We start from the raw sequence: 70,286 nt of genomic DNA, 5'->3' as shown, positions 1-70,286 counted from the left end.
TTTTGACCTTTGTCAAAGTTTGTTATTTTTTTTTTGTCAGTAATAATAATGAATTTATGTTAAAAAGAATATTAATACGAATATTAATACTAATATTAGTGTTAAATACAATAATCTATAACTATATAAAGAGATACATCAATAACAAAATAAATAAAAAATTCAAATAATTAAATATGATCCTAGAGTAAATAAAAGTAAATTGTATGTCTAATTATAATAATAATAATAATAATAATAATAATAATAATACTCCAGATTATTATTCTGTAATGATACAAATAATAATAATAATAATAATAATAATAGGACAATTACATATATGAAAAGATACACATCTTTGGTGTCTTCTTTTGTTTTTACAATTTTATCCTTTTAATTATTATTTTTTAAATTTATATGATTATTCATAATAAAAAAATTATTTTTTCAGTTCTATTATTTTACTAATTTTAGTAACTATTTTTTTATTTAATTACTCTGATGTAATGATAAATCAATAACAAAACGAATAAAAAAATACAAGTAAAGGATAAATTGTAATGAATAATTATTTAAATTTAATAAATAATAATTAAGAGGATAAAATTGTAAAAACAAAAAAAAATACATAAAAAATGTATATCTCTTTACATATTTAGTTAGAATATTATTATTATTATCACTACGAGATATTATTATAAAGTTATTATTATTATTATTATTATTATTATTATTATTAATATCACTATGGGATATTATTATTATAATGGTATTATTATTATTATTATTATTATTATTATTATTATTATTATTATTATAGTTAGACACACATCCTAATTTTATTTACTACAAGATCATATTTCAATTAGTTGTCCTTCTTAATTGTTTTGTTGCTGATGTGTATATATCTTTATATATAATTATAGATTATTAGTATGTCAATATTAGCCTTGGTATTTGCATTGACATTAATATTTATAACATAAACATTATTATTATTATCATTTGTTTGTTATTATTAATATCATTATTATTTTTATTTAATGGTTAAATAAATATAATAACAATTATATTATAATTCTAAACATATTTGAAATAAATAAAAAAACGGGCGCACATGCAGAGTCATATACTATTATGATTATTTTGTAAAATCAATTAACTACACTATATTGTGATATTAATTTTATTTATTATATTTAAAACTGATTTTACAACTTCATTTCATTGATAATAACATTTACAACAATATAATCTATAATTTTCATGATATTTATTATTTTATTTTTATATTATTGTTATTATTATCAATTATAACTCTAATTATCGTTGTTATTATTATTATTATTATTATCAGCTCTAATTATAATAATAATAATTATTATTATTATTATTAACTATAATTGTTGTTATCAACTATAATTATTATGATCAGTATTACCACCAACTATAAGTATTACTATTATTATTATTATTATTATTATTATTATTATTAACTACGATTATTTCTATTATTATATTATTATTATTAATTATAATTATAATTATAATTATTATAATATTTATTATTACTATTATTATTATTGTTGTTGTTATTGTTATTGTTGTTGTTATTGTTATTGTTGTTTTTATTATTATAGTTACATACACATTTTACTTTTACTTACTATTTATGAATCATGTTTCAGTTACTTGACCCTTTTATTTGTTTTGTTGTTTATTTATTTTTACATTTGAATAATTATTTCAATTCAAAAAATAGTTACTAAAATTAGTAAAATAATAAAACTGAAAAATAATTTTTTTATTTTAAATAATTATTTAAGTTTAAAATATAACAATTGAAAAAACAAAAAAGGACACCAAATATGTTTATCTTTATATATGTAGTTGTATTATTATTATTATTATTATTATTATTATTATTATTATTATTATTATTATTATTATTATTATTATTATCACTACGTGATATTATTTTAGTGTTATTATTATTATCTATTATTATTATTTTTATTATTATTATTATAGTTAAACACACAATTTAATTTATTTAATACGAGATCATATCTCAAATTACTTGCAGTTTTTATTTGTTTTGTTGTTCTTTATTTTTATATTTGTGGAATTATTTGAATTCCAAAAATAGTTACTAAAATTATTAAAATGATAAAATGGACAAATAATTTTTATTCTGAATAATTATTTTAATTTAACAAATAATAATTAAGAGGATGAAATTGTATAAACAAAAAAGGACACAACAAATGTATATATCTTTATATATGTAGTTATTGTATTTTTTTTATCACTACAAAATATTATTATAATGGTAATATTATTATTATTATTATTATTATTATTATTATTATTATTATTATTATTATTATTATTATTATTATTATCCTACATAGTAAATAAAAGTAAATTTTGTATCTAACAATAATAATAAAAACAACAACAACAATAATAATAGTAATATAATAATAGAAATAATTATAATTATTAATAATGATAATAATATTTATAGTTGATAGTAATAATGATTATTACTTATAGTTGATAATAATAACCCGTGACAGATCTTGACCAATAATTTTGGAGGAGCCAAAATAATTTATAGTAAAAAATTTTGAACTCATCAATAATTTATCCGGAATAAAAATCTCCAATTATTCCTTTTTGAAGTTAAATAACCATATTGTGTTTAACAAATTCATCTTTCATATTATTCCGAATTTTGTTTTGATAATCTTCGTTGTAGAAAATGAAACATTAAAAGTTAAATAAAATGAATTAGACAATCAATCAAGTAAAATATCTTTAATTTGTTTGTTTTTGTCAAAGATTGACATAATTCAATAATGGTCGACAAATCTTTCAAATTTGAATGGGCATGAACATCAACAATAAAATATGGGAGTGAAATTATAAACTAATCATATATTTATCAATATACATTTTTTTAAGTTCAAGACAAAAAAATAATTTATCATAATCTAATAAAAATTGAGATGTAATTACTAACAAAAATATATAATTGTAATAATATTATATATTACAAATAAGAGTAATAACTTTACTACTAATAATGTTAATAATACTAATAGTAATAATATATAATAGTAACATATAATAATAACAATTATTATTATTATAATACTAATATTTGTTACAATTTTACTATTATCACTATAAATAATATTTTTAATAATAATATTTTTAATAATTAGAAATACTAATACTTATAAAAATACTACAAATAATAATATTATTTATAATTAATATTATAGTTGAAATCATAAGTAAATGAAAAAATAAAAACAAATTGACTTTTGTAGGATTTGAACCCGGATCCTTTTGTACCAGAGTTTTAAAATGACGAAAAAACTAATTTTTATGACACGTGTCAATAAAAGAAAACGGGTATTGTAGTAATTTTGATAGTATCTTCTTTTCTTGGTATTATTATTACAATAGGATCATATTTCCATTACTTATCATTTTTATTTGTTTTGTTGTTAATGTATATATCTTTATATATACTTATAAATTATTATAGTTGACATTAGTCTTAGTGTTAGCATTAATTATTATTACAACAGGATCATATTTTCATTACTTGTCATTTTTATTTGTTTTGTTGTTAATGTATATATCTTTATATATACTTATAAATTATTATAGTTGACATTAGTCTTAGTGTTAGCATTAATTATTATTACAACAGGATCATATTTCCATTACTTGTCATTTTTATTTGTTTTGTTGTTAATGTATATCTTTATATATAATTATAAATTATTATAGTTGACATTAGTCTTAGTGTTAACATTAATATTAATATTTATATCATAAATATTATTATTATTATTGGTATCATTATTATTTTTATTATTATTATTATTATTATTATTATTATTATTATTATTATTATTATTACTATTCATAATGGTGTTATTATTATAAGTGTGTTTTTTAATTATAGAAAATGTTGTTATACTAAATATTTTTGCAAAAGAGAGTTTTAATCTTATAAATTTTTATAATTTATAATTTATATTAATATTATTATTAGTATTTTTAATGGTTAAATAAATATAATAGCAATTATATTATTATACTAAACAAATTTAAAAAAAAATGTTCACATGGATCATAGACTATTATAATCATTTTGTAAATTCAATTAAATGTATTATATTATGATATCAATTCTATTTATTATATTTAAAACTGAAATTATTATTGCATCACTTAGATTTACTATTTCATTACTTTAATAACAACATTTACAACAATATAACTTAATTTGTATAATATTTTATTACATAATACTTTCACTATTTTATTATTTTAATAATAATAAATTTTTGTAGTTTTTTGTTTTCATAATATATAAAAAGATTAATATATTATATATTGATATTATAAGTAATACTATACTAATATTTTTACTACTACTAATATTGTCAATAAATTTGATAATAGCAACAATCATTTATTAATATATAAATATGATTAATAATACTTATAATATTAATAAGAATAATAATAACAGTAATATTTTATTATTACTAATAATGTTAATAATTTTCATAATAACAAAATATGATAGTAATAATAATAATAATTTTACTATTAATTTTCGTATATTATAGTTAATAATTTTTCTAATTACTTCTTTACTAATAATAATAATAATAATAATAATATATAATAATAATGTTAATAATACCAATAATAATAATATATAATAGTAACATATAATAATGATAATAATAATAATAATTATTATTATTATTATTATTATTATTAATTATATTTAAAATTGAAATTATTATTGCATCACTTAGATTTACTATTTAATTACTTTAATAACAACATTTACAACAATATAACTTGTATGATATTTTATTACATAATACTTTCACTATTTTATTATTTTAATAATAATAAATTTTTGTAGTTTTTTGTTTTCATAATATATAAAAAGATTAATATATTATATATTGATATTATAAGTAATACTATACTAATATTTTTACTACTACTAATATTGTCAATAAATTTGATAATAGCAACAATCATTTATTAATATATAAATATGATTAATAATACTTATAATATTAATAAGAATAATAATAACAGTAATATTTTATTATTACTAATAATGTTAATAATTTTCATAATAACAAAATATGATAGTAATAATAATAATAATTTTACTATTAATTTTCGTATATTATAGTTAATAATTTTTCTAATTACTTCTTTAATAATAATAATAATATATAATAATAATGTTAATAATACCAATAATAATAATATATAATAGTAACATATAATAATGATAATAATAATAATAATTATTATTATTATATTAATATTGATTATAATTTTACTATTATCACTATAAATAATATTTATAATAATAATATTATTAATAATTACAAATAATAATAATAATAATATTTATAAAAACATTACAAATAATAATATTATTAATAATTACAAATAATAATTATTATAAAAGTATTACAAATAATAATATTACTTATAATTAATATTATAGTTGAAATCATAAAAAAATGAAAAAATAAAAACAAATTGGTTTTTGTAGGATTTGAACCCGGGTCCTTTTGTTACACAGTTTTAAAATGACGAAAAAATTAAACTTTATGACACTTGTCAATAAAAGAAGATGGGTAATGTAGTAATTTTGGTGGTATCTTCTTTTTCTTAATATGTAATAGATGCCACGTGTTAGCTCCTGGTTTTTTTGATTTTTTTTTAATTTTTTAATTTTTTTTATTTCAAAAAAATTGTCCACGTGTCAAGTCATTATTGTGCCACATGTCAATGTCAGTGCCACATGTCAGTTTGTGGTTGTATTATTTATTTTTATTCAATTTAGTTTCGATATTCGTTATTTTTGTTTAATTTAGTCCCTATATTTCTTATTTTTGTTTAATTTAGTTGTTAAAATGGATCAATTTTTTTTCCTTTCAAGTTGAAACCAAATTTAAATTTTTATAAACATTGTATATATATTTTTAAAATATTGACATTATTATTAGTTATTTTTAAAATTCAACTATAAATTATTATATTTAATTATAAATTGAATATAATTCTTAGATTCGATTGTTAAATAGAATATAATTAAAATATAATTATTAAATGTTTTAAAAATATATATTAATATTTGTAAAATTGACATTTAAATATAAAATATTTAATATTTTTATTACATTTTAGATATTAAATTAAAATCTAAAATGTTTATATTTAAATTTAAATTTTATAAATATTAGTTTACTTTTATAAAATATTTATAATATTTGAAATATTTTTAAATATCAATTCTAAAAGTATCCGTATTTTAGAATATAAATATTAGAAAAAAACATTTAATCTTTATATTATTCTTACAATATTTTAAATATATGTATTTTATTTAATAATTAAATATAAGAATTTTATTCAATTTATAATTAAATTTAATAACTTATACTTGAATTTTTTAAAAATAATTAACAAAATTGTCAATTTTAGAAAAACTATTAGTATAATTTTTATAAAAGATATTAAATTTGGTATCAATTTGAAAGGGATAAAATTAATTCATTTCAACCAAAATTAGGACGAAAAAAAAAAAACATAACGAACATAGAAACTAAATTGAATAAAAAAAATAACACAACCACAGAGTGACACGTGACACTGACACATGGTACAATTATGACTTGATACATGGACAATTTTATATATATATATATATATATATATATATATATATATATATATATATATATATATATATATATATATATATATATATATATATATATATATATATATATATATATATATATATCACCTATGATGTGAGTTAGTATTTAAGATGAGAACAATATCTAAAATAGGAACTCAAAAAATTTAATGTTTGTTAAAAATTAAGATTTATTCTGAAGCGTAGTAATATAATAACATTATAATAATAATAATAAAAATAAAAATTAAATAATAGTATAAAACAATAAATAAATAATTACATAGTAACATTTTTTATAAACTAAGTAATAATTTTTAAAAATAATACTTCATTTTAAATTTCAATTATGTCAAATGTGATAACAAAATTTACATTAAAAATTTTAATGAAAAAATTGTAATATTGAACTCTTTTTTATGGACACTTTTAATGTCTCAGACCAACTCTCTCTCGTATTTTTAACATTTCAAAAGAATTTGTATTTGAGATGGAAACAAAACCTAAAAACTCAAAAATATAATAATGTTTTACAATACATAATAATATTTAATAACATAATAAAATAATATCATAATAATTATAATGTGTTAATGATAAAAACTAATATATGTGGTCAAATAATAAATAAATAATTAAGTAATGGTATCATTAATAAACTAAATAATAAAATATATGAAATAATATTTCATTTAAAATTGTAATATATTTATGCCAAATTTTAATAATGATTTAATAATTAATTTCAATAACATAGATTAAGTGTATTATTAGGATGTGAAAATTATAAATTTGAAGATAGAAAAAATTAACTAATGATTTATATTTTAATCTTTTTTTAATATTAGGATTCAGAGAAATTTGAAATTTAAAATATACAGTAATTAAATTTAAATTTGAAATTTGAAATAACAAAATATAAAAATTATAAAAAGAAACTATTTTTTATGGATTTTTTCCGTGCGTCTAAACAATTTTCATATACTTTTATAAGAGATTGCATTTAAGTTGAAGACAAATTCTAACAACAAAAAATGTCAAACATTTGTCCGTTCTTAACGATATAATAATATATTATAATAAACAATAATATTTATTAATAATGTAATAACATAATATTTTTAATATAATAATGATAAAATTTTAAATATTATATAAAATAATAAATAAATAATTAATATTGATATCATTAATAAACTAAATAATAAAATATTAAAAGTCATTGTTCATTTAAAATTACATTACACTTATGTCAAAATTAATGTCTCTTATTAAGAATGAACATGTTTACGCTAATCTCTTTTATTTTGTATTATGTCTATCTTCTAATATCTATTTTTTTACTTTTTTACTCTTTTTGTATTTGTTATGGAAAACAAATTCAATAATTTTAAAAATAATTCCATGCAGGGTCAATGATAACAAAAATATATCTATTGTAGGTACATTTACTCTAAATAGGAAGTAGGTGTATCTACAATACTTCTAAGAAACACCCGATTAGATTATACCATGATATTTGTAATAAAAAAAATTTGTAACTGAATTATTTGGACAAATATGCTATTTTTGCTATTATCATTACAAGTAAAAATAATGATAATAAAATATGTATATTAGAAATTGATTTGATTTAATTGTCCTTTAAGTTTTAAAGAAAACAACTTTCTATATATTTATGTTTTTTTAATGACAATAAATAAGAGTAAAAAGAAAATAAAGGTTGAACTTATATTCATTGTCTATGTACATGTGGTCACATATATTTAAATGTTTTTACATTAAAAGAAAAAATATACAAATTATTTCATATTATTTTTAAGTGGTTCTAATTGATCCGGTAAAACTAAATTCATTAAGTGAGAGGATTTTAAATTATAAATACCAATAACAACTTCAAAAGAGGTAGTGGGTGACGATTTAAGTTCATTCATATCTTTTTCTATTGAAAACAAAAAAAATAATAATAATTAAGACCATTCAATTATTACAATTGTTTATTAAGAAATTATATGTTGATTCTCTATTTTTTAACTCTGATATTTTAATCTCTTACGTGATTTAGTGTGAATAATTGTTTTTTTTTTAAAAGAAAAATTAGATTAGTGATACATTAATTAATGATTATACTAAATCACGTTAAAAAGTAAAAATTTAGAGCAAAAGAATTGAAGTCATAATATCATTGTTTTTGTTTATTTATATTCTAAATACCTTTTGACATACATGTATACTATTTAATTCAATTTGTTCTAAACTCAACATATTTACTTATATTAAATCACAATATCTAAAACAATTTATATTATTATAACAAACTTATCATAATTTTTTTATTCACTATTTTAATTAATTAATTATTATTATTTTAAATAAATGTCTCATAAATTATATTATTATTTCTATATATAATAAAATATATTCTTATAAATATTTAATAAATCTTTATGTCAATCATAAACCCGTGTTGCAGGTTCAAAATGCTTACTAAAAAAAGTTAAAGTTTTCTCATTGGCTTGCATATAAACATGATCCAATATTCACATATATCTAACGAAAACTGAACCCTTAGAAACTCTTCATCTAGTAAGCAAATTGTATCTCCTCTGATTTCAACATCCTATGAAAAATCTTACACACACTAAATCAAATTATTGTAAGGCCAATACCACCAAATCTTTTCACTTAGATATTAGAATAACAGATTTTTACTCAATGATAGCAGGTGAGTTCAAATCTAAGTACACAACTTAATTTATCTCAGACAACATCATGAACCCCTCTGCAAAGATTAACACCTTAATTAGGTGAAAGAAACTATTATATATTCTGGAATCATCATAAGTCTGAACAATCATTATGACATATGTAGTATAATTAGAACTATGAATACATGGTGAAAATTCGAAACTATCTACTTTGCAGCCTCTTCTTCCTGCCACATATCTTCCCAGTTTTTCTGAATCTGTTCCACCCCAAGAAAAGAACCATCCTTTTCTGCATCCAAACTTGCAGAAAGTGCCCCATATGCAATCCCAACAGAGGAAGCTCCAAAAGTCAAGAATGCAGTGATAAAGGCTAACCACCGTGGTGCATCATACACTTGGTTTTCCCTAAGCACCCCAAAAATGTGCATGAACATCAATCCCAACCCCATTGGCACCCCCACAGAGAACAAAATCCTGCGTATTATCCTGTAAATAACTGTCCTGGGAAGCTCATCATCAGAATCAGCAACAACACCATCATCATCAATATTTTTCCTTCTAATAGGCCTCTCATTGGCATTTCTTCGAACAGTTGGAGGAGTGGAAGAAAAGCCTTTGGCACTAGCATAAGGCTTTAATGTGCTGGAGGGGTGGTTGAGCTTTTGTGTAGGGTAAGAAGCTGGGAAGTTTGGTCTGCATGGAGAAAGTTTTGAGAGAATGAGAGAAGAGTTTGGTGCACAAATCAGAGTTTTCATTGCTTCTCTTGTTGTGTTTGATTGTTCATGATGCTTGGAGTGGAGATATTTTATTTATTCACGTATATCTTATCCATAAAGTAAATGGTTGGTCATGAGCCTCATCATCTTTGTCATCATCGTTTGGGATATTTGTTATAATACTACGGATATTTTATATATATTTATTAAGGTTCATACATAATCAGTTAAAATATTTTTACAGGGTCAACACATTAAAAGTAAATCTTATGTCATAAACAATAATTAAATGAAAATGTAAACAACTTTTCCTATGAATTGAATTTTATTGTATTGATATTTGAAAACCAAAACCATGATGTTTGTGAACTTGTGGAATCTTCATGTCACTAAGCCTGAACAAAACAAATAGTAGAAAGTTCTTTATCGATGGTTAGAACCAGAAGCCCTCCATGATGATCTTGATTGTGATTTAAGTGACTGCAGCAGATTGATTCTAATGCTGAAAATAAGAAAAATTGGAGCATGGAATCTGTCAATTGCTGTAAATTTATTTGGGAGAAGCATAGATGAAGGAGGTAATATTAAAATTCAATGCAAAATTACTCACTTCTTTTGAACGTGAACATATTCATCAGTTTCATCCAATATGTCTCCCTTGTAAATGAAAAAAGTAGATACCAATCATTATGGTAAAACATGGTAAGTTTGATATTTCAAAAAATGATGAACCATTTCACTAAACTTCTATGAAATAAACTTAATTCAATTTCACAAAATCAATTTATAAGATGAGGTTTACATCACTTATATCATCTAAATTGTCTTTATTTCTACTCGATCTAAAACCTCCAACATAGTCAGAGTCGATTAATTGGTAAGGCAAAAAGTTTAATATATTAAAGGACAAAACCAACAATTTGAAGTGTATTCTGCATTATTTACACTAGTATAAACCACATTCTAACCTGTAATAGTTCCTCCATGACATCTTCCATTGTGATGATGCCAATAACCTCGTCATCAATAAAATCTTGAATAGAGTCTATTTGTTCTTGTGAGAAATATTCATTTTCTTGACTCGCTTCACAGTCTAGTTCCATGACATTTCTTAATGTAGGGCTATGAAATTCCGCGTCACTGGAGTTCAAACAGGATTCATGTGCAGAACTTCTCTGACTCATTTCAAGGACAAAGGAAGAATCAGATTCTGCAAGTCCCAGATTGACAAAGATAAATGATTTTTTCTCTACCAAGATTCTAACTTTTTTCTACTTTTGTTTCGCAATTCATCTTAAGTAAAATGTTGTTACCTGCAACAGCTTCAGCATGAGCCGAATTTGATGTTTTATGAGTAATTATATTAAAATAGGTGGGTGCACCCACAGCATGAGTTGTAGTGTTCTCTGAGTCTTTGTTGGATTTCAAGACAATAGCCATGTGACTATGACCCTTCTGGAATTGATTCAGTATCTCATATAGTGGCCAACTTTCATAAACCCTGTTACACAATTATTAAATGAACAATATCATATAGTTAGTATAGTAGTGACTACTGCATGAACGAAGATCACAAGTTCAAATTAGCTCTATTACCTTGGAATTTTCCTAATAATCAAATTCTTTATGGCTGTCTCATCCTCAGGGCGGCAGAATATCAAGTTTTTAACCTGTAGAAAAGAATTCATGGTACTACTATATGAATACAAAATATTACTAAGCAATGTTGTGAAAAAAGCTAATGTATACTGCAAGTAACAAAATTGTCTCAAATGTCAAATGGAAGCTTTCTCTTTTGACTTTATTGATTGATATGAACATAATAATAATACTATGCTGTTCATGTGATGGGTCTTCTGAGGAAGGATCACTCAGTCATAAGTTCAACCCACACGAAGAGATTGAAATCACCTCTAGTTCAAAATTTTTATCTTTATATATTACTTAACTTTCTCATTTTTATTCAATGTGAGACTTAGACTTAGTTGGATTCTCAACACCAAATTCATATATTCAAGTTTTATGGCAGAAAATACTTAAATCCACTATATTTCCCTTCTGTCATATGTGGTTCTTCAATTGCTTACCAATATGAGGCCAATGATACTTCTAGGGTGTCCAGAATGGATTGGTATTCGACTGTGACCTTTGCTCATTATTTGTGTCATTGTATGCCTGATGATGACAAAGGTGAACTGCATTTATAGATGAAAAATTGGGAGAAAAAACCATATGTATGTATGTGAGTTCAAAGTTGAGTTATGACAGATTACATGTCAAGTTTAGAATTTATATCTAGAGAAAAAATTTGAGATATGGGTGTCATTGCATCTTTAGCTGTCTTCTGAGTCAAATCTATAGCACCTGTGATTATAGAAGTTTCATGGTGTGACAATTCTCCCCCTTTCCCTGCCTGCATGTGAATATTTTAGCAACTAATCTCATAAATTTGATTAAGTTAGGCCAGAGAGAATATACTAATTAAGAGGAAAACCTCATTTGCATGTAAGTCCACAAATGTCTTCAACTCAGATCTTCTGAGAAGAACTGAATGTTCTTTCCCTAGAGCCCAATCCAGCACCTGCCAAAGTAGAAGAATACTTAAAGATATTAATTAATTTTTCTCAAAAGATGAGTTCTACAGGAAAATAACCTGATATGGATGTACTAATGAGTTTTTCCTTGAGAAACTGAAATAAATGTGTCTATGCTCTCATTCTATATTCTTTTACCTTACTAGCAGGATAGGTTATGGGGAAGAAGATCAGCAGAAGCAGTTGAACAATGGGAGCCATTTTGGCTCCTAAAGTTAGTCCATGTCGAGAGCATATAGCTTGAGGTAAAATCTAAGATGATAAATGTAACATGAGTTAATTTAAGAAAAACAAAATGCCTTATTTCAACATTGTTTGTTGGTGCATCTTTCAAAACAAACAGTACCTCTGCAAACACAGTCACCAAGGGTGCCGACATGAGAATAGTAAACCAAGAAGGGATGATTGAGTCCATAAAAATTGGCAGTGCCTTAAACAAGAACAATTGGAATCACATTTTTCATAAATTTCAACAAAATCATACATAGTACCTTCATTTAACAGCTCAAAAAAATTGTTCTTTTTCCAAAGAATGTTACTAGACCCTGCTTGCATGAACACATAGCATACAAGTAGTGTGAGTATTTGCTTTATCATCAATTCAAGTCAAAAGGGATTTTGTTTATGTTGGAAATTCCACATTGATCAGAGATAAGATCAATTTAAAGTATATATGTGGGTGCAAACCTCATCTTACAAGTTAGTTTTGTAGGATTCAATTAGGCTTAAAGTCCACTTCTTAAAGGTCGAAAGGAATATTTTAGAGAAAGAAAGGAAATACCATTTCTTCTTTAAGTTTACTAACCACATCAACTAAGTTCATGTGCTATATAAAACATACCTCCATAGCCAGTGATTTTCCTAGAAGAAGGGTACAGAGCACAAAATGTCCATTCTTTACAAAAGGTCTAATCCTTTCTGCAGATAAAGTAAGATAGTAACACCAATTATGATGAAGATCTTAAAATCTGCATAATGCAGTTACATGTGTTGTGATGGTAACCTGCATTCTTTCTGTCTTTTGGAAGACCAGCCTTAATGAGGACCTCAAGATCAACTAGGCTGAAGGACAGTAGTCCTAGAGCTAGGCCTGATGCAATGCCTGCGAGGGACACCAGCAATAGACATACCATAAAATAGCCCCAAAAGTCAAGATCACAACATGGGAACTGATATTCTTTCATTGTGTGAATTGGTCAAGTGTGGTGTATGGTGAAATATGTATCCATATTTATTGAGTGGTTTATCGAATGGCTTGGCCTGTGAAGGGAACTGGTCATGATGAGTACTTGTGTAAGAACATCATGACAATGAGGAAGAAGATAGAAGATAGATACAAATAACATTCGGCTCAAACACTCTGTGAATGGATATTCTGTGATAGAAATGGCATCAAATGGAATGAAGTACAGGAATGTCACTATATAACCCTTATAAGATTTATTTTAAGTACTCAAACGTGCACATCTTTTATTAAAAGGATACTATTTTGTATGTATTTTTATACTTTCAGTTTCTTAAAATCAAATTATAAAGTGTATCAACAGAACATGTAAGAATGTTATCTGCTAATGAGAATTATAGTTTGACGGGAGGAATGGTTTGGATTTCTTAAACTGCAGACAGAAAAAATTGATTTGATTGCTGAAATGCTTTTGCTACAGTGAAAGACAAAGAAGGAAAAGAAAGTTTAGGGTTTCGTGGAGATATCATAGTGAAGACTCTGATCAAAAAATAAAATGAGACAATGATTGAGGGGTTGAAAAGGAGATTGTAGATACAAATAATGATATAACGTAAATCTTCAATGGTTAAGCAATAATTTTTTTGTTGTTGGCCAAAGGAACAAATCCATTGACTCAGCATTGTAGCTATACTCCAATTAGTGAAGACAACTCCTCAGTACTAAGTTTTAATTTATTCATGATGGTTGACCAGAAGCATCAAAATTCCAATAATATATATGAAATTTGATTAGAACCAATGGAAAGTTGATTATATGAAGTTTGATTAATAAATAAAAAGTAGCTTGAAATACATTTGTTTTCTTGCTTCCCAAGGACGGCCTTAGAAAATTTGCTTAGTTTTTCTTTGAAAGAAGAAATTATTCTCTTATTACAAGAAAGTAAACTTTTTGTTCTTTGTTTCTGCAGATAAATACTTCGGAAAACTCTCTTCACACATTTATTTTCTCTTAGGTTTTCAACTTCTGCTATCACCAAACACAGTAAAACTGATGGAGAGGGACATGATCAGTGAGATGCCAGACACTGTTTTGCTCCACATAATGAGTTTCATGAACACAAAATATGCTGTTCAGAGTTGTGTCTTGTCTAAAAGATGGAACCACCTCTGCAAACGACTCATCAATCTCACATACGCTCCTGTTCCAAATCTCCCGAAGAAAATTGGGGTTGAAAGGTTTAAGAAATTTGCAACCTGGGTGTTATCTACACGAGACAACTCATGTTCCCTGCATAATCTTGGTCTTCACCTTTGTTGGACAGAACCTGAACTCTTAGACAAGATCATTAAACATGCTTTGTTCTGTAACGTGCAACAGTTGATTCTAGATGTGTATTCAGGCTTTAGACCTGATTTTGAGTCCCTCCCTTTAATCTTTTGTTCTCAGTCTCTGACATCTCTTGAACTTTGCATTTCATGGAACTATGCTCTTATAGTACTTCCAAAATCTCTCCACATGCCAGTGTTGAAAAACTTGCATCTTCAAGGTGTAACATTCACAGCAAGTGACAATGATTCATGTGACCCTTTTTCAAATTGTCACTTGTTAAACACTTTAGTCCTCAGATACTGTTCTTTGCATGACGATGCACAGGTGCTTTGCATATCTAATTCTACCCTTTCTAGTTTCACATTATATGAGGGACAAACTTACCAAATTCTGCTTTCTACTCCAAATCTTAGTTCTTTTACCATCAGGGGTTCTGCTACTCACCAACTCTTCTCCACTTGCAATCTTTCTTTTCTTGAAGAAGTAAACATTGACATGTCTTGGGATGCAAGTTGGGCTGAGAAAAGTTCAATCATCAGTTCAAACATCATGAGATGGCTGCAAGTGCTGGCCAGTGTAAAGAAATTGACCTTCACTTCTTGGTATCCCTTTCAAATTATGTTACATGTAAGTTACTCAGTAGGTTTTTCTTGTATTTTGTTCCAAATGTTCATATCATTTTTGGGCAAAACACCAAAATGATATATATTTTTTTCAAAAATACCGAAATGGTGTAAATTTTTAAAAATTAGAAGAATAGACTAATTGTGTAAGTTTGATATTACTTCGTTGCGAAGAATTCGTGTCGGCTTAATACAATTTTTGACTCACTAGTACGACTTCCATAATTATTAAAGTTGTGTCAGCTCGGCACGACTTCACTCTACCGACTCAAAATTGTGTTAAACTGACACAATTTTTTTCTAATGAATAATAACAAACAGACACAACTTGTTATTTTTGTAATTTTTTTAAAACTGACACCATTTTAGTAATTTGAAAAAACAAATTACCCCGTTTTGGTGCTTTTGCCTTTTGCATTCATATATCAGAATTTGTGCCTGTTTTCAGTCTTGCATTTCAAATATCCATTTAAGTATGTTTCCCTTTCCTTCAATTGTGTAGGATTTCTCTAATCCCACTTCAGTGAGACCTGAACCTCCGAGCTTAGTAAGATTGGAGTCACTGAAAGTGTTTAAGCATTTCTTTGTAGACGTATCTGATGAGAAAGTAAAAATAGTTGTGGAGTACTTGCTTCGGGGCTCTCCAATGGCCAAAGTTCACATCATAAGAAGAGCTTAATTGATATACATATATGCTTAGTTGTTTAGGTGGAGAATTTTAGAAACTACCCAGTTTTTGTCTTTTTTATATGCTTTATTTCTCTTTGTCCAAAATATTCTCCTTGTTTGCAACGTATGGTAGAGATTTTTGTTTTATTTAGCTTGGACGAATGGAAAGTTCTAAATATTTAAGAAACCTCTACTGTCCCAAAATAAATCTTTTTTTTTCTAACCGATAAGAGTGATTCAATAAATTCTATAAACTTGATTAAAATAGATTATAATCTTAAAGATAATATAATTGATATAGCATATTCTATTTTTATATTGATGACATTTAGATATAGGTAATTCATTTTATATAAAATATTAAAAATTAAATTAAGTGATATGAGTCAATTTCTCTGTGTAAGAGAATTAGACAATGAACTATTTGTCTTACGTAAAGGTTAATTGCATTGCTTTTATTTTGGAAAAGAATATAAAAATAGCTGGTAAATTAAATGCGTGTTTGTTCTGCATCAAAGTAATATAAAATAGATTAGAATTTAATTTTTAACACAGAATTAATATATATGTTTGATTTTCAAAATTAAAGAATAAAAAATTTAAGTGAAAAGTAAAATTTTTGCTTCATTATTCAAGAATTTATTTCAGCTGAACCGAACACATCCTAAGCCGTGAATTCATCGATATCTTGTGCTTAAAATATAATTGATAAATTTTTATTTACTAAATACTCGTGAATATCCATCGATGAAAAATATTTTTCCCGAAAACAAAGTACAAAAGTAATTCTATAAGTAGTATATGATTGCTACATTTTTAACCACATATGCAATATAATTTCTACTCTAATCAAATATTAAGAAATAATCACTCAAATGTTTTTAATTTCTTAAAAAGTTGATAATCACAGTTGAAAATTTTCCACTGAGTCAGAGTTTTTGCATTTGAGTCGGTTCAGCCCAACCTTTCTCAAGTGAAAATGATTTTCAAATAATGCAATGAAAATATTTGCTCCAAGTCCAACGCAACTCTTAAAGTGAACACAGTGGTTGTGACGTGAGCTTCAAATCCTACAATAATTGACTGAAATCTGAAGCAAGATCCAAAGCATGCAGAAAAAACCTATTCTTTATGACATTTTACAGCATTTCCATTTTATTTTCCACAGCCTAAATAACTACATGAGGTTGCAGTTTCTTGACACCTTGAGTTCTTTACCAAAGGATAAAGATAAAGTGTCAAAAGAAAAAGCAAAAGAAGAAGAACTGGCAGGTATATAATATATCAACAACTTCTTTTGCTTTCCAACCTTCTGTACTGGGACCAAAATGAATTTTGAACATTTTTTCTCTTTTATGTTTCATAAACACTTGATGAAAACAATATATATAAGCATCAATTACTCATCTTTTGACTCATATCAGTATCTTTTACAGCAAAAACTATACAAAAGGTTTCTATTAACTTATACAAAGTCTATATTATTCTGTGTGTTTGTAAAGAAGTTTATCTAAACACATTCTATCTTTGTAATAATAACCTAATTACTCTAACATTCTTCATCAGAATCTTCCATTCCATCACAGAACATCTTTTTCTTTTCAACACCACAAAGTTTCCCGCTCTTGGATAAGGAACAAAACCAGTTACCATATATATATACTTACAACACCACTCACTATTTGCTTCACAGTTTCACAAAGATTTTCCAAGTTCATATATCCAACATGGGAAACTGTTTATTAGGAAACATGTCAGATCCTGAAGCAGTGATCAAAGTCACAACTTCTGATGGTGGCATCATGGAATTCTATGCTCCAATTACTGTGAGTTTCATCACCAATGAGTTCCCGGGGCATGGCATATTCCTAAGTCATGAACTCTTCTGCAAACCACTTGGCCAGTTTGATGAGTTAATGGCCGGAAAGTCATACCACCTTCTGCCACTCAACAACCAACCGGAACACCCTCCGGCCACCACCGGCTACGGCGGCGGCGCCATTAGACAAGGGCATGTTCGTTCTCTTAGTGTTCCTACCACCCCCTACCCTCCTCCTTACAGAATGTCCTTGGACTACCAACACCACCAAGGAGTGAGGTTTCTCAACAAAACCTCTATAGAACCTTTCTCTTGCAGGACTAGTACTAGTAATCATAATACTGGTAAATGCAGCGTTGTTACTAGTGGAAGTAGTAAAAGTAGCAGGTTTTGGAAAGTGAAGTTGGTGATAACTCCTCAACAGTTGATGGATATTTTGTCACAAGAGGCTAGAACGAAGGAGTTGATAGAGAGTGTTAGGATTGTAGCAAAATGTGGGGTTTCTGCAGGTGGAATTTTACCTGCATCTGCTGCAGCAAGCATAGTTTCTGATCAGTGGAGCCTCTCCAGCAGTGGTAGGAGTGCTTGTGATTCCTCTAAGATTGATGCATTGGTGGTTGATGTTTAGTGTAATGCATGAAATTTAGCTATAGCAACCAAGTTTCACTCTTTCTTTATCTCTTTACACTTGTATTTTGGTTTCTTAGCTCCTTTTTTTACTGTCATATATGTTTCTTTGTTGATTTTGTATGGTTGTAAAAGTTCAGTTTTAGACACATTCTGATTCTGTCATATATATTGTATAGTGTCTGTGAAGTTGTTGTGTACTAGTGGTGGTGGCATGTTCAAGGCACAAGTGTGTGAACCTTTTGCTTTTTTTTTTTCTCTGTTTGGAAGATTGCCAAATCAAGCCGATTTTTGCTACTCAAGTTAAGCTTCTGCAGAAATGCTGCTAAGATTTGAACCTAAAAAATGATTAGGGGATATAGCAGTGAATGTAACCAAAACTTTTGCGAACTTTTTACCATCCTCTTTTCTCTTTTACCGAGTCATGTCATGTTGCATATGTTTTAACATATTGCTTTTAATAATGATATATCTTAGGTTACTTTAAAAAAAAATTAAGAAGCCCGGACATGCCATCACGTTACCGTTGGTCATGCATATCGAACCCTATCACATGTACATACTTGTATTACATACGTGTCAGTAAAGTATCCAACTTGAAAAATATTTTTTTATTTTTGACATAACTTCAACACAATATTAATAACAACAAATTCAATGATTTTTTTAAAAACTCATAAACTTATAAACTTATTACATAAGTTTCTATTATGATTATAAAAATAAGGAAAAAAAATCTTATATGATCACTATTTTTCACTTTTTTAAATATTAGATAGATAGATTAGATTCATTTTGATATTAGTTCATAATATGTTAGTTAAAAGTTTGAAACTAATATGTGTATATATGTCGTGTCTTGTGTTCTATATTTTTTCAATATTTTTCAATTTAACTGTATCTCTACGTCTGTATCCGAGTCTATGTTCGTATCTGTTACATAAAGCACATTAAAAACACTAAAATGTTAATACACTCCATTATTGTATGAGATTTCCACCCTTACTTTTCACAGAATATGATGAGATTCAACCCAATAAAAAAAAAATCTACAATATCATGTTCTAGTATTCCTCTTTTAAACTAAATTTTCCTAGGTTGACAATTTTATTATTCTACCGTCATTCTATAACTGTTTTTATTAATTTATTGAATAATTTAATTAAATATCTCAATTTAATATTTTATTAAAAAACTAGTTATTCTTTAACTATTTAGAAAAAGGTGGTTGTGAGGACATCTTTTTCCTTAAACCAACTAGTTTGTGTAAAGTGCAAAATCACCACACAGCATTAAAAATCACTGATGATAACTTTAAAAGCTTCAGGTACCCCACGGAATAGATAAATGTGTGTGATCACAGTATAGCTAATAAGAGAACAAAATGAGTTTTCAGCATGGTGGAGAAGAACATTAAAAATCTGAAGAAATGTCTCGAGAAGAAATAAAGTACTTTGCACAATATTCCCCTCACTTTATCTGTTTCCATTTGTTCGTTTAAGTATGTCTCTCACAAAATTAATTTTTATTTCTCTGTGTTCGTCTAATTTTACATATATATTAGCATCTTATCATATATTTTTAAAATTAAACTTAATTATGAAAATTTTTAAGTGAAAATTGGATGTAAGATTTTCTTTAACCTACACAAACGTCAATTATGACTTTTTTTTTTTATTTAGACTAATAATAATAAAAAATATTAATTTTAGTAAAACATAAACTGTATAAAATTATTTAAATTTATGGAAAGCAATATTCTTGTCAATAAATGTTTTATTTTCTAAACATATATAAAAATAGTTCTATGTACAAAAATCAAGGGAATAATCCATTTAGTTGATCGGGCATGTAAATTCCATATATAACCAATACCTGCTGAAAGAACATGCTACTTCAAAATAAACTTTGACTCTTTATTACAGTGAATTAACACTATTGGACCACTCTTCAACTCAACCAACGAAACATATTATACAGTAGATTACAATTTGTTTCTTTAATCACATTTTTCAAAAAGACACTTCTAATATTGCCAAAACTTTGAAAAACAAAACTATATTAATAAAAATAAGTTATCAATACTTATATATATATATATATATATATATATATTAATTTTCTCAATTGGACAGCATTTTTAAGAGTGAAATTTATTATAAAGAATTGAGTATACCCTACAAATCTGTGCCAAAAGTTTTAAAGAATTTTATACACCTTTCAACTTAATTTTTCTGTCAACTGTTTAACTTTGCCTCTTACAACCCTCCCAAGAGTTGGGAAATCATTATTTGGGACCTTTGATCCTAATGGTAGGGTACTCCATTTTTATATTCGAGTATCTGCAGGCAGTATCATTCTGCAGTGTACTAGGCTTTTGCTTATATTCTGCTTTGTTACATGTCAGGTTGCAATTCTTGTCATTGTTTTTTTGTGTCTTCTCTCATCCAAAGAAAAAATGAGTTCATATTTTGAGGAAAAGGCACCTTGTTGTGGATCTCACTTTTGGATTTTACTCAGCACTTGTTGGGGTTTTGTGTTATTTGCTGCTATCACATCTGGTCTTGCTCTAGGACTCTTATCCTTCAGCCAAGTTGATCTTGAGGTTCTTGTTAAAGCTGGGAAGCCTCAAATTCAGAAAAATGCAGGTACTTCATTGCTTTTTGTGGGTAATTTTCTTCATTTAAGAGTACCTTAACACTCACGAAAATGAAAGACTACCATGTGCATTTTGGTATACAAATTTAACAAGAGAAGTATGTTCCCCGCCATTTTTTCTTCACCCTTAAAGGTGTCTTTTAAAGATAAAATCATGATAGAATACACATTCTAGAGCGAACAATACCTCCTATGTACGATGATTGACCACGATTGTAACAAAATAAAAGAAATTTTGGTTATGAAACTCAACTATTTAGTGCTTCATCTTGTTAAGTGATGAAAATATTTCTTTAACTGCAGCGAAGATTATGTCAGTTGTTAAGAATGAGAATTTACTTTTATGCACCCTCCTTGTAGCAAAATCAATGGCACTAGAGGTATGTTACTCAGATCATTTCAAGAACCTTCTTCTGATTTAAAGTAAGCTTCTGCATACTGATTACTAAATGAGAACCAGAACTTTATCTTTGTGACCATATATTATTCCAAATCCAAACATACTTTTAATCATTTACAAAGAAAAAAATATACATATTTTATCATGCTTATGATTTGGCACCACTGAACAAAAATTTTGTTATTGAAGGGGGTTTCTGTTTTTATGGAGAAAATGTTCCCAGAGTGGATTTCAGTATTACTATCAGTCACCATGTTGGCTATCATTGCAGAGGTATAGAAAAATGATCTTTACTATTAATGTATTTAGTTACATACACACATTTGTATCCCTTTTCTACTTTCTCATCCAAGAGTTTGATCTCAGATTATCCCTCAAGCCTTGTGTTCTCGATATGGTTTAAGTGTTGGAGCAGCATTGTCTCCCTTTGTTCGAGCTCTTATGCTGATTTTCTTCCCAATTGCATATCCACTTAGTAAGGTACTCTTATCTTTACTCACATAAGTAAGAAGTTATCACAAATTCAGTATCTGCAATGAACTAGGACAACCTTTGCAAGATGTGAAATAAATCTGCAGTGAATTATTGACTCAGCCTATTCCAATAAATTAAAGATATGGAGTAAATCAGGTTTTCAACTTGTAATCTATATTAGGATCATTGCTAAGCTAGTTAGGCAATGTCTATTATATGTTGTCTGGTACACCTAATTTCGTTCTTATATATGATGTCAATGTTTCTGACCTTAAGTCTGTTGAGATTTGATATTTGCTTTTAATACCTCAATATTATTTCATTTATATGTTGGCAATTCCTGCCATGGTAGTTGTTGGATTGGCTTCTTGGCAAGGGACATACTGCACTTTTAGGACGAACAGAGTTGAAGACTTTAGTCCATTTACATGCAAATGAGGTTAGCTTGTTTTATTATCTATAGAATTTTGATAACATTCTTTTTTTATATGCTTAAGTTCACTATCAGGCAGGGAAAGGTGGAGAATTGACACTTCATGAAACTAAAGTAATTGCTGGAGCTTTGGACTTAACACAGAAGACTGCTAAAGATGCTATGACACCTTTAAGTGAAACATTTTCTCTTGACATAAACTCCAAACTTGACATGTATGTCCCTCGTGTCTTTCTATGATGTTTAAGCATTACCTTGCCTCAACTTAATTTGTTTACTCTTTAGGCATACAATGGGCTTAATAATGAGCAAAGGTCACAGCCGAATACCAGTCTACTCTGGAAAACAAACAAATATTGTTGGTATCATCTTGGTAATATATGAGTTTGATATGTTCAAGTTTATAGCAACTTATATTAGGATCATTTTCTAAGTACCACTTTTACTGATTAATGTTATGATTAATATTAAGAAGTGAATTTTAAGTCTAATTAAATTCTACAGACATTTTTTTCTGATATGTCTGTTCAACCTTGATTAGGTTAGGAATTTAATCTTCTGTCGTCCGGAAGAGGAAACACCGATTAAATATATGACAATCAGGAGAGTTCCTAGGTATGAAACTTCTTTTTCCTATTTTGCTGATGATAGAGTAACATTGAATGGAACATATAAGAAGATGAAAATGCTTATGATGATGAAGGTGAAGGCAAAGATGAAAAAAGAAAGGAAAAAACAACATAACTATTTGGCCAACATAAAGTTCACGTATTCAGAATGCTCTACAAATGGATTAATCTCTGTTATTATCTGTGTAGAGCTTATAATGTTCCATTTGGTTATCAGAGTTGCTGAAGATTGGCCATTGTATGATATTCTGAATCAGTTCAGGAATGGTCAAAGCCACATGGCTGTTGTCCTCAAGTGTGAAGAAAATATCAGAACTGCTGCAACTGAAAGAGAAGGAAAAACTCCAGGTCTGATTATACACAAACAATTCACATTCAAAATCAGCACCAATGAACAAGTTTTGATGTTGATTACATAAAAAAGTTTCTTTGCTTATCCTAAGTTGGTTCTTGCAAACATCTAAACTTGTAGCTGTGAACCTTATAGGACTTGGATCTTCATGTGAACCGGGAGATTATAGTCGCATCTCAACTGATGCATCAGATTGGCATTCACAAGAAACAGAATATTACAGTGCAACACTGAAGAGTGCCATGAATCGTGAGGGTGACTCAGGTCTTCCACAGAGAATATCAGAAGAACCTGATGCAAGTTCATCCTTTGAGAATGTTGAGTCTTTTCCAACAACAGATGAAGAAGTGATTGGGATAATCACATTGGAAGATGTTATGGAAGAGTTACTTCAGGTTAATGTCACTCATTATGTTCAATTCAATGGCAACAACCATAGTTAGCGATTTTCTTTTTCTGGTATTCTGAGATTGCTGATGTTTTTGTTCTTTTCATCATTCAAGGAAGATATATTGGATGAAACTGATCATTATGTTGATGTTCATCAAAAGTGAGTAAAGTTTCAAAACTCCAACTTCATAATCAATCATTGAGTGTAAATGTTATGTTATTGATTGATTGATTCTCTATCTTGTTTCAGTATCAAGATCAAACTGCAACATGCAAGAAGAGTGTCATCTGGGTCATCAAGAAGGGCTTCAAGTTCTCGTCAACAACGGAGAAGTTCAGATGCATCTCGAGTTTACTTTTTAAGCCCTACATATGTTTTACCTGTTTCTCCATAACCAGAATTATTCACCACCACCCATGTTTCATCTCAAGAAACATTTGTCACAAATTTCTAAGAGGAGTATTATGAGATCATGTGTTGCCTCTTTATTTTTGTTCAAGAGGATGACGATTGATGTATAAAATCGTATAGATTTTCAAATTTATAAAGCTTAACTTTTACATGTAAAGAACTTTTTTTATAATCATGAATCATTTTAAGTAAAGATGTTTTGAAGTAGTTAACATAAAGAGCAACAAATTTGTCAGACTTTTTTTTCAGTTTTCAAAAAAAAAAAATAGTTGAGATTCCAACCATTGCTTAATTTTTGTATTTCGTAATTTATGTATCTATATAATATAATTAAGTGTATGTTCATACTTATCTTTAATTATATTTTAAAATTTCAATATTTTGAATTATAAAAGTATTGATTTACCTATAAAATAAAAAAAAACAAAAATAATGAAAAGAAGTTAATCATCTAGTAAAAATAATGCGACAAATTATTATTCTTTAACACAATTTTTTTTTCCTTTCTTTTTTCATGATGCGTCTTCATTTATGTTTTCACTTAAATTATAATTATAAATTGTAACATCTTATTTTTAATAAATTAACATTACTAAAATGAACCATCACATCATCAATAACCAAAAACAGTTAATCTAACATTTAGAGAGGTGGCTATTACACTTATCTAAAGCATAATCATAACAACAAAAAACCTATACAAGAATTCTATACAAAACAAAAAACTATAACTAAAACAAAGAAAGCTTAAAGTTTCCAAAACGATCTTATACAAATCAAGTCAAGTTTATACACTATAAAGTTGGTTCAACTACTACATCTTCATTTGTTCACACCAATAAAGATAATCATTACAAAAGAAGACAATCAACAGACGACATACCACACAGAAGATGAAGCTTATGTGCAAAAATAGATTTTCGTATAACAATAATACAATTAATATTTCATTCAAAACATTCTTACAAACAAGTATATTGAAAATGAAAACTTAAACAATACTCAATCAGCGAGTAGTGCCTGAAGACCCACTTGTCCAATGACTAGACATCTCGCCTAGCGACAGTAGCACTAGAACTCACAAAGGTTAAATCCTTCAAAAGTCGACCAATAAGACTTGTCGTACCCAATTACCATCAAGTCAATGAACTCTTTGACTTTGGAGTCACTCAACAACAATATCCTTGTTCAACAACCACCAAGTCCAATCAATATACCACACACAGAGTTCAAACATACCAATTACAATTTACACAATATTCACAAGCTAAAATCATCATATTTGTAGTACTAATCAGGCAACATTTCCAAATTTTATAAAACAATCAACTCATATAATTTAGAATCCCTAACCCCAATTCAACAGATAACTCATCACACAACTCAATCATTCATACAATTCACAGTTCAATCATACAATTGATGAGTTCAACATAGTTATAATTTACAAACACTGTAATTAGCTTCCATTATACATGTGAGACAACTCAAAAGTTCAAAGAGTACCAAATTCCCTTAAAGCTAACAAGATGATCTAGTTATACTTAGAAATAACACAAACACAATCAGTGCATGCTATTAGAACCATTGATCAACAAAGAATCATATGAAAGATTTTGATGCCACATGCAAGCTGAAGAAACTCACATGCAAAAGAAAGAACAAATGGGTCAAGGAACAATACAAAAAATCAACTTAACCTTAAAGAGAATTTGATCAGATAGAAGCGGAGAAAATCAATTATTATTTATTAAAGTTTTTTTTCATTTCATCACATAATTACAGGAAAAGTTTATAAAAGAATGTAGCCTCATTTCTTAATTTTGGAAGATGCAAAATATATATATATATATATATATATATATATATATATATATATTTGGAAAATGTGTTCCAAAAATGTTATTGGAAAGTATTATATATGTTTTGGAAGATTAGATTCATAAATTTTATTATAGAAAATCCATTCTAAAATATAATTTATATGTTTTGTGTAACATCCCATTTAATAGTTTTTTCATACTATCAAACAAAACATTATATCATGATCAAACATAGCAGGTAGTAGGGGTAGCAGTCCTACACACGTAGTATATGTATCTAGTACAGTCCTCCACACTACTACATCTATAAACATATAAACACAAGGTGAGAATAGGTAGAAAGGATGCTAAACTACACCCCAAACATCAAAATATACAATAGAAGTCTAAACTATAATGGACACTCCTTGCCAAGCTCCAACTCCTACTCAAGAGGGGCATCTCCATCGGGTTTCTGCTCTGCTCCCACCAAACATAGGTGATCATTGCAAAAGAGATAATATGCAAAGCAAACAACACAAACGAGAAGGGTAAGCTAACTGAAGTAAATAACATCAATACACTTCACAATTAGAGATATCATTTATATCATAAAGTTCAATCCAAAATTATAGACTCGATATCCGGATCGTGTAAGTGACGTTGGAGCTCTTGGTGGCTTGCACCTGTAACGGTTCCCAGACTCTGCAGAGTCTGGACACATGGAGTATTCACCCGATCGTTCTCAGGGTAAGTCCCCTCCACGTCTAAGACTTGATCAAGTCCGACGATGAGGACCTCCTGCTACTCCTCACGACATAATCCATTCTACTCTATCTGAGCTTGAATGATTATTGGAGTTTCAGGATACCAACCATTTTAGATTCCTCACATCCTTACACACACTACAATTTCCACTTGGATTTCCCTTGAAATTCCAATTTAATCTCATCTTCTCATAACTTATATTCATCCAATTAAATCATTTAATACTTCAATGGTAGCATTCCAACCATACAGGGCCTAATTCGCACAAAGATGCATTAAACATATATTTTTACCCAAGCAAACAGATTTGGAACACTACTAGTGCAGTAACTCTCGCTCAGGCTAAAAAGTCTAGCCTAGGCGAGAGGTTATCTCGCTCAGGCGAGTCAGTCTCGCCTAGGCGAGACACTAACAGTGGCAAAAAGAGAAAACATGGGCGAATTCTCGCTTAGGCTAGGCTGGTTCGCCCAGACGAGATCGTGATCTCGTTCAAGCGACCTTAGCTCGCCTAGGCGAGACTTCGCGCAGGAACAGAGATGTGTTTCTTGGTGTTTTCGCTCAGGCGAGTGTCACTCGCCTAGGCAAAAATACCAGGTCACGAACCTGTTCCTCCATGCGGTGAGCCAGTTTATCTCAATCACAAACAATTAATCATCCAATCATGCAATTCAAACACCAGTTTATCAATCAAACATGCAATTCAAACTCATTTACAGATTTCCTATTCGAATTAAGGAGATTGGTTAGCTTCCCTTACCTATATATATAAATCCTTCTAATTAGCTAAGATCCTCCCACCCAAGAGCTTCAGTTGTACCACTTAGTGAGCTGGAGATACAGGTTCAAATATGAGAAGGGTTCCCAATAGCAGAAAGAGGTTTACAGATTTCGAATTAAACTGGAATGTAAGGGTTGGGAGTGACTTACATGGAGAAAAATGATGAGTTGAAGCTGAGAAGGAAGATCCTGAATTGGCCTCAGGTTTAGGTTCTGCAACAGGGAAAGAGTGATTCAGAATTTCTCTTTTGATAGAGAGAAGGCAGAGGAAAAGAAGAGGGAGAAGGGGTACTGTGAAGTGTAAGGTGCTTTTGTGGTGTGGGTGGCAAAGGGAAAAGAGATCAAGAAGCTGGAATATTTGGGTTCCTACATTTTGAAAATTCTATTTCAGAAATTTTACTTCAGTCATATTCTGAAAATTTTGAAAACTTTATTTCGAAAAAGTTGTTTCATAAGATAAGATATTCCGAATAAATAATTTGGAAGTCAAATTTACAAAGGGTAAAATTATCATTTTAAAATGTATTACTTACAGCTAGAAATTATAGGAGTGCATAAAGAGAAAGTCCTTTTTGGTTGGGCTAACCCGAACTATCTTGGCCGAAAAGACCCGATCCGGTCGGAACCCTCCATTTTCTTTTCTCTCCAACATTCAAATTCCCGCTGAAAAGTGAAAAATTATCAGAGAAAGAAAAACAAAACGAAAATATCACCATCAACTACCACAAGCAGCAACAACATGAGCGACGTTGATCGCTTGTTCGCGTGCTTCAAGTGCGGTTTAACACCTCCCAGTACGTTCTTCAATTTTCCTCTCTTCTCTCTCTCTCTCTTTCAAATCCCTAAGAAACAATGAAATTCCAATTTCGTATTGTTTTTGTGTGAAATTGAAAAGATAAATATAAAACGGAATGTGTTGTTGCCTCAGAATCTGCTACGAGGGAAAGGAAACGAAGCAGAGGAAGATTAGAGCAAGAAAGTTCGGAATCTCCGGGTCCAGGATCGGTTGGAGAAGAACTGAAAACCCCCTTATCACGCATCAGAAAAACCAACATTGAATCTTCCATAGAGAAAGTAATGTAGTTTCTGCTGTTAGTTAAGGACTAAATTTAGATAAAGCTTATGATGCTGTTTCTAATCAAATTAGAGTTTCTTTTCGGTGACCAGTGTCATAAAGGTTCATGGTATGTCAATATATACAGATTAGGAATTAAAACTTCAAGTCTGATTGAAGAACAATTCTGAAAAGATGCCCAAGGAACTCTGTCTAAGTTTTTTTCACCCAATACGTGTCGGTACTTATCGGAGCTATTTATCAGACCAATGGGGAAATTTGGAACACATAATCAAGGAACTCATATGAGGAATTGAAACACCACCTTCAACCCAAATTCTTAAGCCAATAGTTTTTTTGTGTCTTTTTTTCCTTATATTATGCTCTTCCTTTATATTTTCACCAAATGTGGAACTCCAAGTCACATTTGACTCCAACGTAATCACAACTTTTATCCCTTTAAATGTTTTGTCTACTTTAAGTAGCAGGTAACTTTAGCTTGCTTGTTATAACTTATTATTAGATTATTGGAGTTCAAATGTCTTGGAATTTGATGTATCTTTCAGTTTAATTGGTGAGCGTTTGGTTTGAGAGCCCTTTTCCTGTTTTTACTTTTGGTTATAATTATACTTTCTTATTTTCATTTTGTTCTGTCTATGAAAGTATAGAAGTTTAACTTTTTGCTATACAAACCTTTGGAAATGAAAACAGGGAATGATTGCTTTTTTTTTTTTTTTGTATACTTTTGTACAGTAGATTGCTTCCTCTTCTACCCAAGCTGTTTTTAGAATGTTGTTGTATTTCTACATATATGTGCAACTTGGCTCATACACTATCCTTCCATGAAAATTAAAATACTTTGCATTTCAATTTTAGCTTAAATCAGCGGTAGCCAAAAAAGCGCAAAGTATTGGTCATGGGAAGCAATTCTCTCCGATAGTATTTTATGGATCTCCTCATGGCGTGCCTCCCAAAAGGCCAACACGTATGTTATGGCGATTATTACGAGAGATATGTCCTGATCTCTCTCAAAAAAAGACATTGAACCTAAGGTATTGGTTTGTCAGATGCTGCATGTTGGTTATACCCGTTACACTTTCCATATGTCTACTGATTTACTTTTCTTTTACTTTATGTATGATTCGGAATGACTTAATCCTGCTTTGTGTTTGTATAGAAAGGAAGTTTGGATGACATTCCCTAGGCAGGATGAAGCAATGAAGTTTTCCAAAGGACAAGCAGATGTTCATGTCTTCAGCTATCAAGACCACTTTAATGGCCAAAGAAGGTTCCTCGTGTCTACTTATACAGAGTTCTGGCGAAGGTTTACTTCACATTCCTTTCTCATATGATTCATAATTTGCAACTAATTAGTAATATCCTTGTGTCCATATAATTGCTGACGACCATACACTCAGGTACAAGAATATGAATCCCAAATTCCGACATCATTATGAGGTTATTCAAGAGGTAATAATCTCGTGTTGTTTATATTCACTGATTTAACTAGCGAAACAATGTTGAGGTTACATTGTCTCTAATAGGTGCTTATTTGTTCTTGTTTGTTTTTTCTGGTCGTAATGTTTCCTTTTGCTTTCAGGGTTTACCATGCCATCTTTATTTTGATTTGGAGTTTAATAAGAAAGTCAACAAAGAAAAGAATGGAGAAGAAATGGTTGATCTCTTGATATCAATGGTTCTAGAAGCCTTACTTGAAAAATATGCAATCCAAGGAGACCACGATTGGGTTTTAGAACTTGATTCTTCAACTGAAGGTATGGCTTTTCTTCAGGTCTATTACTGTTATGTCTGTTGCCTATATCTTTGATGAGCTTTTGCTGTTTGCTTACATGAATTCTTTATCCTGTAGCTTTCTTACGCCTTCCATCTGTGTACAATTTTCTCTTTTTTCTGCCAAATATAATTTACTGAAGAATTTGTGGCTAATCCATGTATATTAACAGTTGAAGTTTGCTTTGGCACATATTGATTTGCACTTAGGGATCAGTATTGACTTGTTCAAATTATATGGCAGTGGTCATTGGTGCTGTTTGTTGACCAAAACATTGGAAGTAGTGAATATAAAGATTGTTTGTCTTGTCTAATTTTCACTGAAATGCTTTGGTTGGAGGATTCAGTCCCCAAGACTTTATGCCAAGTGCTAAGGACTTCATCTTTGAACCAATGGACACCTGAAGCACTTACTATCATAACTAGTTAAGGATGCATATCACGGGATAGAGAAAAAAGATAACAAATTCTAAGAGATAATGGGAAATATGGAGAAACTACTACTAAAACATAATCCAAGATACAAAAATAATTTTTGATATATCTAAAAACATATTGTTAATTCCAACATCGTTTTACAGTAGTTTTTCTTTATTCGTTAATTTTTACAAGTAAAACAATTGTTAAGTGCTTCCATGGCATGAATTCTGATTTTTCCCATGTTAGGAATGACCCTTATTTCAGTATTTTCATTTGCAGATAAGTTCTCTCGTCATGTAATAATTTGCATTCCAAATGCTGCATTTAAGGACAACTCTCACGCCGGTGCATTTGTTTCAGAAGTAAGTCCGAGTATTTTCATTATTTTCAACCTTGGCTACACATAAATTTTGGATTAGGATGGTTTTCTTTCTATTATTTAGATTCAGTAAAATTATGAATGATTCATTATTAATCACTTTTTATGAAAATGTTTTTCTTAGCTGGTAAAAGGGAAAGTTTATAGTATTTAAGCAATGTTCTATGATATTTATTTTGTATAGCATCCAGTATCCACTATCAACCATTGCCACTCTAATGACATTTTACCAGATATGCTCAAGAGTTCAAAAAGCAAGGGCGAAAGATAAAACTTTTGATAAATTGATTGTAATGAAAGATTCTAGCAGCGAGGAATCTGCAGACCAACTTTTTGTGGATACTGCAGTATATTCTCGGAATCGTTGTTTCCGTCTTGTTTTCTCTTCAAAAGCAGGAAAAAGTTCAGTTCTTCTACCGACAAAGCGATTTAAGTGCAAGGACTTGGTATGGCAGTTTTCTTACTAATATTTATTATATGAATTATTCCATCAAAATAATGTTATTTGGAAGGGTTTTTCCTAGAAGAAAATTACATGAAATTTGGAAAGTTTAGTTTTAGTATTTGTACTTGCATCTTTAAAATGGGAACACGAAAAGCCATTATATGGACATAGAGCTCCTTTAAAGGTCATTATCATGATTCTTCTCTTAGACCCTGTGGGGTATTGGGTATATGATTTTTTTTTACCATGTAGAAAAGGGGTAATAACATGTATTGTTGTCAATTTCCCGTTGAAGAAAGTTGTAGGATCTTTCATTTCAATGAAAGCCAAAAATCTGCATTATCATGTGCAAGACAGTGTATATATGTCTTCATTCTGCCTTTTATTCATTTTGTGCAATTTTTTCTTCACTTAGTTATTTTCCTGTTTGATTTTGTTAAGTGACAGGGTGAAGAAGACATATTCATGGCTTCCTTGATATGCAATATTGATGTTGATTGCCAAACATATCTGGTCTGCAAAACAGACTTAGATTGTGTGAAAACTCTGCATTTTGATACAGAGGTAGATTTGGGCTTTAAATTTGTAAATCTTTTGTTGCATCAATTTTATTTCCTTTTGTTCTAATATGATGCTCGGATAATGTGCACGTATCCGAAAAGATGTGTTTGTTTGGGCCGTACGATTATTTTAAAAATAATAGAAGAATATACATATTTAAAAGTGTATAAAAATTATGAATCATAATAAGTTTATAATTGAAATTATGCATATTTATGTTTCATGCAGTTGTATTAGATATAGTTGCTTTAAAGGTGTGGACACTTCACCTATACATATATGTGAAGTATCTAAAACTATCGCTATCAGGTACAAGAACCAAATATAAATATTGGTAATTCATAGATTTAGATAATTCATTGATATACATCCATAAAACATTCTGTATCAGTGTAAAAAACAAAAATTGAAATATTCATTTTTGGTTATTATTTTCAATGGTGTAAAGTTTACTTTCTTTGTGTATAAAGTGTTATTATGTTAAATCTGTAGATTTCTACAAAATCTTTTATCCGTATGTTTGTTATTATTTTCAACTGTGTGAAGTTTACTTTCTTTGTGTATAAAGTGTTATCATGTTAAATCTATAGATTTCTACAAAATCTTTTACCCGTATGCACATACCCATAACTGGACAGCTTCCTTGAAATTTAAACTTTCATGCACTTAATTCCTTAATTATTATACGTATTTAACTTTGACAGGAGAGCAATAATGTTAAAAGTTCATGCCAAAATCTTCGACAATTTACGTTGGATATTGGCACAACTGATCTTTCAACTACATACTTCATGGGAAAGTCACCATTCCCATTTCTGGACAAATTTATATTATCTGTTGCCTCTGTCGGGAATATACCAGGTGATCCATGTCAGTTGTAATTTATTATTTCAAGCATGTTTTTTCCATAAGTAAATGGACCAAACTTATATATATATATATATATATATATATATATATATATATATATATATATATATATATATATATATATATATATATGAATTTTCATGGTCTCATGTTGTCCCTGCATGTTTTCAATGTTGAGATTTCAGTATAACCCTGCTCATTGTGTTGATTTTTTTCTGCAATTATAGGAAACATTTATAGCTGGTATTTTTTATCGGAATTTAAACTGATGGTCTACAGCATGACAAAAAATAGATACTGTGAGCGAATTGGCAGACAGCATAAAAGCAATAATGGTAAATCCCCTGAAAGTGCTTTGTTTTTTTTTTTTATCCTGAAAGGCTGGAACGGCTGTTTGGCCGTCTCTGAATGTTAAGTATCATCCCAAATGAATTTTTGATTTTTAGGGTAGAGATTCCTTGTATTTTGATTATGATTGTTACTTTAACGAAGCCAGGGATGTTTTTCTTGTTTCTGTTGTTAGAAGTGTGGTTGCACCTAGTCTTCAATTTTTCTGTGTTCTCTAGTATAGGATTGCAACATACTAATTTGATGATTTACTGGTCCAGTGATATATGTGGTTGATCTACGAATGGCGGTGTATTATCAGAAATGTCATGATCCTGACTGCAGAGGTTAATATATTTACAGTGAAGTTCTTGAAGACCCTTTTCACACTCAGTTCTTCATTCTCTCTTAACACGTTTATTAATTCATTTTTAATGGAAATAGGTTACCGGTCTCCGTCACGACCAATCCCAGTTCATGTGTTCTCCAATTCTTCAGATGTAATTGATTCATCCTTTGGGTTGTTAGATGGTGAACAGTTAGTGGATAATAAGTGGAGACATCAACTTGATGATAACAAAGAACAAAACTCTCTACAATATGATGACACTGTTGAGGACAACTCCAACGATTCCTGGTGGGTAGAAGCCATAAGAGTTGTTGAAGATATGGAGAGTAAGCAAACAAAGACAGAGCTAAGCACTATGGTTAGTAATTCTAAACTTTATTTGAACACTGCCATTTACATTACAATGGTCATAAGATTCCCTAGTGAGTTGTTGTTATCTTGCTCCACTACAGGACTAGAGCCCTATGCCTATTATTTAGACCGTGGTGACAGATTGTGTTTTCCAATATGATAGAATTTTGCTGGAAAACTATAGGGTGAGGGAGGATTAACTCTAAGTTGTGAATTCGACGAAAACGAACTAATCCAAATTGGTTCCATTGGGTATTTTTACTTATATTGCATTTTGGATTGTAAAGAATGGAGCTTGGTAGTTTTATTCAATCTAATTTGAGTTTGACATATTTATTCTGATCACTTATAAATTCTTTGATCACAATATAACGGAATTCAATTTAGATTTCATTTTATTTCAAAATTGACCCAACTTGACCTATGATAATCCTTTACGGTGACCTTTCTCAACGGGTCTTCAACTATTGAAGTAGGGTTATCTTTGAATTGAAACTGAGAATCAAATGGGTTATTGGAGAGGTGTCAACTAGCTCAGTTGGTGAAGTCCTTTGCAAGCGATTGTAAGGACCTAAGGTGAATATTACCTTTCTCTCATTTGGAGTAAACTTTTTTGACCCCTGGTCCCTCCTTGTGTGAGGATTTGTATGTGTTCCTGAATTGCTGTGTAAGATACATGGTGCATATAGAGAGAATCTTATTTTCTTATGAACAGATAAGGCACCACTCAAATGGAGAGTTTTATTTTTTTCCAAACAAAGCTTTCCACTAGACTGGCCTTTGTCCTAGATCATGATTGTACCAAAGATGTTTTATTTAAGTGGCCACATAATTACATGTACATAACCCTTAATATTATTCAATAAAATATCTTGAAGCAGGAGGTAATTGATGATGAAGATGAGGAGTGGTGGCTGGCTGTAGAAAATACTGCATCCCAGGCTGAACTGGCCACCTTCGGTCAACAAGAATTTTGCGCCATCTAAGTCCATTGAGTTGAAAGAATTTCCTACTTCTGGAATTAACAAACATCTTCAGGACTTGATAGCTGAAAACTCAGAATCCGCACGTTGTCCATACATCTGCTGCAAGCAACTTATGGATCCTGTGAACTGATAGAAAATGCTCTTCAAGAGGATTGACAACTGATTCAACACACGAGCTGTATGAGTTTGACTGTAAGTTTTAACAATTTTGCTGTATCGATGTTAATAATCAAGTTAGTTCTGCTAGCCATCCATTTCATGACTTTCATAACCTTAATGAAATAAATTGAGTTAACACGCTAGTTTTTTATTATTATCTTTCAAGTCTTCTCAATCAATTTCATTTTATAGCACTAAGCCGTTCCAGTATTTATAGAATTAATATTCAAGGTTTATATATTTGGGAAACCTTGTTAAACAAGATTTTAAAACAGAGATTGTATGTATTCTTGAAATATAATTAAATTTATTAGAAAATTGTAGCAAGGAATTGTTCTAACTTATGCTTTGGAATATCACGGGACGTAATTTTGTTTAAATTAATTTAATGAGTCTAAAACTTCTATTGTCTTTAGTATTTTTTTTTAGTCTCATTTGAAAAGAGCATGGCAAGATAACTATATCATAGTATATGCATATTTATTACCTGTTTATATGCAAGCATAAATGATTATAAAAACAAGTGCATAAATTGTTCCGAGCAAAAATAACAATTGTGTTGAGGGTGACTCAAGTTGAATCAGATAAGTACCAATTCCCTCTCTATACAATCTTCTTGAAAATATTCATCATCGACAGAATAATGACAAAGGAAATACCATGTTGAAACCGTTCACATCTCTAATGGCTGATAGAGTAATCTTCCTATTCAAATCATTGAATTTATACTTGAGCATCATTTTTAATGTTGAGAGACGAGTTCAAGTAATACGTAGATTTTCAACACCACGTAAAGGCCAAAATTTTCTGATAGTTAACTGGTTAAAACATTAAAATTGTTATTGAATTATTGTTAACTAGAAGGACAATGATAGTTATTGTTAACTAGAAGGACAATGATAGTTTAATCATTTTTTTACTCATTTTTAACCCACCTTTTTAATCACAGTTAGATCAATTAATTAAGTATAAAATATAATAATGATTAAATTATCTATAAAATAATACCAACTAAACGTAATATCATAACATTATTTTTATTGGTCTTGTTATAATCCGCTATAAAGCTGAATCTCCCTCAAAATATTATAACCGTTATTTCAATACATCGGATTCAAAATGGATATTAAAGTGTAAATAAAATATATAATAATACTTTAACTTAATTTTAATAAAATAAAATAATGTCCACTGACAAATAACAAGTTTACATTTAAAGTAAAGAACGAAATACAAATCAATGTAATATGGAATTATAAAATTCAAGATATAAAAATTATAAATTAGAATGAGTATTTTGTTTTATAAAAGATTAATAATTCTGAAAGTAATTATACCTATGTAACTTTTCTTAAATGTTTTTATTTATAGATGAAATATTTTATACTAAAAAAAAACTAAAATATGGTTGTCCAAATCGGTCTTTAAAGCAATTCTTAAAGTAGTTACCACATCAGTCATTAAATTAATGGTTAATCTTTAAGTAAAGAAAAAAAGAGAGACAATTTCTTCACCTACCTCTTTATTTTCTCCTCCACCTCATCTTTTTTAAATGTCATTTTACCTTTCTTGTTTTATTTTGTCTTCAATCTTCATTGTCGTACTCCATTAGTGACTACTGCTTTAGAAGTGAAGGTTTTGTAGGGGTAGTATATTCTAAATTCCACGATCTTATAATGCATTATGAATTACACAATTTGATAATCAATTTTGAATTGCACAATCTAAAACTGTATTCTAAACTACATCTATGTATTGCATAAACAATCTGAACTTGGAGATGCACGAAGTAGCCAAAAAGAATAGATTGATTGTTACTCAGAACCATGGAACACGTCCAGTTTTGAAGAACTACGTCATAATCGGCTTTCAACTTACACCATCTTTGTAGTTACATTCTCTACACAGTAAACTTTGGGTTTCACGGTGCCGGTGCCATTGAATTGACCATAGCACCCTTGAAATCCAGCGAGTTTAAGGCCACACTATTGTATGAGGGTCTAATGCCTCTAATTGTTTGTCCTGTACTTGCAGGTTTAAGATTAATCAAAAGAAAGTAATGAATAAAAAAAGTGTGGATAAGAAATCAACAGTTAGAACTAAGGAAGCAACTGCGGAAAAATTTACTTCCAACTAAAATAATAATTAAATGTAATCAAACTACATAACCTGATTGGCATCTACAACACGGGATCTTTTTCCCTGCCTTTCGCTTTTTATACACAATCATTGACCAAAGACATACAAACCATACAAAAATCACGTAGACAGTTTTAGCATTCATTTTGATGTGTTTGCTTCATTTTTTGCTGCTTCGGGTGAGTTATTGGAAATAGTATATCGTTGAGTTGTCTCTCAGCACTGTACTCTGATGTGGCCTGGAAATGTATTTTCAATAAGTTAAAATAATTGGGAATAAACTACAAGGAGGACATACATGGCAGAACAAATATAAAAACTTAAGAAATATAGAAGTATTTAAACTCATGAAAAACGACTTGTGTACCCTTTTCTTGAATGAAAATCTCAGTGTTTGAATCTGAGTCCCAGAACAAACTCTTAGGTCAAATCCGAGCGAGTCTACACAGATAAGTTGTGCTTCCTGCAATAAATTGCAATCAAAGAAAATGAAACAGACGACAAGGTAATGAACTTCATATATCATCGTTTTATTTCAAACCATAGATGTCCTTTCCTTAGTGACGGTTTCTCATTTATAAAGATTGTGGTGAGTACCATCAGTTATAAAATACTATCCACCGGATGCAGTAGAATAAGGGAGTGCATTAACTTGATGTTCTAGTTGAATCAAATGACAAAAGTATCAAAAACGGTAACCGAAGTATGCCAAAATTGTTTACAAAACCATTCACTGGTGGTGACAAATACTAAGTGGAAGATTTAGAGAAAACTTCCTTATAGAAGTGCTCTAAAGAAATAATTTTCAAGAGTTTATGTATTACCTCCACTTGAATACCCTTGCATCTCCAACACAAGGACTTAAGGGCTTGCAAGGTCTTTTCTCCATCAGCATTCAAACGAGATATGATTTTGGAAGCAGAGTGTGCAATAACATCAGGTTGGGCTTTCATGTAGTCTTCTACTTCAAGGACAGTCTACAAAGAATCAGAAGCAAAATTTACTTTTCAGAACAGGTGTAACTAACATACTTCACATTTTGACAATAGGCCAGGCAGGTCTAAAATATTCGTGCTTAATCATGGATAGAAACCAAGGAGTTGGACACAAGTGATTAATGTGCTGAACGCTAAGTTGAATTCGGGCACAGCCCGGATTCAATCCTTGGCAGAAACAAATCTTGGTCAGATTTTACTTCGGCTGAACCAGATTTGTCTAAAAGCCTTGAGGCACTAGTAGACAGTGTCAATGGACCAAAAAAATAACTTGAGACAATCAAATATAAGGCCAGTATCTATCAATTATTGTACATGTAGTTACTTTTTGCTGTATTATACCTTTTTCAGTAAAATATTCCATATTACTTAACTTGGTTAAGGTAGCAAATTGCATGGTAAGGCACCGGGATCAGTTAATATGAACAAGATGCATGAATTCATGTGGTTGTCTCCAAACAATCACAAGAAAACATACAAGTCAGTAAACTTACAGGTTGCCCTTGTGCAGAAAACACTTGAATTTTAATCATCTCCAATTTGTAAAATGGAGCTTCACTAATGGGGACAATACTATTCTCATTGTTTTCCACCTGCTGTGATGCATCATCTCCAGAAGATCCTGAATTAAGCACATGACCATTAATCACACCAATATTTTCCCCTTTACTTTCTATGGATTTACTTGTGTCGGTGTCACTGGATTGACCGGTAGATAGGTGCTTCTGTATCGTAGATTGTTCTTCAACAAAAGCAGCCCTTATAACCCCTTGGATAGCCACACAAGCCGGAGGCTGCTCCATCCAATCAACAGGATCATCGGAAGCAATCTATAATAATAACAATGAAGCCAATTGATACCATAAAACCAAGGAAAATTAATATATAAAGGATTTTAGAATGAGGTCTCTTAAAACCCCACACAAGGTCATTCAAAGGCATTGGTATAAGCAACATGTTAACAGTGATATCTACCTCAGCCAACTTTTTGGCAAAATACATCGGATGAGAAGATTGCATAGTCTCCAATTTTGCCCAGTCTGCAAGTGTTTCATCATCATCATCTTGTTCATCGTCATCTGTGAAAGCAGCCACCCATTCCTACAAACAACAATATACAAATGATGAATTCCTATTGATGGTGTTTATAGTTCAGAAATGAATATAAGCCTCAAAGTGATATGAAAAAAATCAGACCGAGTCATAATCTTCATTTTCATCTTCATCTTCATCCTCTTCATCACTGTCTTCAAAATCCTCATTATCCTCCTCGTCAATTTCTTCAATCCCAAAGTCAATTTCTGAAGGACCAGATAAGTCCATCTCGGAGATCATTTCCATGGAATTAATACCAACAATGACTTGCTACAAGAGGCAGAACAAACAATCCATAAACCAAACATTATAACATGTCATGAGACACAAATTTTACAATTATGCAACAGAAAAGGAGACTCAAATGAAAAGTGAAAAATAAGCTAAAAACGTAGCACACAAATTATGCAAAAGGATTGATTGCTTGTGCTTCAAATAGTATAATGAAACACAACAAGCAAGTAGTGTAGGAAACAAACTGATTGTTGAAGCGCAAAAGTTCACAAATTACATTTTCAACAATATAGAACGATCACCAAAAAAATGCAGGAAAATTTAGTTAATAGATAGTACATAAAATGTAATTCAGAAAAATCAGGCACTCAAATTTAAGTAAAATGAAGCTTTCCATTAGATAGATGTCTACATATACTGCATGCAGGAACAGTTAATGTAAGGCTCACTGTAGATATTTCAAACAAAAAATATATATTCAACGGCATTATCTGAAATGTTAGGCATGGCCATACCACAAAATTATTTTCTGTTGTTAGGGACTGCAGGACATCTTCACCGTTCTTCACTTGAAAGTATATATCTGCAATGCGTACAGAATTTAATTATGTGGATAAAGTTTCACAAGCCCAAGAAAACTAATACAAAATACATGACAATCACTGTCACTTACTTCCATGCTCATCAGTCAAATAAGGCAAATCTGGCCAAATAATATTTTCATGAAATTCATCACTAATCAAACTTGAGAACATCAGTGTTGCTTTGCTGTTAACCTAAAAATGATATACCGCAATCATCATTAGCTAGCAATCTAGTTGTGATAATAAGAATACATGCAACTGATAAGATTCTTGATATAGTTAGTTCTTCTCCCCAGTTCAGAGTTTTACCTAAATGAGTTAAGCCTAGGGATAAAGGACCCAAGGCTCACAGTTAATTACTACCAAAGAATTTCTTCTATAATTAAAATATTTAATAGAATAGAATATTTCCATAGTTTTGGCATTACATTTTCAAAGATAAATTTAGGCATGATGAGTTTAATGATTTGGACCGGAATGAAATGATAATTCTTTTTAGGTTTAATTACTCATTTGGTTCTTGTTTTCGTCCAAAAATGTCCAGTTGGTCTTCCAAATTTTTAGTCTCAATTTGGTTCTAATTTATGAAAAATTGATGCAATTTGGTCCTTTCCATTAAATTTTTTGAAACGGATCAAAGATTTTTTATCAATATTGAAGTTGTTAATAAAGATGGTTTGTTTTGTTGATGTAATTAACATAATCCTAGTATCAATTTTGATGAAAAATCCTTGATCCGTTTAATAAATTAAATGAAAATGATCAAATTGCATCTAATTTTCAAAAATTAGGATCAAATTGAGACTAAAAAAAACTGGAGGATCAACTTACTTTTGTACGAAAACAGAGACCAAATGAGTAATTAAACCTTATTTTTAATAAACTTCTATAACATTGATAAATGGTCCAGCTATTCTTCTGTACGATTGCAAGAAACCTTGTCAACTTTTGTACTTTCCATGTGTCCCAACAAAGCAGAAAGAAAATTATGGTGCGGTTCTTTCCAAAAGTTCAATTAACAGTTGGGCCCAAAAAAAGAATAGTACCTCACAAAAGAAAATTTATTTATTTATTTTACCTTATAACTAACTTCATACCCAAATATCAACCTAAAAATAAAATGATGTCTTCCTTTTCAAATTTTATATACATTATGAAAAATAAGTAATGCTAAATCAAACCTACAGAAGAGAACAGAACATTTTTCTAAAATGAAAGGGGGGCGCTGGCTATTTGTTTTGACATCTACTTCTACTATCATTAATTTCTTCATATATGATGAACATTACAGATTTTGGAACATAGGGTATTTTCTAGCAATCATTTAATTGAAACAGAAAGTTATTCTTTCTCTGTTGCCCAATTAGCACTAAAATGAGAAAACCTTACCAAATTTTACTTTCACCTTCTTTGAGGTTACATTATTGATTATCAAAATTAATACAACTGAGTACCTCAATAATTGTTCTGCTTGTTTCTGCGGCGGAAAGTGTTGCATCTTCAGTATTCTCTGACGATGACACTGCAAGTTCTTCAAATGGATGATAGGATGACTTCTCATTTTTCTTTATAGGATCCTGAGCTGAGCCCAGATGCTCTGATGATGCCCTAATTCTATTCTTTACAAGTTTGTTTCTTCTTGTGAATGGAGTGCCTGTGTATATTTTACTTCTTACCCTGTGTAATTATATTCATTTATCATACATTTCCTCTAAAAACGTTTGGTATTTCTAGACATGAAAGTTAGCCAAAATTTTCAAAATAAGCATCACAGATTAAACAAGAGGTTTCTGAATACATCAACACACTTTGCCAGATGTCTGCAGATTAAAGAAAAATATAAATTGTGAAAGTATGCTGCTTTAGGGAACTGCATCTGACATTGCTTCAAGACATGCACCCATATAGCTTTCTCAAGTAAACTACATTATATCTCCCTTTAAATTATGGCCAGCAGTCCATCCAACTGAATATTAATACTTGACATGTCATTCAGCACCAAATGTGGAAGTAGAGAATTTTTCAATCCCCATAGAAGTTGAAAAACAAGACTAATTCATAGTGGGCACCATTAACACTAGAACTTTGGCCATTCAAATATACTTTCATGTGTATGACTAGTAGTTTGAAGCATGGTAAACCCTACCCATTATTACCTACCCCCACCAAAGAATTCTTCCAAAAAGCAAAAGATTACTCTTAGAAAGGGAGTTTTAGGCTGAATTTAATTCACAAAATCGGCAGTCAAAGTAAGGTTTACATTTACTTATGTACTATAATTTGGTCATATCTTTAATCAATATTTCATCTATAACAATTACATCACATTACACCAATCCCCATTCAAGCATTACTATTGTCACTGCCATGTTGGATTGACAATCATGCAAATTTCACAAGAACCTCAGCAGCTGTAGTGCTTTTGACCTCTAATAATAATACTCCTAGCATGATAGCCAGCATGAACGACAAAAATGATAGTTATTTCATAGCAATTCCACTGAAAGAGAAAGTTCCAATCATCTCGATAACAACACAAGAATTAATGGTTTGAAATTGAAAGCAAAAAATGATTGTAGATAAAAATATAAAAATTGAATATTTGAGAACGTGGTTATTATTTGAAAATAAGCAAATAAGATAAAACCAGTACTTTCAATTAATCCATATACTTGGAATCTTATGGGTGAACACATTATCTCTCTAGATCTCATTCAGTTTCATTCCAAAGATTTTGGCGATCAAGTTTAAAAGTGCACTATATTGTAAATATTTTTCATTGTCAACCAATAAGAAATCATCTTTGATACGACATTTATAGTAACGATTACAAAAGTCACTATCGCATAAATCAACAATTTTCAATTATACAAAATCCATGATTGGATATTCTAATTAAATTCATTTGAGGTCTCCTCATTAGCAGCATCCTTCAACAATTATCCATTACTTTTGTAACCACAACACAAAAACTACTTAACTAAGTTCCACAATTCCATTCCATTATCATCAAACTACTTCTCTATGTCATAAATGATCATAAGAAGATACCAAACTCGTCATACCGAGGCACATCGAAACCGCAGCTGCATGCGAGCCGGCACGACGCAATATAACGCACACCGTTCACATCATCAGCACTCCACATTGAACGGTTATTATCTGCCAAAAACAGCTACTGAATCAACGAATACATAATAAATACTATTACTACATTCGAACTGCAAACACCGCCGTTTTTAATTAAAACATCTCACAGCATCATACTCAATGAGTCAAAATCAAAGTTAAGGTGAGTCACAGAAAGCATTCGACAAATAGAACCAAACACTTGAAAGAAAGAATATCAGCCAAAAAAATTCAACGAGCGAATGAATAACAACTACTGTTACTCCATTAGAACTCCAAAACACTGCAAACGCCACCGTTTTATCTCCAACGTCACATTCCGTGAATCAAAATCAACCGGTAAGGTGAGTCAGCGGAAGCATTCGAGAAACAGAACCAAACTATTGGAAGAAAAAAAAGAGAGAGATTAAAAGTTTAAGAGAGAGTACGAGGTGGCGCGGCGGCACCGCCGTGGAAGCGGACGGCGATGGGAGGCTCGATTATCATCATAGTATTTTTTTTATTGGTGTGGTTTTCTGTTGGCAGAGAATATTATGAGAGATCCATAGTGATTTGAAGTGGAAGAAGATGAGGCTTTGTTTTTTGCTATGCTTCTTTATGATCAGGTACGGACAAAAGTATTGTAAAGTTTCTACACCTGCTCAAGCGTCCTACTTTTAACGGGTCGATCCGATTTTATTCCGATTTATCAAGTTCATCCGGATCCAAGAAAAGAAAAAAAATGTTGGAACTAGTTTCAAATGCAGTTTCATAGCCTTATTACATCTATTACAGATTTTATCATCATTTTCTTATCACATTTATTATCATCAAACATTAAATTTTACTTAAAGTAATGTCTTGATGGGAAAAAAAAAATACTAGAGTAACCACCTATTTTGGTCATTTAATCACTTTATTAAAATTTTAATGAATTGGGAAATTTTATGAGAATAAAAGTAGTAAAAAATAAAAATTATCTCTTAACTAAAATAATGATAAGGAAGCATGAATAAGTTTTTTTTTTTTTTGTTTTAAACAGCGATAACTAAATGAATAAATAAAATGAATGACCCAAACGGGATCCGACCCATTTTTTACTAGTTGAATCGGTTCGGAAAACTCGCCCTATCCAACTTACCTAACCCAAGACCCGAATACACGCACGTGACACCACAGCCCTACCTTACCGGGACAGAACGCCGTCGTTTCGTGTCGAGCGATAAAAAATATCCATCCGAAACTCCTTAGCGGTATTTCACGTTCGTTGTTCTTCGCTTACAGTTATAATCTTAGTTTCTCTCTCTGAAATGGTGGAAAAGGGTAAGAGTTCAAAACGCTGAGTTTCGAAGTACCACAACACTGTGTTCAAGTGTATTAAGCCCTGGTGAGTTTATTTTCTTGTATCTCTTAAGTTCAATTTTCAGTGCAATTGCACGCTTTAATGATGACTGCTGAGTGGTTGTGATTGAAAAAGAATTATTGAGATGCGTAAATTTATGTTTTTGTTGTGATATGTAATGCCTGAAGATGATGTTCTTGTTTAAGCACCATCTAACCATATGTGGCAAAGGCCCAAGGGTATATGCAAATGGTATTTTTAAGTGCTGTATTTTTCTGCTTAATGACCACTTGACTAGCTGTAACATAGAAGAAAAGTTTTTTCATTTCAAATAAGTGCATCAAGAAAAATAATTTCTCTGGTTTTCTGGTAACAAGTATTGTTTTTATGTATCTGTCACCTTAATTAACTGATTATGTTGTGGTACACTGAAACTGGGATATGAAGAATCTGCTAATAACAAAAATTGGAATCAGACACTGGTTAAATTGCTTTTATGTTTCGTGATCATTATTATGAAAATGGCAAAAATTTCCCACTGACACCAAACAGTCACTCTTATATTTTAGAGTTTTTCAGGTTCTCAAGATGCTTGCACTTACGGATTCTCCTCTACTTATCGCTAAAACATTTGAAATCATTAAAATACCAGCCAGTACACGGTGCACTGTGGTAAGATAAGGTCTATGATTATTAAATTCTGGAAACCAAAATTTTCAAGATTACATATTTTATCATCAAACGTTTTAGCTCTAGGAAATGAAACAGTTGGTGAACTCACCTCTATTTCATTTTTTTAATATCAGGTATGTGCTGCAAAAGGTCCAAGACCAAGGTATCCCCGAGTTTGGAAGACTAATAAAAGAGTTGGGACCATTTCCAAGGCTGAGAAGCTTGTTAAGTCTGTAAGTCCTTTCGTATGACACTCACTCTATTACAAGAGAGAAAATAGAGGACATTCAGCATAAAGCCATGTGTTAGAATAACACCACAGAAGCATGATTATACAGACTTATTGCATTCATTACACATGGTTAGAGAGTATTTTATTTCCCCTAAATGAGATATTCATGTCTATAAACTTAATTTATTACAATAAGATTTAAAATATGATGATTTGATTCTCAACATCCCCTTGAGGTGAAATGTATAAGTCATTTATGTACCCAACTTGTTACAAATACAATCAATCCATGACCCTCTCAGGAATCTAGTAAAGACATTTGTCAACTAGTCAGCAGAATTGACAAATCTTTTCATAATATCCCTTGCCTTGATCTTTTTCTCTGATGAAATGACAGTTAACTACCCAGCAATTTTATAATGCCCCTCAATTTCATAATTAGGCATTTTATTTGGAATCACTTAATGTACCTGAGAGTTTGAATAACTTCATCCCAATGGTCCCAACAAGGTGAATTTAAGAACTGACTTACCACACATTGCAAAAGCAATATCTGGACAAGTGATTGTGAGATAATTCAGTTTTGTCAACTAGCCTTCTATATTTTGCACGAACCATTAGGGCTCCCCGTGATCATTTAACAACTTTAAAATCAAGTCAGTATGAGTGTCTACTGGATTAGCATTGGCAAGGCCAATTTCTTGGGTCAAGTGCATACTTCCTCTGAGAAATTACCAAGTCATCCTTGATTGAGCAATATTGGTAATTGATCACTCCTGGTAATAATAATATCGTGCACATAGACAATGAGTGATCCCACATTGAAGCCTTCAATTGAGCAACCTCTTCAAACATATCAATGTCGACTTCAACCTGTTGATCCTCTCACAACAGCTCCTACTCCGGTTCTTGATGCCACAATAGAGGCCATAAAGATTCTTCTTCCTGTCATTATCTATACCAGTCTACCAGATCCAGTCCTTTCTTCTGACTTTTTTCCTAAATGCATTGGCCCTGGCTTTTCCAATCCCATTGGCCCAGACTTTTTTCCATATGCCCTAGTCCTGACCTATTTAAAATTCATTTGGTCGATTTTATCTCAATTTTTATGTTTTTTTTATTTATTTATTTAGGGGTTAAGTAAAGTATAGCCTTGTTACATTTTATTTCCTCCCAAACAAAAATAAAAAACATAAAAATTGAGATAAAATCGGAGCATGTGAATCTGGAAAAAGTCATGGCTAGTGTATCTGGGAAAGAAGTCAAGGCCAGCAGTGCATATAGAACAAAGCCAGAGAACAACAACTACAAATCCAAGTGGCAAACAAAATTAGGCATAGCGGAAGGGGTGACTAAATAGCGTTCCAATTTGCTTTGTTTAAGGGAGCTCAGCAAAATAGTGACAAAACACGTCTTAAAGAATGGTACTGCATTGATACCATGTTACAAGGGAGAAAATGGAAGCGTATTGAGCATAAATCTGCATGTCAGAATGCACCAAGCAAGCATGATTGTATAGGCTTATTGCATTCATTACACATGATTAGATTATAGGATAGTGTGTTTCCCCTAAATGAGATATTCATGCCTACAAACTAGATTTATTACAATAAGATTCAGAATAATATTATTTGATTAGCAACACCCTATCCATTACTGCTGTTAATTTAAGCTTCATTTTTTTTGTTTTATCTGGGAAGTTTGGGCCTTACATAATTCAGAAACTTTTGGACTAATTTTTCTTGGTTGGTTTGTATTTCTGAAATAATATTTTTTCTCTGTCTTGTACAGATTAAGGAACTGTCAAATGTCAAAGAAGAAGTTTATGGAGCTCTTGATTCCTATGTTGCTTGGGAACTAGAGTTCCCTTTAATAACAGTAAAAAAGGCGCTCAAGACCCTAGAATACGAACGAGAGTGGAAGCGTGTAATACAGGTACTTCTAAAATAGTAATGTAATCTTTAAATATTCTTTATTTTGTATGCTTTCTTTCTCTAGAGTTGCACTGACCCATTGCTTTGATATCTCTAAAAATATATGTTCTGCCAGAAATTAGTATTTTCTGATGTTATTTATATACTTATTTATTATTGTTTCCCTATTCTATGAATGGCGCTTTTGTAGCTACATTCCATCTGGGGTTAGCCTTTGAACTAACATCCGATTGTGCAAATTACACATGGTACTGTAGGTAACAAAATGGATGTTAAGCAAAGGTCAAGGAAAGACAATGGGAAGCTATTTTACATTAATTAATGCTTTAGTAAACGATGACAGACTTGATGAAGCTGAAGAGCTTTGGACAAAGTTATTAGTGCGGTATATGGAAAGTTTGCCTCGTAGATTTTTTGATAAAATGATATCTATCTACCATAAGAGGGGCATGCATGAGAAGATGTTTGAGGTATTATGATTTTCAACTCTATTAATTTAAACTATTTACTCAGTAATATTACTAAGTAATAGTTGTCAACTTAACATGTCCTATATTAATGAGTAGAAGATACTTTATTTGAAGTTACTTCAGACTTAACACGTCATGGATATTCACTTCTTGATTTCTGCTGCAGATATTTGCAGACATTGAGGAGCTTGCTATGCGACCTAGTATATCTACTGTGTCAATGGTTGGAGAAGCCTTTCTAGAGCTGGGTATGCTAGACAAATACCATAAGTTACATGCAAAATATCCACCACCTCAATGGGAATATAGATACAGCAGAGGAAGGCGTATAAAAGTCAAAGTGCAACCTCCATCTAAACAGGTCAACACATACATAGAAAGTCTTGAGAATGTTGAACAAGACTCAGACTTAAACAAGAATTATGAATCTTCAGAAGAGACTTCGGGGATAATTGAAGATCAACAACTCAGACATGATAATGATGTAACAATATCCACGGAACCTGAACAAATTTCAGACATAAACGAGAATTATATATCAGAAGACACTGCAGAGATAATTGATGGTGAGCAACTCAGGCAGGAGGCCGATGTAACATCCAGGGAACTTGAACAAATTTCAGACAATTCATATCACAGTATGGAAACTATTTCAGATGTCTAATGGGAGAAAGAGGATATAACATCTCTGTCAGATGAGTTTCTGTTGGCAGTTAATGTTATTAGTTGGAATCGTTGTTTCCATGTCCATCTCCAACAAGTTGTTCGAAGGTTAGAGTGAAGACACTCTAGAAGTAGAACAAGCGAATCATGTTTTTAAAATTTTCACAATGTGAGATTGAGAATCTGCTAATGGCCATTTCATTTGTCGATGGCAAATACACCATTTAACATACCTGCAATCAAAAACCTCAGACATCCTGCAATCGAAGAGCCAAAGATGGAGGATCTACCAAGCCAGTATCAGTGCATAATTAAAAGTGGGTGCTATGACTTGAAATTTTCCTAGATGCATGACTTTATATCGAGATTGGGTGACTGTTGGTGTTGAATTGCTGCTCATATGTATTTTATTAAAGTTCTAATTTATGGATAATTTTTTCAGAATCCTGACCACTGCGATGCGTGATAGTCTTGGACTATTGGTTGCATAAATTTGTTTACCATGGATAAATTTTCCTTGTCTATATAATATTCTAAGTTTGTCCTCATACTCTACTATGCATCACGTCTAACAATATGTCACAAGATGTTTGTTGTGAAATCTATCTTATATATTTATCTAAAAGATAGAGAATATATATATATATATATATATATATATATATATATATATATATATATATATATATATATATATATTGTTTCCATACATTGTAGTTTTACAGAGAACCCATTATGATGATAATTTATTAAACTCTGTAATTGTTTGTTTGAAATAAGTTTTTATCACGAAAGACATGGTCCTCTCTTCTTTTATAAAATTCACTTTAAATCACCGAACAGTTTAAGATGTGTGCTTCAACTAATCCTAGTTATATGATTATATTGAACATTAAGTTTTTAATTTTAAGAAAATGAGATTGACTCAGATGCAACTTGTTGGAGCTTAATTGCATTTGGACAAAGGAGAGATAATGGCTATGGTGGGAAAGCATAGTTTTGTCCGGCTCATCCCTCCTAATGACACTCTTTTCTACCAAGGTACCCAACATACTCTTTTCATCCCCAACATTGACATTTTTCTCCCTTCTCTCACCCTCTTTTCTCCAAGTCATTTTTTCACTCCTTTTTTCTCAATTTCATCTCCAATTTTCATATATTTTAGAGTTTGATCGCTCTAATTTTTATCTATTTCAGAATTTGATCTTACCATGGAGCAATTCAAGAGCTAAGGAACATTATAGATTGACTGGATTTTAAAATAAAGTAAATTTCTATTTATTCTATAAAAAATTCTCTCTCTAATTTGTATAGTGTTTTAGTCATCATTCTTAATAAAGACAATTGAGAAAGGTGATATTTTTAGCTTATTTTATCATGTACTAATTTCTGTCATGTTTGGAATACTTTTCTCTAGGTCTTTAGTTGTGAGTGACTATGTTTTCAATTATGTAAAGTTTAGGTATGATAAAAGCTATATTCGAGTAAGGAAAGCCAGTAAGAGGTAGAATATTACTGATTCTAGTTTATGATGATGGTGATGATAAAATTTTGATAAGTGTCTAAGATATTGAACTATGTTTGTAAAGTAAGATTGAACTATTTTGATAGAAATAAGATTGGGTAAATGTCTTGATCTGAGTATGGCGTATCAAATTGAGTAGATTTTGAGTTGAATTAGACTCATTTTGGTATAAGAAAAGGGTAAAATGGGTATAATAGATCCAATAGACCCATATAATACATTTACATCATATTTTGAATTGAGGAGTTTCATTGGTCGATATCTTACTTACAAATTCATTTCTTCAAAAAAATAAAATAAAACATATTGAAGTTGATTGTCATTTTGTTTGTAATAAAGTAACAACTGACATCATTTGTCCTTAATGTGTTCTTACTAGGATACAATTAGTAAATATTTTTTTACAAAGGCGTTGGGAAAAACACAATTTGAAACTCTTTTGCATAAATTAAACATTCAAAACCTTTGTATTCCAACTTGAAGGAATATTGAGATATTATCATTATAATTATTTACTTTATTTTATTATTTTATTATTGATTAAGAGAAATATTCTTAACCTATTCATGGTTATAATTATGATTATATTTATAGACATTTTTAATAGTTATAATTTTTCCTTTAAGTAGAATCATGTAATATATATATATATATATATATATATATATATATATATATATATATGATGACATGATAAATAAAAATATATGAATTTTTTTGGTATAAAACTTATTAGAACGTGAATGAGGATTTTCATTCCAAATAACTCTTGACTTTATTTTTTTTCGATGACCCATTTTGTCGATTGATGAGATAAGTAAAAGAAATGATATGTACACGTTTATTTTAGGCTTTATTTACTTTATTTTTTGATAATTCGACATCAAAATATAAGTACAAATAAATTATTTTCTTAAGAAAGAAAGGCTTGTATCATTTTGTTCATGATGATATTTTACAATTTGGAACAAATTAAAAATTTTCTGGTTAATAAGAGATCTAAATGCTCTTCATTACATATACATCGACATGTGAAGGAGAACTCCAAGCAAAGAGCCAAAAAAATTTTGTAAATTTTTGTGGGAACTTTAAATTTGCAATCCTCATCCAACTTTGAAGTATCCTAATGGGAAGTGCTATTTTAACAAACATTGATAAAACTTATTATAGAAAATTTTGATGTTGCAAAAAATATGGTGTGGTCAATTTGAATTTGAAAACACAAGAAAGTATAATATTTTGGTCGCAAACTTCCAACCAAACTTTTGTTTAGCATGCCCAAACAAAAATTATGAAGATCATGAAAATCAATTCCTTCCTACTCTTTAGTCATTATCAATCTGAGTTCAATAATGAAGTCCAATCCAAAAGATTATTTTTCACACCGGCCTTACTAAGTCATTTTCTTTGTTAGGAATTTTATAAAATTTGAGTCTTGTTTATATGAAATTAACATAAAGTGTAATAATATATATGATAATTTTTTAAAATACATGATAACATATTAAAGAAAACACATCTCACAAAAAAGTGCTGAAGTTTTAAAAGAAAATCATTCAATCAACTTTTAAAATTGTCTCCTAACATTTAATGTATGATATACTATATAATAAGAGAGTTAATCAATATAATAATACTAATGTTCACAAATAATATTATCTATATTTGTTTAAAAAGTTAGTCTCTCAAATTTTAAAATTTTATTTAATTAAAAAAAATCCAATATTTTTTTAAGACAAAAACTGATATATCTAATTAAATAGATTTTGATAATCTTTCCCTTCAAATATGTTTTTCATTTTCCCAGTTAGACTTTAACTAAAAATCAATACCCCAAACAACTTAGTTCAATGTTCCACAAACAATTTGCTGATTAAAATATCATAGTATGAATTGATGTAAAGTTAACTTAACCTATTTTTATCGTATCACAAAAATAATATCATTATTTTAATCACTTATTTAATTTGAATAAGGTACACATTTTTCTTAGTTTCTATTAGTTTCTATTTTCAAAATTATTTTGACGTTCACAATTGTTATTATTTATGCAGGTATGTATTTTTAAATATACGTGATATTATATTAGTAGGTGATGATAATATAATGTTATTAAATTAACATATAAAATAAAATTATATTTATTAAAAATAAAGTGAAATATATAAGAAAAGATGAGAGAATAATTGTTGATAAATAAAAAAATTAAAAATAACTATCAATTTTCAAAAATTTAATAAATAATTACATTTTAAAGGATAAAATTGATAGTTTGAAATGTATATACAAAATAGGAAATTCTCTTTATATATTGTTATAATTATTAAGTTAATATATAAAATAAACTTATATTTATTAAAAATAAAGTGAAATATATAAAAAAAGGTGAGAGAATAATTGTTGACAAATAGAGAAAAAAAGTTTATAAAAATAACGGTCAAGTTTCAAAATTTTAATAAATAATTATATTTTAAAGGATAAAATTGATATTTTGAAATGTGAACATAAAAGAGAAAATCTTTTTATATATTATTAACGAACACACAGGCGCGACAGCGTTTGTGTATCCGTATTTTTAAATTTTTATAAGATCAATAATATTTATTTTTAAAATATATATAATAAATTTTTAATTTTTAAAATAGTAATTAGAAGTAAAATTGGAAAATGAAAAGTGGATACAAAAAGAGGAATCCCCTTTATGAATTGTTATAGATTATATGTTATAAATTATTTATTTATTTTTATTTTTATATATTGTTATAGGTTATAAATTATTTATTTATTTTTATTTTTAAAATATTTAGAAGAAAATAAAATAAAGGTCACATTAGCGTGAGCTCTTCATCCTTTGAAAATAACTGATTCCTCGACACTCTCCCTCCGTCACTCCCTCACCTCAAAACCCCCCATTCCCAACCCATACTTCATCCGTCGATGCTCACTGCATGGCTCTTCCGTCAGAGCCTCACCGCCGTCGCCGCCACCACAACAACCACATCGCCACCTTCCTCCAATCCACTGCCTCTAACTTCGCATCTCTCTTCAATCCCCCAAACCCTCCGTCTCTCACGCTCCCGCACCCGCCCTCTTCACTTTCTCTCCCTCTCCTCTTCGCGCCGCCGCTCTCAGCCTCAAACGCCCTCGACTCCACCGCGAGCACCGCCGAGCCCGCGCGCCCTGCCGCGAAATCGGTGAGCGTCGCTCGGCTAGGCGCCAATGGGAAGGGCGGCAGCGGGGGGCCTGCCTTCGTCGGGCAGGTGTTCAGCATGTGCGACCTCTCCGGGACGGGCCTCATGGCTGTTTCCACGCACTTTGACATTCCCTTCATTTCGAAAAGGTTCCTCCCTCTTTTCTAGGAATCGTATTATTTATTCTTGGTCTTTGGAATTATTTCGAGATGAAAAGAAAAGGGATTGTTAGTTCCTGAAAGTAATGGTTCGCGAAATTTTTTCTTAAAATTTCGTTTTGAATTTCAATTTCAAGAATGGCGTTTTTCATTTTGTTTGCAGTGGGAGACATATAAATGTTGAATCCATTTTGGGGTGGATTTGACTGGTAGGACCTACGAAGAGAGAGACAGAGAAAAAAAATGAAAGGTTGAGAGAAAAAGTGATAAACGTGACAAGTGATGTGGTGAGAGTGGATGAGAGGTGGGAAGAAAATGAAGTGGAATGAGATGGATGATAAACTGATTATATGAATATAGTTGTTAGTCAATGAAAACATGAAACATTTGAAAACAGAAAAAGAAATGAACAAAAAGTAGCATTTTATAATCGAAGATGAAACAAAAATCTACACTATAGAACATTTTTTCTGATAAAACTGTCTAGGACTCGTACAAGTATTTGGAAGAACTTATTTAAGCTCATCTTGCGGCGTAAGTATTTGTGAAAGTGTCTTCAGAAAGCTAATGAGAATAAAATGTTATCTGCACCAGCATATTTCAATTAACTCTCTAGATGCATGTTTGGATTTATGTTTTGGCACAGTATAATTGCGTCAACTCTGAAGCTTAGTATTTATATGTAAGTCTTTTATGTGATACATGCTTGATAAGAGTTTAATCAAGTATATATAGCCGAACACAACCATATCATATGTGATGCTTGAGTTTGGTTGCACTTAGTGATCTTACTACCTGAGATGCTAAGAGTGAAGATGTGATTCTTGTGAGATAATTCCTTACTTGTGTAGCAAACGTGGGACATCTTGCTTAAGCTTTGAAGAAGTTTAGGAGTTGCTGATTATAGATTCGTGAACATTGAAAGGAATTTTCAGCAAAGATAAAGATGCTTGGTTGAAATTGTTAGTCATATAGATCAAGCTTTTACGAACTTTATTTTTTCTGAAGATATGAATTTTCACCTATTATATATCATCTGCAGAACCCCTGAGTGGCTGAAAAAAATATTTGCAGCGATCACCAAGAGTGAGAGAAATGGCCCTGTATTTCGCTTTTTTATTGATCTAGGAGATGCAGGTTAGATATATAAATCTTATGAATTTCTCTAGTCTTTGTATAATTGTATGTTGTTGCTTTACCAATCCATTTCTTTCTTATGATTTACTTCAAGGTTGTTTTGATCAATATTCCTATCTATTTTTTTATATAGAACTTGATGAAATTTATGTTTATGATGATATATATAAATAGCACTGTGTCCTTTAACCGTACCAAGGCTGATTAGCATTTGAATGTTCATTAGTATTTCAAATAGAAAAGAAAAACATTTTGCTGGGGTGGATTGAGGAACCTAAAAGTAGGGAAGAATAAGATATTAGATATCCTCTGTGCAACTCCAAAAAAACTGATACAAGGAAAAAATAAAATCAAGAATGTGACAAGGCTGTCCAATCTATGCATATCTAAAAATGGCAACTAAAATTAAAGTGGCCATGTACTGCACACCAAATAAAAGCCACAAAGCAAGTGGCAGATTGGCACCTTCGACGATGCAATCATTTGGGCCCAATCAGTTGTTATCTTCCTTACTTTTACCATATTGTTATATGAAGCCAACAAAAACTGTTCCAAAGTGAAGGGACTAATAAACTGGGCGTAGATGCCCCAAGAATCCTAAAGGATTTTTCCATACATATCGCTACCTGCAATGCAAATATACTGGCCTACTATGTCCGATCGTGATCTCATACTGACTAATATATTCCCCTTAACTCGGTATATATTTTGTATGTTCCCATTTATCCTTGTTAGCTCCCTGCTTGTCCATGAATTTACTCTATTAACATCTTTAGCTTGGCTAATGTTAATATCTGATCAGTAATTACTTTTTCACTTGTTACTGATATTTTTAATGGCATTAGTTTCATATGTCAAAAAGCTGAATATTCCAAGTGGTGTGGTCGGTGCCTGTCGTCTTGACCTGGCTTATGAACATTTCAAGGTACTGTTGGTTCTATGTAATGTAATAATGATGAGGTTGTTTAGACATGGCAATGCATGCAGATTTATGTTCCTAATTATGGAATTTTGATGTATTAATCTTCTTTGTTAGTTTTTTCTTTTTCGCTTAATTTATAACATTGTACATTACACTTCATTCAGGAAAAACCTCACTTGTTCCAGTTTGTTCCAAATGAGAAGCAGGTATTATTAGATTTTCATTGTTGCATATCTTCCAGTTTTATTCACGGCCTTCTGTATTAATAATAAATACATCCCCATTAGGTCAAGGCAGCCAATAAACTGCTGAAGGCAATATCACAGCATGGTGTCAGGAAAAAGGTTGATGGGGTTCCTGTGTTTAGTGCCGAGAACTTAGATATTGCAATAGCAACTACAGATGGGATTAAATGGTGTGTTTCTCAGCTTCTTTCTTGTTTCATGTGAACTGTAGTTTTTTTACCACAACTTTTTATCTTTTTGATTTGATATTTAATATTAAACAAATAATTGTTTTGGATTTTCAATGGATGGATACCTCTCTTTTTTTATTAAAGTATGTAATTCAACAGGAATCTCTGTACTTGTTTCTTTTCCAATTGTATATTGACAGATTTAATATGATTTTGGTCAGTTTTCAATCCTCGGTAATAGTAATAATGTTGATTTGCGATATGCTATTTGATGTGTTAGGTTTTGTGTTTACTCTTGATTATTTATCTCATTATGTTTCATTGATACCAAACTCTTTAGATAAAAAAACGTTTCTACCAAAGCATGGAATTGAATATATTACACGTACATTGTTTCTTTGTTCAATCAGGTATACTCCCTACTTCTTTGATAAAAACATGCTTGACAATATTCTCGAAGAAGCTGTTGATCAACATTTCCATACCTTAATCCAAACCCGGCACATGCAGAGGCGGCGGGATGTGGTTGATGACAACTTGGCCGCAGAAGTTATTGAGGAAATGGGAGATAGTCTTGGGGAGCCACCAGAGGTATGATGAAATTCATGAAAAAATAATTTTGTTAAACAACATACGTGATAGAGAAAGAAAGTTTTCTTTTTCCAGCGGTAGTGCTAAAGAATCTCACAGATGGAGTTGTGCATAGCTAGCTATAGTGCCATGGTGGAGCTGAGTAGTGGCAGAGCTGATTAGCTCCTGGCCAATGGAGCCCTTCGTGGTTGTGTAGTTCATGGTTGTGACTGTAGTAGCCCTTGTCGCCAGGATTGGGCCTCTATTCTGTTTTTTCTAATTTGTCACCTGTCTCTTGATTTGGCGTTTCTCTCTCACTTCTTTACCAGCCATCTCTGGCAGTATTTTGTGACCATCTTGGTGGCGTATTCTGCAGTTGTTTGGCCCCTTCTTTTCAGAACTTCTGCTCTTGTCTAGGGTTGCAGAAGGTTTTCTAGAGAAGAGAAAACGATTAGAATTCTGGGAGCGGGTGGCATCAGAGTGGCTGATGTGAAAAAGTGATTAGGATTTTTTAATCCCTAAAGTCAAAGAGTGTTCGGCCCAAGTCCAAATTTGGCCCTTCTATACCCAAAACTGTCCTATAAGATATTCTGTAATGTTTAAGAATATTTGGAAAAAAAAATATGGAGAAAAAAACATGAATACATAATTATGTATAACATAGTTATCTAGTATTATATAATAGAGATAAATATGTAACATTAGTCTTTTGGTGATAAAACCTCGTAAAAGATACCTTTATGCTACAAATAGACACAATACAAAAAATGAAGTTAATATACTGCAAATAAAGCTTTCAAGACTTTTTACACAAAAAAAGAGTTTAAGCTTAAAACAAATTTTCTCAAATCTTTAAGTCAAGTGAACAACTTTAGATGATATATAATAATTTGATAGTTCGTTAGAGCATAAGTTTAAAGGACTTGTGTTCAGAAGCTTATGAGATAAACATGGTAATATGTAAGAGTGGAATATGCAGCACAACATTTTGTCCTAGTTCTCCTACAAAAAAGGCTATATTTGCTTTCTTATACATGATCCACTGATGCTAGGGACAGTATTCTGAAAGTGTTATATTTTAGAATCCTGTCTCCGTGACTACTTTATCCAGACTTCAAATCGTGACTTTTTGAATACATTCAAGAAAAAACTCAGTAACATAAATTTAAAAATACTTCAAATTCAATATAGCAGGCCCTATCAATTCAAAATCCTATTCAAGATGGTCTCAAACTCAACAATTAAAGGCACCCGAAATGATCTGTGTATAATAGAAAGGTTGTTCTGAGATACATCATGTAACTTGTTCCTGAAAATAAGAGTTGTGCTCAATGTTTCATTCATTATATTTGTTTAGAAGGAATGAACTTGAGTTATACATAACATTAATATCTAGTCCTATTTCTCTTTAAAAAGATGGATTATCACTGTTGAATTTTTCCTGATAGGTTCAGGAGTTGCTTGACGAAATGGGTCATCCTAGTATACCACTAAGTGTTATTTCAAAAGCTGCCGAACTCCAGTTCCACTATACTGTTGACAAAGTATTTCTGGGTAATAGGTGGTTGAGAAAAGCAACAGGCATACAACCTAAATTTCCGTATTTGGTTGACTCATTTGAGAGAAGGTATGTTTTATATATTTTTTTTTAAGCCTTTGAAACTGAAATGTATAATTCGTTGCATTTAACTCCTGTCTTTACTTCAGTGGTTTCCTTTTCTAGAGTTTTCTTGCATTAAAAAAAAGGTTTTAGCAAATCTTGCCTAAGAATTAATAATATTTATACCAACTCAGATAACTTTGGTTGGATATGTAATTATTTTTTCATAATTTAATATCCAGGTCTGTTGTACATAGGTTAAACAGGGAAATCAAGAGCTTCCTTATTACATTATTATATATATATATATATATATATATATATATATATATATATACACACACACACACACACACACACATTCAGTTGTTTGTGCTGTGCATTGACTTTACCATTGCACCTGTGGAAATGTGTAAATTTGGTTCAGATTTTGTTAAACTCATATCATTGATTTGTTAGGCTCCTCATCTAAATAGAGCTTTTTTTGTCTCAACCACCAAGAAGAATGTTCTGTCACTGCTTAAAGAATCCTTTCCTATTATTTATAACTGTAGAAATGCAGTATGGACAGGATTATGGAGGGATTTAAATTGGGAAGCTGTTGTCAGTCATCCCCGTTATCTTCTCTAGAATTTGTCTGCGAAGCCTTAAAATCCACTTATACATGACACGCTAAGTGTAAGCTCAGTTTAAGCTCAAATTATCCATAAATATTTATTTTCAAGCTTGAGATGCAAGTCCCAGGTGTGTTTGCAAGTCCTAGGTGTGAAGAATGTGTTGAAGATTTTACATCAAATAGATATATGTCAAATTAAAGTATGTAAATAAGTGCAAACCTTTACCAGTTCATTTTGTTAGGTTGAGTTAGACTCAAAGGATCAATGCTAGAAAAGATACATGATAAAAGCTGCATTTACATATTGTACTCCTTTCCCTATGCTACCGAAATGAATGTTGTGCCCTTCAAGTTTCTAATGTAAGGGATTGCAGTAATTAATTATAGTGATAGAGTCTAGCTTCTAAGTAAATATTGAAAGAATAGTAAAAACAGGATGGCTCCATGCCATCGACTGATTTTAAAAGACACATCTTATGGAAAATATTACAATAGTTGGACAAGAACTCTCGTGCTATTGCTTATTATTTCAGTTAATGATGACAGTGATTCACAAAGTGCTACGAACAAGTTAAAAGGTGCCATTTTGGCCACCTGTTTTTGTGGATCATATGCTGCACTTAACTTGTAGTAGCCAGAGCATAGCCAAAATTTACTAATGAAGTTGCATCATTCTGAAACCATTACGCTAGGAAACTCATGTAAACCAACATCCCCGTTGACAGAGTGCAGCTTCCCCTTGGCATAAATGAGCATATTTACTCAAATGGTCTACTGCTACCAATTTAAAAAATCTGTTCTTTTGATCATGGAACTCATAAAATCCATCGAGATATCTTATGATCCCATCCCATACCCCTCAAATTTGAGGGAGAGCGTTCTGGATGGAATGTTTTCCATATCTTTTCAGTTGTGTTTCCTTTGTATTTTAATTTTAAATTTTAAAGTTTAAACAATTCAAAGAACTGAACTAGGTGCCTTCCCATTTCAGTGCATTGTTCATTTTTTCTTCCGTTAACCATAGCCCAAATACTGTTGCTTGATCTGAAATCTTGACTGAAAAATGTTTTGGGTACTAATTTCATATGTTTAGAAAGTGTTGTACTCGTTACCCTAGCTAAACCCTCTATTTTCATGAATTTATGTTTTGCATTTGAATAGCAGCTGAAACTCCGAAATAATTTTTGTAATCAGTTGACTCCCGACCATGTTAATAAATGAGTAGGAAGCTTTATTCGACGACTTAAATCAACTTTACAACTGATTAGAGATTAATCTACAAATAAGCTCAAGCAACTGACAATCTCGATAATATTTCAATTTTAATATAACAGCGGACAATATCAAACAGAACTTTTAAAGTTGGATGTTCAATGCTTTGTAACATATATTTGTTATCCTGCAGAAGTGAAGCTTCTTATCTGAGAGCTACCGAGTCAAGGCGTTGCCTTGAGAACCCTGAAGTGGAAGATGATAGGAAAATTTCTGAATGCATAAACTCTTCTAATTGCAGTTTGGATGATAATACTGAAGCAATCAGACAACCTAGTTTCAGACTAAATCTACCATTTGGAAATTGGTTTCATCACCTATGGCCAAAACAGTGTGATGAAAAAGCAGGATCATCTAAAAAAGGTGTAAATAAGGAAGATACGAAAGCAACCCACTTTCTTCCAAAAGTTACAATGGTTGGTCTCTCTACAGAGGAAGCAGGCCAGATGAGCAAAGCAAATTTAAAGAAGACAATGGAGGATTTGACGAAAGAGTTGGAGAAGACAGAGCTAGATAATATGTCAGGTGGTGACTGTAAAGAGGGCACAATGGAAGATAGGGATCCACTATTTGTGGCAAATGTGGGCGATTACTATTCTAGTTTGGGAAGAGCAGGATCTCATCGCTGGGTTAGAGGAGGAACCAACTAAAACCTTTTTGTCACAGAAATTTTCTTTTTCAGGTTATCTATTAACATGTTACAGTGTTCGAGCTAAAAATAAACCTCGTTTGCGGTGAATACTGAAAGTGGATGGATCAAGCTGGAGATTATGTCTTTGATCGATGTTGTAAATGATATTTTTTGTAATTCATCAGTGATGCCCATTTTGCTCTGGGAAGTTAAATAAAACTGTTACAGAATGACATTAACTATGTATAAACTTGATTGACCCTACGTATAAGAAAGTGATAAATCAATGTTGTCTTCATTTTTGGACTATTTGGTCATGGTTTTCTACGTCTGGACAAGAATTAAAATTATGCTGCTTATTGTATCTCCCTCAAAAAATTTTAAAGGTTAAATTTTGGAAAGTGAATATCAATTAATTTTTACGACTTAGTTTGTAGATATCCAATTTTAGTTGAAGAAGTTAGTATTATTATTTTTGTATTTCTAGTTTTCCGAAAGTGCTTATTAAGAAAAGAAGTCTTAATAAGTTATTAGCATCTATTTGGTTTTCTATGATGAGGGTTTAAATTACTGTTCGAAATTAAATTGGAAATTTAAGTTGTACATAGAATTAGGGTTCACTAGAAATAATAAGGAACAACAATACTTTTGTCATAAAAAAACTCAAACAAAACGTCTTTGGTCTTATTATAAATGTCCTTTTTTTATATTTACAAATAATACATGATTATGTTTTGTATGAAAATTCGGATGAAAATTTTCAGTAAGACCCACCTTTTGTATTAAATATTTTTCAGATATGTAATTGAAATTTATTATAGTTTAAACTTATTTTTGGACTGAACCAATATTATTTGTCACCGGATTTAGACTGATCTTAAACGAATTGGTTATTTTTCAAACGGTTTCTAAGTTAAATTAACATTATTTAATGTTAATTGGACAAATTACTAAAAATGCAACTTTGTTTGGTAAAAAATTGTATGCAATTTTCTGGTGAAATAAAATATTACTATTTTCTTAGACAAGACTGAATTAAAATGGCAATTTTTCTATTAATTTCAAAAAAAAAAACATTTATCCGTACAATCAATATACCCGTATATTCTTATATTTTGAAATCTCCCATAACAAAAATCTATTCAAACAAAACCTATTTTTTGAAAAATTCAAAATGTTCAAACAATATTCAAATAAACTACACAGATCAACACAAGCATCTAAGATCCAACATAATCGGCTGAGTTCGAAAATTCAAATCATTTCAACTCTTTCTCTTTCTTTTCTTTTTATGTTGCAGGACACATTAAAACATTCACAAATTCAAGTTGTCTCTTAGACTGACTTGAATAGAGACAATTGGTCATATATTAATTATCATTAGAAACGATAGTTATATATGAATTTGTCAGGTTTCTGACACCAAAAGCTTTGAGAAGAGCAACAATGGTTTAACATATAAGAATCTTCATCACTCACTTTATTATGATTTCATTTTCTATCCATTGCAGATTCAAATATTAGAAAATAGCATTAACCATTAAACTAAGACCATTGCTTATATACTCCTACATACAAATTTAAAAAACAGTGAGTCTTTATTTTTATTTTTTCTATCAATAGTTATCAAGTGAAGGACTATGTGATCATTTTATTTTGAGAAAAAAAAAATATTTTTTTTTTTAAATTTAGTCTCTAATAAACTATATTCGTACATTTTTATGAAAGACAAATTTGCTTCCATCAAGGTTACATAAGTTCATCGCATATTTACTTTACAATTTACAAGTTTATCCAAATCCAATCACGATCGCATGTGCAGGTGTAGGCACACACATAATCAAGAGAGAGCAGGGTCGTTATTCAAAGTGAAGCAAGTGAACTGCCCTAGGTCGACGATCAAGGTGATGCCAATGTATTTTTGCACAATTTGAATGTCGCCCTTGAATGCACGCGCTGATAGTAGTGAGTACAATATGCTTCATTCTTGACACTAACTCTCTCCAAATTGTGATTTCAACACCTAAAAGCACCTGTTTACAAGAAAGACACAAAACCCAAGTGTATGATCTGAAATAGAGATAACACATAATGAAATCATTCAAATAATGCAATAATGCAGGAAAATGGCCTAAACTAAGGTATGAATGCAAAGAATATTCAACTAAAATAGACTGATAATGCTAACAGAATGATGAATGCTTTTAAATGAAAATATATCATCTCATCTCAAGTCCAATTCATACAATGATATCCCAAGAAGCACAAATTTCACAATGTTTTTAGAATAATGAATAACTTGTTGGGTCCCTAAGTCCAATTGATTAATTGAGGCAAGACACTAAGATAGATAGTCTTTGAAGCTTTACTTTCTCTTTATAAAATATTTTATCTTAGGTTTCTGACCTAGAAGACACTTACCTGCCAACTAAGCATGGATCTTCCACTCAAATGTTGTGCACTTGCCACACTTGGCCTCAAAGGAGTGCCTCCTTCCCTAGTAACATATAGTCTCAAAAGGCTGTCAATTTACTACAATCTTTTTTTTTTTCAATTGACAGACAATTCTCCAGTAACCAAAAGCTTGGCACTTGCAATACTTGGTCTCAAAGGAGTGTCTCTTTCCCAGTAACATATAGTCTCAAAGGGTGCCAATTTATTTTTAATTTTTTTTTGTAATTGACCGACAATTCTCCAGTAACCAAATGCAGTGAGTGTGAAGTGAGTGTCACCATAGAAACCATACAAAAAAATATTTCATATCTCATTTAAGTATATTATTGCAAAAACTATCTCCCTTAAGTGTCATGGTGTCAAGACTCACAATGTTGTGTGTGAAGTTTCCCAACAAGTACTCATCATCATGAAACATATATGAACAATGTACTTAGAAAATCAGTGAACAGACTTGGAACTAAGAGTTAAGATGATGAAGTTCCATTTAAACATGTCTTTTGATGAATAAACAAGATGTAATGTATATGCTACGTAGATGCATTAATGATGTAAGATGACAAAAAAGATAACATGCATAAGAATGAAGAACACAATGCATTTTGCTAACAAAAGATAAATTCATGTCTAAAGAATATAGAAAACATCTTAATTAGATGCCACCTTAGGTAACTCATTCCATTTCCACACCCTAAGCAAACCAGTCCCATCTCCAGTGAGAAAGAGTCCTCCATCAGCGACTAACTCAAATGATGTAATGTCTTTCTTAGCAAATAAACGGCCCCTCTCTGAAAATCTATACAGGAAAAGGACATGGTTAAAATATGCAACAATATCCAACACGGTAATATGTAGTAGTATAAGAGGAAATATAATTCAAGTTTACTTACGATGGCAATTCGTACATGGAAACTAAATTTCATGTACAAGAGGAAAACAATATTGGCTTGCCATTTGCGTCATGCATCCCAAAAAGTGATATAATACCTTGTATAATAGCATAATGAATTTTGTGAATTGACCAACTTCTTTAATACTATTGTTAGCTTGTTTTCTAAGAAAAGTACAACCAAATGATTTGGTATCTTATGCTTTGTTCGTTGTGTGTATATACCACACTCAAAGTTCCCACTTCTATCATTGCCTGGATTTTAATTATGCCGTCAGATGAACTTGAAAACAAATATCATTCCCAGCAGAGAATGGATGTGACTACACTAGTATGCTCATTAAGTGTCATTGTACATTATAATGTATCTATGTTCCAGACCTGAAGAAAACATGATAACAAGATTTGGATAGTGAGTGATAACTGATTTAGTCACTTTGTAATTCAAGGAAATTTGACACAATACAAGAAAAAAAAATTTGACATCAACTCACGATAGATATACCTTTATGCTTTGGTCCATGGATCCCGAATACAACATATTACATCCAACAGTTAGGGAAACTCTTAGGCAAACCACAGATTTAGTGTGGCCAATCAGTGAGCTAGCCAATTCAAAAGGAGACTTAGTTTCAGAGCTTTCTCTCCATGCAGTAATGACACCATCCTAAAAATTTTAAAAATTACATAATACATAAATCAATGGACACTAGAAACAAATGTTTAAAAAACAAGAATTCTTAACCTAATCAAGGAAAAAAAGTTCTAGCATAAGCAATTACGATGAAATAATTGATAAGGTAAAAGGCACTAGATGTTTAGACAATTCAAAAAATCTTAATGTAATGAAGCATAAAACTCAATCAATTAATTTACTGCATAAAAAGAAAGAAAAAAAAGTAGAGTTTAACATGGATAACATTTAACTTCTATATGGATTATTACCTCTACCCCAACAAAAAGGATGTTGTTTCCAACAATCATGTGAAGGATCCGTCCTTTGGGTCCATCAAGAGTGTACTCTAAATTGGTCTTGGTATTAAAAGCCTTTATAACAAACACATCCACAAAATCAATTTGCTTATACTACTCCTATAAGTAGAACATTATTATAAATTAAAATAAAACAAGGACAAAAAAGTGTTTACCTTGATAGCATTCTTTAAACCAACAAAAATCCATGGCCCCTCACTTATCAAAGAGTTAACCTCTTTACCAAAATTTATGACTTTAAGGGATTGACCTGTATGGCAATCCCATATCCGAACAGTGCCATCAGTGCTTCCAGAATAAAGTTTGTTGGTTCCAGCTAGAAGTGTAATTCTAGTTATAGCCTAATATCAAAAAATGTAATCATATCAATTTCAATTGAATTATTATTCCAAATATCCATTATCCAAAATATATTTTGTATTACTAATTATGGATTTTGAAGTGCATACCTTTTTATGTTGGTGAAGCTCTATTATTGTGGACAATTCATCACTTTGAAACCATGAATGCAAATTGATGCATTGTTCACCATACAAACACTTGTTGTTGGTCCAATACTTACATATAGTACGAGATGATTTCTTGGACACTACAACATTTGTCCCGTCTCTATCTTCACTCTTTTGAACCAAAGTTTTCTTGGACTTGGAGATAATCTTAGAAGATGAATGATGCTTTTTCCCACAAATTTTTCTTTTGGCATTGATACCGGGATAGGAAGTATGTGGAGACGGTGTTTCTGCATGCATAAATTTGCACGAATTTTTGTTACATCTCCCAGCTCGACAGTATATACAAGCTTTTCCATAAATTTCTTTATTCATCTTCACCAACTTTGCATCCATAATACTCTACAAAAATAAACGTTACAATTACATCCCATATGCAATAATTATTCAACCAAAAAATAAATTTTTATAATATTTGTCAATTTTATATATATATATATATACATATATATGTATATATATATACATATATATATATATACATATATATATATATACATATATATATATATATATATATATATATATATATATATATATATATATATACACACACACACACACACACATAAAACAAGAAAACTCCTAAAGAGTAACCAATAATTGTTAGTAACTATAGTGACTAATTTAGATACCAATCTAAAAAACTAAAAATTATTTGTTACTAAAATAGTCATTGTTATGAATAAAAATTTGTAATTGGTCACTAAATAGGTCTTTAAAATTGGCTACCAAGGTTTTGGGTACCAAATGAATTAATCATTAAATTGGTCACTAATTAATTTAATGATATTTTAAATTTTATTAAAAATATATATTGATTTAAAACTACTAAAATTATTTTGACAAAAAAATAATGAAATCACATATTAGAATATGAAAGTTTAAATTAAATGAAAGATGATTGAGAGGAGATAGAAGATTCTGAAATATTTTTAATTGTACATTTGCATTAATTTATTTATTTTCTATTTATTTATAATAGTAAATAGATTGATAGAAATATAAATAGATTAAATACATAAATAAGATAAATATACAAATAAATTGGATATATAGAAAAAATATATAAAAAGATAAATGATTGGAATATATATATATATATATATATATATATATATATATATAAACATTAAATAAAGAAGCAACAGAAATTCTATGGAAATATCAACTTGATTTAAGAAATTATATGGTAAAAACTTCATCGGGATTGAGTTTCATTATTTCATTCAAAATAAAAACAACAAACAATATATTTCTACTTCATTTTCTAACATTCACACATTTTGTAACAAACCTTTATTTTGTCGCAAACAAGCCTAAACCTGAATAATAAAAACTCTATTTCTAGACATTGTTATTATTAAGTTCGCATTAATGAATTATATGATGATGTTAAGAATGACCAATGACCACATCTATGTTTAGAATGTAATATTAATTAGCTATTTATCATAATCAGATTTTCCAAACTATCTTTTGGATCAATATGTGGAAAATTCCTAGACTATGCAATTGAAAAAAGAATAAAACAAAGATATGAGGGAAAAGAATAATATTGAATGATGAATCCACAAATAATTAATACTTCATTACACTCAACCCACATGAATGAAGAAATTAGTTACTCCTAAACATACCTGAATACTAGAATGATGATGAAATCTAATGCCTTCGGCTTTCAAATTGAGCTTCTATCGTCAAATGTATTTAGAAGAAGTTTTTTCTTCAAGTGTGTTTTAACATCTACCAAACCTTCAATATATAGACTTTCATAATTGGATCGGACCTAAAATTTTGACTTGATTTTCATATTTGAATAAATTATAATAGATAATCAATGATATCTATCTTGTAATCTATGGAGATTTCATCCATATAAAAAACACAAAAAAATACATTGTATATATAATTTTGAAAAGATAAACTTTTTAGGAATAAAAAAATATATAAAAAAGTATATAAAAAGATATTTTAAATTTCATTAAAAATATATATTGTGATTTAAAACTATTAAAATTATTTTGACAAAAAGATAATGAAATCACATATTAGAATATGAAAGTTTAAATAAAATGAAAGATAATTGAGAAGAAATAAAAGATTTGGAAAAGTTTTTAATTGTACATTTAAAAATACAAAATCAAAATTTTTAAATAAATAAATACCATAAGATAAATATAAAAATAAATAAATAAATTTGATACATAAAAAAGATAGATGAGTGATAATAATATAAGAAAACTTTAATACTCTATGTTAGAAATAAGATATTATAAATTTTCATATTTGAATAAATTATAATAGATAATCATTGATAAATATCATGTAATCTGTGGAGATTTCATCCATATAAAAAAAATACATTAAATATATAATTTTGAAAAGATAAACTTTTCAGGAATAAAAACCTATATAAAAAGGCATATAAAAAGATATTTTAAATTTCATTAAAAATATATATTGTGATTTAAAACTATTAAAATTATTATGACAAAAAGATAATGAAATCACATATTGAAATATGAAAGTTTAAATTAAATGAAAGGTAATTGAGAAGAAATAAAACATTTTGAAAAGTTTTTAATTGTAGATTTAAAAATACAAAACCAAAATTTTAAAATAAATAAATACCATAACATAAATATAAAAATAAATAAATAAATTCGATACATAAAAAGATAGATGAGTGGTCTAGATACAAGAAAACATTTATACTCTATGTTAGAAATAATATATTATAAATTTTCATATTTGAGTAAATTATAATAGATAATCATTGATATATATCTTGTAATCTATGGAGATTTCATCCATATAAAAAAAACAAAAAAAAAATACATTATATGTATAATTATGAAATGATAAACTTTTTAGGACTAAAAAATATATAAAAAAGTATATAAAAAGATATTTTAAATTTCATTAAAATTATATATTGTGATTTAAAACTATTAAAATTATTTAAATAAAAAAGATAATGAAATCACATATTAGAATATGAAAGTTTAAATTAAATGAAAGGTAATTAAGAAGAAATAAAAGATTTTGAAAAGTTTTTAATTGTAGATTTAAAAATACAAAATCAAAATTTTTAAATAAATAAAAACCATAAGATAAATATAAAAATAAATAAATAAATTCGATACTTAAAAAGATAGATGAGTGGTCTAGATATAAGAAAACCTTAATACTCTATGTTAGAAAAAAATATATTATAAATTTTCATATTTGAATAAATTATAATAGATAATCATTGATATATATCTTGTAATCTATAGAGATTTCATCCATATAAAAAAAACAAAAAAATACATTATATGTATAATTATGAAATGATAAACTTATTAGGACTAAAAAATATATAAAAAAGTATATAAAAAGCTATTTTAAATTTCATTAAAAATATATATTGTGATTTTAAACAATTAAAATTATTTTGACAAAAAGATAATGAAATCCATATTAGAATATGAAAGTTTAAATTAAATGAAAGGTGATTGAGAAGAGATAAAAGATTTTGAAAAGTTTCTAATTGTAGATTTAGAAATACAAAATCAAAATTTTTGAATAAATAAATACCATAAGATAAATATAAAAATAAATAAATAAATTCGATACATAAAAAGTTAGATGAGTGGTCTAGATATAAGAAAACCTTAATACTCTATGTTAGAAAAAAATATATTATAAATTTTCATATTTGAATAAATTATAATAGATAATCATTGATATATATCTTGTAATCTATGGAGATTTCATCCATATAAAAAAAACAAAAAAATACATTATATGTATAATTACGAAATGATAAACTTTTTAGGACTAAAAAATATATAAAAAAGTATATAAAAACCTATTTTAAATTTCAATAAAAATATACATTATGATTTAAAACTATTAAATTTTTTTGACAAAAAGATAATGAAATCCATATTAGAATATGAAAGTTTAAATTAAATGAAAGATAATTGAGAAGAGATAAAAGATGTTGAAAAGTTTTTAATTGTAGATTTAAAAATACAAAATCAAAATTTTTAAATAAATAAATACTATAAGATAAATATAAAAATAAATAAATAAATTTGATACATAAAAAGATAGATGAGTGGTCTAGATAT

The 70,286-nt window shown here is 29.7% G+C and overlaps 9 protein-coding genes, 1 long non-coding RNA gene and 1 pseudogene across 16 annotated transcripts; 7 read left to right on the top strand and 4 right to left on the bottom strand.

Moving 5' to 3' along the window:
* Positions 1-9,560: 9,560 nt before the first annotated feature.
* On the bottom strand, positions 9,561-10,263 carry LOC114181593 (transmembrane protein, putative (DUF3464)). The gene has a single exon (XM_028068090.2). It carries the CDS (start codon positions 10,218-10,220, stop codon positions 9,672-9,674), a length of 549 nt encoding a protein of 182 aa, XP_027923891.1. The 5' UTR covers positions 10,221-10,263; the 3' UTR covers positions 9,561-9,671.
* A 139-nt stretch (positions 10,264-10,402) lies between these two features.
* LOC114180847 (DUF21 domain-containing protein At5g52790-like) lies at positions 10,403-14,959 on the bottom strand. Its single transcript, XM_085672798.1, has 12 exons — positions 13,779-14,959; positions 13,617-13,693; positions 13,122-13,205; positions 12,914-13,027; positions 12,676-12,762; positions 12,455-12,594; positions 12,269-12,356; positions 11,778-11,851; positions 11,495-11,682; positions 11,150-11,391; positions 10,792-10,838; positions 10,403-10,683 (listed from the first exon to the last, which is right to left on the bottom strand). Exons 1-12 carry the CDS (start codon positions 13,957-13,959, stop codon positions 10,605-10,607), a joined length of 1,401 nt encoding a protein of 466 aa, XP_085528924.1. The 5' UTR covers positions 13,960-14,959; the 3' UTR covers positions 10,403-10,604.
* Positions 14,960-15,011: 52 nt separating this feature from the next.
* On the top strand, positions 15,012-16,705 carry LOC114180239 (putative F-box protein At1g58310). The gene is made up of 2 exons (XM_028066524.2): positions 15,012-15,917; positions 16,416-16,705. The coding sequence occupies exons 1-2, from the start codon at positions 15,012-15,014 to the stop codon at positions 16,590-16,592; spliced, it is 1,083 nt and encodes a 360-aa protein (XP_027922325.2). The 3' UTR covers positions 16,593-16,705.
* Positions 16,706-18,256: 1,551 nt separating this feature from the next.
* LOC114182482 (uncharacterized) lies at positions 18,257-19,443 on the top strand. Its single transcript, XM_085672429.1, has one exon. It carries the CDS (start codon positions 18,310-18,312, stop codon positions 19,027-19,029), a length of 720 nt encoding a protein of 239 aa, XP_085528555.1. The 5' UTR covers positions 18,257-18,309; the 3' UTR covers positions 19,030-19,443.
* A 2,043-nt stretch (positions 19,444-21,486) lies between these two features.
* On the top strand, positions 21,487-24,767 carry LOC114180846 (DUF21 domain-containing protein At2g14520-like). 2 transcript variants are annotated; one of them, XM_085672782.1, is made up of 12 exons: positions 21,487-21,676; positions 21,990-22,066; positions 22,276-22,359; positions 22,453-22,566; positions 22,913-22,999; positions 23,069-23,208; positions 23,279-23,366; positions 23,535-23,608; positions 23,840-23,970; positions 24,137-24,369; positions 24,478-24,524; positions 24,615-24,767. In XM_085672782.1, exons 1-12 carry the CDS (start codon positions 21,487-21,489, stop codon positions 24,757-24,759), a joined length of 1,410 nt encoding a protein of 469 aa, XP_085528908.1. In that variant the 3' UTR covers positions 24,760-24,767. The 2 variants fall into 2 exon arrangements, with proteins under 2 accessions (XP_085528908.1, XP_027922938.2); XM_028067137.2 differs by having other exon boundaries at positions 24,110-24,369.
* A 3,962-nt stretch (positions 24,768-28,729) lies between these two features.
* LOC114181468 (DNA primase) lies at positions 28,730-35,972 on the top strand. 3 transcript variants are annotated; one of them, XM_028067934.2, is made up of 14 exons: positions 28,739-28,917; positions 29,052-29,197; positions 30,054-30,229; positions 30,355-30,501; positions 30,596-30,647; positions 30,778-30,952; positions 31,668-31,750; positions 32,001-32,213; positions 32,660-32,776; positions 33,478-33,634; positions 33,871-33,978; positions 34,252-34,317; positions 34,415-34,677; positions 35,549-35,972. In XM_028067934.2, exons 1-14 carry the CDS (start codon positions 28,863-28,865, stop codon positions 35,654-35,656), a joined length of 1,866 nt encoding a protein of 621 aa, XP_027923735.2. In that variant the 5' UTR covers positions 28,739-28,862; the 3' UTR covers positions 35,657-35,972. The 3 variants fall into 3 exon arrangements, with proteins under 3 accessions (XP_027923737.2, XP_027923735.2, XP_027923736.2); XM_028067935.2 differs by having other exon boundaries at positions 28,742-28,917; positions 35,552-35,972; XM_028067936.2 differs by lacking the exon at positions 35,549-35,972 and having other exon boundaries at positions 28,730-28,917; positions 34,252-34,332; positions 34,415-34,554.
* Positions 35,973-37,927: 1,955 nt separating this feature from the next.
* Positions 37,928-44,578, bottom strand: LOC114181906 (uncharacterized protein At3g49140-like). Its single transcript, XM_028068567.2, has 11 exons — positions 44,420-44,578; positions 43,928-44,024; positions 42,317-42,539; positions 40,952-41,054; positions 40,794-40,861; positions 40,147-40,314; positions 39,925-40,050; positions 39,444-39,779; positions 38,779-38,931; positions 38,322-38,417; positions 37,928-38,193 (listed from the first exon to the last, which is right to left on the bottom strand). The coding sequence occupies exons 1-11, from the start codon at positions 44,478-44,480 to the stop codon at positions 38,089-38,091; spliced, it is 1,536 nt and encodes a 511-aa protein (XP_027924368.2). The 5' UTR covers positions 44,481-44,578; the 3' UTR covers positions 37,928-38,088.
* A 624-nt stretch (positions 44,579-45,202) lies between these two features.
* On the top strand, positions 45,203-49,831 carry EMB1417 (Pentatricopeptide repeat (PPR) superfamily protein). 3 transcript variants are annotated; one of them, XM_028068568.2, is made up of 6 exons: positions 45,203-45,357; positions 45,882-45,984; positions 46,119-46,217; positions 48,008-48,151; positions 48,408-48,620; positions 48,787-49,831. In XM_028068568.2, the coding sequence occupies exons 2-6, from the start codon at positions 45,901-45,903 to the stop codon at positions 49,282-49,284; spliced, it is 1,038 nt and encodes a 345-aa protein (XP_027924369.2). In that variant the 5' UTR covers positions 45,203-45,357; positions 45,882-45,900; the 3' UTR covers positions 49,285-49,831. The 3 variants fall into 3 exon arrangements, with proteins under 3 accessions (XP_027924369.2, XP_027924370.2, XP_085528292.1); XM_028068569.2 differs by having other exon boundaries at positions 45,213-45,357; positions 45,892-45,984; XM_085672166.1 differs by having other exon boundaries at positions 45,217-45,357; positions 45,865-45,984.
* Positions 49,832-50,005: 174 nt separating this feature from the next.
* On the top strand, positions 50,006-50,653 carry LOC146887258 (uncharacterized). Its single transcript, XR_014994380.1, has 2 exons — positions 50,006-50,324; positions 50,481-50,653. It is a non-coding gene; the product is annotated as an uncharacterized LOC146887258 (long non-coding RNA).
* A 3,000-nt stretch (positions 50,654-53,653) lies between these two features.
* On the top strand, positions 53,654-61,629 carry LOC114182285 (Tic22-like family protein). Its single transcript, XM_028069123.2, has 8 exons — positions 53,654-54,148; positions 55,200-55,294; positions 56,140-56,219; positions 56,381-56,422; positions 56,504-56,631; positions 57,042-57,222; positions 58,650-58,828; positions 60,823-61,629. Exons 1-8 carry the CDS (start codon positions 53,757-53,759, stop codon positions 61,337-61,339), a joined length of 1,614 nt encoding a protein of 537 aa, XP_027924924.2. The 5' UTR covers positions 53,654-53,756; the 3' UTR covers positions 61,340-61,629.
* A 1,390-nt stretch (positions 61,630-63,019) lies between these two features.
* On the bottom strand, positions 63,020-67,890 carry LOC114180845 (zinc finger CCCH domain-containing protein 17-like; annotated as a pseudogene). Its single transcript, XR_014994702.1, has 8 exons — positions 67,806-67,890; positions 66,106-66,507; positions 65,812-65,997; positions 65,609-65,710; positions 65,169-65,330; positions 64,869-65,086; positions 64,665-64,766; positions 63,020-64,570 (listed from the first exon to the last, which is right to left on the bottom strand). The product of XR_014994702.1 is annotated as a zinc finger CCCH domain-containing protein 17-like (transcript).
* Between the last annotated feature and the right edge of the window lie 2,396 nt (positions 67,891-70,286).

This window comes from Vigna unguiculata, chromosome 4 (genome assembly GCF_037176805.1).
Source record: "Vigna unguiculata cultivar grain cowpea cultivar isolate G323 ecotype 2 chromosome 4, ASM3717680v1, whole genome shotgun sequence".
Lineage (NCBI taxonomy): Eukaryota > Viridiplantae > Streptophyta > Magnoliopsida > Fabales > Fabaceae > Vigna > Vigna unguiculata.
This window is presented reverse-complemented; position numbering and strand designations above follow the sequence as displayed.

What these genes read in the sequence shown, in the direction of transcription:
- LOC114180847 (XM_085672798.1), bottom strand. Translation starts at nt 13,959, where the DNA reads ATGAAAGAATATCAGTTCCCATGTTGTGATCTTGACTTTTGGGGCTAT. An exon ending in AAAAGACAGAAAGAATGCAG is followed by an intron (nt 13,694 to 13,778) that starts GTTACCATCACA and finishes CTTTATCTGCAG; the next exon opens with AAAGGATTAGACCTTTTGTA. An exon ending in ATTATTAGGAAAATTCCAAG is followed by an intron (nt 11,683 to 11,777) that starts GTAATAGAGCTA and finishes ATTGTGTAACAG; the next exon opens with GGTTTATGAAAGTTGGCCAC.
- LOC114182482 (XM_085672429.1), top strand. Translation starts at nt 18,310, where the DNA reads ATGGGAAACTGTTTATTAGGAAACATGTCAGATCCTGAAGCAGTGATC.
- LOC114181906 (XM_028068567.2), bottom strand. Translation starts at nt 44,480, where the DNA reads ATGATGATAATCGAGCCTCCCATCGCCGTCCGCTTCCACGGCGGTGCC. An exon ending in CGGTGCCGCCGCGCCACCTC is followed by an intron (nt 44,025 to 44,419) that starts GTACTCTCTCTT and finishes TGTTTTTGGCAG; the next exon opens with ATAATAACCGTTCAATGTGG. An exon ending in CAACAGAAAATAATTTTGTG is followed by an intron (nt 40,315 to 40,793) that starts GTATGGCCATGC and finishes TGCCTCTTGTAG; the next exon opens with CAAGTCATTGTTGGTATTAA.
- LOC114181468 (XM_028067934.2), top strand. Translation starts at nt 28,863, where the DNA reads ATGAGCGACGTTGATCGCTTGTTCGCGTGCTTCAAGTGCGGTTTAACA. An exon ending in CTCTGCATTTTGATACAGAG is followed by an intron (nt 32,777 to 33,477) that starts GTAGATTTGGGC and finishes TAACTTTGACAG; the next exon opens with GAGAGCAATAATGTTAAAAG. An exon ending in ACAGCATAAAAGCAATAATG is followed by an intron (nt 33,979 to 34,251) that starts GTAAATCCCCTG and finishes TTACTGGTCCAG; the next exon opens with TGATATATGTGGTTGATCTA.
- LOC114180239 (XM_028066524.2), top strand. Translation starts at nt 15,012, where the DNA reads ATGGAGAGGGACATGATCAGTGAGATGCCAGACACTGTTTTGCTCCAC. An exon ending in CCTTTCAAATTATGTTACAT is followed by an intron (nt 15,918 to 16,415) that starts GTAAGTTACTCA and finishes TCAATTGTGTAG; the next exon opens with GATTTCTCTAATCCCACTTC.
- EMB1417 (XM_028068568.2), top strand. Translation starts at nt 45,901, where the DNA reads ATGCTTGCACTTACGGATTCTCCTCTACTTATCGCTAAAACATTTGAA. An exon ending in CTGAGAAGCTTGTTAAGTCT is followed by an intron (nt 46,218 to 48,007) that starts GTAAGTCCTTTC and finishes TGTCTTGTACAG; the next exon opens with ATTAAGGAACTGTCAAATGT. An exon ending in TGCATGAGAAGATGTTTGAG is followed by an intron (nt 48,621 to 48,786) that starts GTATTATGATTT and finishes TTTCTGCTGCAG; the next exon opens with ATATTTGCAGACATTGAGGA.
- LOC114180846 (XM_028067137.2), top strand. Translation starts at nt 21,487, where the DNA reads ATGAGTTCATATTTTGAGGAAAAGGCACCTTGTTGTGGATCTCACTTT. An exon ending in TGTTGGCTATCATTGCAGAG is followed by an intron (nt 22,360 to 22,452) that starts GTATAGAAAAAT and finishes GTTTGATCTCAG; the next exon opens with ATTATCCCTCAAGCCTTGTG. An exon ending in TATGTTGATGTTCATCAAAA is followed by an intron (nt 24,525 to 24,614) that starts GTGAGTAAAGTT and finishes ATCTTGTTTCAG; the next exon opens with TATCAAGATCAAACTGCAAC.
- LOC114182285 (XM_028069123.2), top strand. Translation starts at nt 53,757, where the DNA reads ATGGCTCTTCCGTCAGAGCCTCACCGCCGTCGCCGCCACCACAACAAC. An exon ending in TATTGATCTAGGAGATGCAG is followed by an intron (nt 55,295 to 56,139) that starts GTTAGATATATA and finishes TAATGGCATTAG; the next exon opens with TTTCATATGTCAAAAAGCTG. An exon ending in ACTACAGATGGGATTAAATG is followed by an intron (nt 56,632 to 57,041) that starts GTGTGTTTCTCA and finishes TTGTTCAATCAG; the next exon opens with GTATACTCCCTACTTCTTTG.
- LOC114181593 (XM_028068090.2), bottom strand. Translation starts at nt 10,220, where the DNA reads ATGAAAACTCTGATTTGTGCACCAAACTCTTCTCTCATTCTCTCAAAA.